This window comes from Lepeophtheirus salmonis, chromosome 13 (assembly GCF_016086655.4).
Source record: "Lepeophtheirus salmonis chromosome 13, UVic_Lsal_1.4, whole genome shotgun sequence".
NCBI lineage: Eukaryota > Metazoa > Arthropoda > Copepoda > Siphonostomatoida > Caligidae > Lepeophtheirus > Lepeophtheirus salmonis.
The window spans coordinates 13,199,490-13,271,578 of NC_052143.2; the positions used below are offsets into that span (position 1 = coordinate 13,199,490).

The following is a 72,089-nucleotide window of genomic DNA, read 5'->3' on the forward strand; positions in this document are numbered from 1 at the left end:
AGGTTTAGAAAAGAAAAAAAAGAAGAGAGAATAAGACAAAGGATTTTTCACAATTATATGAAAAATGAGCAGCCGACAGTTTAACTTAAATATTTTTTCCTCTGTAAGCCTGATGATTTCTTTTTTAAAAAGTTCGCAAAGATACATAGCAACATGGAACGAGAATAATTCTTTATTTTTCTTTTATATAAGCAACCAGAGTTCCGAATTGAATTTTACTTCTTAATATCCAAACAATGCCAGGCAAAACCTACTCTAGTTATCATTAATACGGGTTGTATGATTGAATATACAAATTTTTAATTTCGGGGGGTAATTAATTTATCAAAAAGAAAACATGACAAACATTATTTTTGATGTATCCTTTGTCAATGTCGACACACTTTTGCCATCTGCGAACCCAACCGCCCATACCCTTTCTGAAGTGAATTTCCAACATTGGGATTGAGAACCCCCCTCCCAAGCTGAGTTTACCTCTGCCACGGTCCCAAATGATCTTCCAGCGAGAATTTTTTTGGCTTAAGGCAACAAAAAGAAGTCAGGTGGGATATAGTCTTCATCCCACGGGAATCCAAATAACTTTTAGTTGGCTTGGAAGTGTGAGGACGGGCATTGTCCCTTTGAAGGGTCCAACTTTTAGCCTTCAGAGTCGATTTGTATTTCCCAAAATGATGTAAAACGTCTTCATAGCAGGGATAAAGTAATCTAAGTCAACATTTTGGTATTTTGGCACATAATGAGGTATATCAAGCCATGGTAATCAAAGAATGGAATAATCATCACTTTTTAGGCTGAATCAATAACCTTGCCTTTAATGGGAGCTTGACCTCCTTTAGGTACGCATTGTTTTGATTATTCCTTGGTTTCGGGTGTGGTGAAGGATACCCAAGACTCAAAAGTTGTCATAATTGATTTTATATAACCTGGATGAGTCGGACAAGTCTTCATTAATTCAATTGAGCATTCCACCCTTTTCATTTGGTGCTCCTCTGTGAGGATTTGAGGTACCCGTCTTGCACAACGTTTTGAGATACCAAGATCTTTGGTGAGAATTTGGTTGACGGTCCACAATGAAAGGTCATGCTCCAAGGAAAGCTCCCTGACTGTGATACGTCGATCCATCTCCACATCTAGACGCACTGACTTAATAATTTCCGGTGTTCTGTTGTTTTTTTTTTTTTTTTTCGGATCCACCTCGGGTATCTGATGGGTCCTCTTCTGCTCGAGTATTGGCAATAATCCGATAAATTTGGGAATCTGAGGTGACAGAGACTCCAAAGTAGTGATTGACCAACTTTTGGATCTTGGAAAACATTTTATTTCCACTGGCATGGTCGGAAACAGAAGCATTAACTCTTGTCATTGTTATATACTTATATATATATATAATATATATATGAACTGCCGGTATATAAAAATAAAATCAATGGAAAATTATCATGGTTACCCTGATAATTTTGAGCAGCTACAAGTAGCTGGAAGATGAAGGATATCAACACAAATCTGACTCTGTAGATAGCAAGTACATTTATATTTGAATTAGTCTAATGTCGATCCTTAATTCTACTCTGTTTCCAAGAAGGAGATATACTTATAACCCCTGAGCAAACCCTAAATGTTGCTCCACGTCTTTCATGATCACAATCACTAGTTGTTATTTTATATTTAGATGTTTTGCTTTCCAGAATTAAATAATAACGACAACAGCTTTGGAATATCAAAAATCATGTTTAGATTACCAGTTAGAGGAAGCTGTTCTTGCTTTCTAGGACTTTTTATACATTTCTAACATAAAACTTTAAAACAATTAACGAAGCTCGACCGTTAGCCTGAGGAGATACAATGAAGCAGTGTTTTAACATTTTTTCGCAAGATTTTGCTTTTCCTATGATGCCACTCTGTTATTTTTCTTACTTACGTAGACTGGGATATAATTTTATAAATGAGGGTTGATTGATGAAGCACACTCCACACTCTAAAATTGCGGTGGGGAAATTTTATTACCTAATTTGTCCTTTTTTGAATGTCCCACCAAAGACCAAAACGAAGAGGAGTTTTCTATTACACATTTAGGATTTATTACATGTTATTAACTAAAGTATTGTATTTGATTTGATGCATACCCGAGCATCTGGGAAACATCATAATATCCCAAAATACACCCCTGATCTGAGGTTAAATGTTGAACTGCGTTTCAAATACAAACTATACTGTAATTTATGGTGATTTGGATGGATCTTAACCTCGAAGTATTCGCATATATGAATCTCCATCTACCCATCCTTCCCCTACTTAGGAGCCCATATTATTGTCATTTGGAGGATATCCAATCCACACGACTTCCGATTTTCTCTTCGACTTCACGGATCTCGTATCTTGCCTCACTCGGTGGATCTCATCTCTTTTAATGGAAGGATACTTCATTGAACAGATCTCCCTTCAAATCAAGGTCTAGAACCTCGTCAATTGTTGTCTTTTTGCTTCATATGTCAATAATATGCGCTCCTAGGTAGGGAAACTCTCTCAGTTTCGCACTGGATCTTTAATTCAATTATTCTGCTTTTTATGGAACTTTTTAGTTCTTATTATAGAAGTATACTATATATATATTCCTGAGCATAAAGACAATAATTAAGGAGGGCCCAGACCTTGATGTGGAGTAATTATGCCATCAATAATTTCTTTGTGAGCTTTAACTTATGAAACCGACTACATACTAAATTCTGATAACACTACAAACTATCGACTGCGTTTATTTTATAATTGTTTTAGTCTTAAATTTGTTCATAATAACAGGATGGCATGTAGTGTTTTGTCTCCTAACCGGTGGCAATGCTAACTATAAAAGATTCAAAGACTTGAAAAACTTCGCTCTGGCTTAGTTGATGTAGATGGATCGTGAAGTAAATCATGTTTATTTTTTAGCTGGCCAGTTTATTTGGAATTGGTTCTCTCAAGAATGAGTGTCCTTTACCTTAGCAATTATCATAAATATTTCATTCTTGAGTAGTGAGCTTATTGTTCTAATACATTCAATTATATTCAAAACCTGATTGAGCATTTTTGTGTACTCATGAAAGACGAAGATAAATCTTGAGGATTTGTTGAGGAATTCTAATTGTAAATCCTTGCTGGACTCAGAGTAGAATTGAGGACTGGCATCGAAGTAATGCTTGCCAATGTCCTTGTTTTTTTTTTGTTTTTTTTGGTTAAAATAATTTTTTTATATTCTACAATACAAACAGTGTAAATAATGAATACATATAAAGATCAAAGTAGATCATATAATAAAAAGCAACAGGACATTTATGTTTATAAAAAATATAAATGAACATTATAGTTCATATTTAATGTCCTGAAGTAAAATAACCTGATATAATAAAAAATTCTATATATCAGCTACGGTTAATAAAAAACGTTGATGTCTTCTTATTATTGACTTGATGAGATTAAAATATCGCACGGATCTCGAAGGAACAAATTTGATGATATATCCGGCCCATGTCCACGACGAAGATGATGAAAGAGGGATTTTGATAGAAAGTGCTGAATATCGAGCAGCTGCGCATATCATTATAGCTCTTAATTCTTCCACATGTAATGGAGAGCCAATAGTTAACTTTTTAGTAATCAATGATTTAATTGATAGGAGAATTCTTCGTTCCCATGAAGGAGGAAGATCGAGTAGTACCAAAACCATGGTTTTGAAGGAGTAAAATACTTAAGAGACCTCTCAAGAGGAAGACGGAATCTCCCACTCCAAAAGATAGATTCAATTCTTAAGTCATGATAACTTAAAATTTTAAGATGGAAAGCAGTCTTCTCTTATAAAAACTGATTCCCAAACTTATTAACCGAAGGCATTTTAGTCCTATTTTCGTGAATTATATCAATTGTTGAATCTGAACGATAAGTAGGGCTTTCTTTCCAAAAAAAAATTCTCTGAATAGACGCTAAAAGTGGCGAAAAATATTCCTAATCCCGATTAGTTAAGGGTGTTCCATTTGGATCCATTCATAATATTTAGAGGACGAGAAATTCACACTCCAGTCTCTCAACGGGTATACACCTAATTCCTCCACAACCTTTTTGTAACATTTTAGAATTATACTAAATAAAAGGCAGAGCCCACCGCCTAATTTATACATTGCACGCTTTGAAGCAGGAATATAATTTTTATGGAAGAGACCCTTAAACCATGCATCTCCTTGAATCATTGCAGATTCTGCTAGAGAAGGAATGGAGGTAGGTAGCTCTGTATAATACAAGAGGAACAATTCTCAAATTGTACAAATCAATGCGTGTTTGTAGAGATAAATGTTTACTTTCTTCTTCCTCTCCTCCCTTGTCAAAGTAGCTGCTCTCCTACAAAACATTCTTCAAATAGTAAGTGTTACCATGCTGATTTTCGGGGTTTTTTTAACATGCTCAAAAATACACCATTTTCATCACTATAGATGGAAAAGTAAATTGATGTTCTTTCAAATGTACAACAAATTCATTTGATTCAAATCCTCAGTTTGATAATACATATATAGTCAAGGTGCTTTTTTTTTTTTAACTTATAAGTATTAAATAAATTTTCCAAAGTTTTACAGTGTTGTAATCACCTCATTATTCTTTTAGTAGTACAATTTATCGACTTTACTAATGGTTAGTCATCCATTTATACTCAAATCATCCATTTTCCAAAATAAAATAAAAATAGTCATTTTGGCAGTTTGTTAGGAGTATTTTACAGAATTCTTTCATTTTGTCTCGATAGCTTAGTTCTTGAAGTTGAAGCTTGTTTTTGAACAACTTTAATTTCCATGTCTTCTTGATTCTTTTTTTTCTATTTTTCGTAAAGAGTATTTTGACCAACATAATTACAATATTGAAAACAGGTTAACAATCATGCAAATATTAAAGAAGGTGCATAATTTCAGATTGACTTATTCAGGAGTCTTTTAATAAAAAGATGATTCAGCATGCTGAAATATACTAAAAATTAAGTATAATTATAAGTTTAAAGGCATATAAGAGTCAAAAAGTCACACCGAAATCGTCAAAAAAAATATACGAGAATCGAGAACACAAATTTCTTTGAATTTCCGAGAATGATAAACTCGATAATATCTACGAATCAATAATTACTAAATTGACCTTAACCTATGATTTTTTTCTTGTAATGAATTGTACTATTTTGACCCGCTCATTTGGTACAATGTCCAGGGTGTCTTAAACTTGATTAAGTGTACTTTCCCATATATAGCTATGTTCATTCAATCAATGTATTTGAATAACCGAATCATCCGTCAAGGATATCTCAAAATAATATATATTTTCACTGTACTAAATATGAATCTGCAAATTTTGTGTATATAAAATTTTACACAAAGATTATAAATCAATGTCATTTTTTAAAAGTTGACATTGATTATTCAATATATTAAGGAATATATGTACAAACATACATATTATTTATAGTGGGGGAAAGACAACAACTCAAAAATTTCATTTTAAACTTAAATAAGCTTGCTTTTGTTTACAGGTGGTGCTATGATAATTTCTTATAAGAGTAATAGTTAGCTATTGACTTATACTGTATTTACTAGTAGTTGTCAAGGTTTTCTATTATCCGATTTGGCGGATAAATTTTGCAATCCGAAGCAATATTTCCATGACTGGAAACTTGCATACGCCTATACTTGTTACCACTAGTTTTATCATAAAGCTTCTTATCATTATACATGGTGCTCATGGTCACATCCAAGCTGGCTACAATCAGTTTTGGCCTCTTTATCAAAGCAATGCTAAACTATTATTATATGAGCTTATTTATTATAATATTGCATCAAACAAACAGATTGATTTCATTAAGCAAAAAAGAAATATTTTTTCTTTATACAAACTCATTATTTGATATATGACTTTTCAAACTATTTTACGAGATGATTGCAAGCACCCAGTACATATACCCATTAAAGTAGTTCCTATCTGCTACGAAGTTACATGTGACAAAGTTTAATTTTATGTTTGTTCCAAGAGAAAAAAAACAACGCATAATTATTGTTATTTCCGTCTTCACAACATCTCCAAAAAAGGGGTTCTTTTTTGTCTATTAATTTGTTAATGTAATATTTCAAAAGTTGTTGATTGTAATTTGGCAAAAATTATTTTTTTATACATATTTATATACATGTATGTAAATATTCTCCCAACAAAATCATCCTTGAAATATTATGTACATATATTCGTTATTTTGGTTATATGTTTTAATAATGTTAAAATAAAGAAAACATCATCATCATCATAACTTGAAGAATTCTCTCACGATCATGTCCTTGAGAAGGAAGAGAGAGAGAAAGACTACCATATCTTCTTGGTAACGCAAGCTGTCATAATTCAAACGCCATTTTCTCAAATTATTTTATTGCGAGTCTTTTAATTAAAATAAAATCTTGTTAACGCTTTACACTTTTAGGTAGGTACAATACATATTATGTGGTCAAAACGAACTTTTAATTAATATTTTCTTTGTAAAAGGTTTGTAAATTCAGGGACGTCCTCCGAATCATATTTATATATACATATTCTTTTAGGAGGGGGCGGGTGGAGGCCTTTGGTTTTTGGAATTTTTATGAAAAATTATCCAAAAATTAAAATTTTGTTAAATAATAATTTTTTTTTTCAGAAAAAAATTAAAAGAATGTGTTTTTTGTAACTTTTTTCAAAAATCCAGAACCATTGACAAAAACCTAAAAAAGCTTTGGAATAAATTTCAAAAATCCATAACTATTCTCAAAACTTTGAAGTTTTTTAAAAATAACTTCAAAGATTTAATTGGATTTTGTAGAAAATAATTTCAAAAAACCATAGTTATTCTCAAGAAATTAACTTTTTCGGAAAAAAAAAAAATAAAATATTATTAATTTTGTGGAAAAACGTTCTAAAAATCTACAGCTGTATAGAAAAAAATGTAATTTTTTTTAGATAAAAATTTCATTTATGATATTTTCTAGTAAAAAGCAAAAAATACTTAATTTAAGGGGGGGGGCTGTACCCCTCCAGCTCACTGTGGACGCTTCCAAAATTATGTTCTTTTTTTTTATTATTCTCTAAATTTTTAACTATGGAGTAGAAATATGAGGAACTATTTTAAGTGACATTCCTAAAAAATATTAGATATGACTCTCTATGGAAGAAATACTATTTTTTATTTTTTTCATATAAAGAAATATGAGGAATTGAATGGATTGAATCCGATCCAAAAGGCAGTGGCTCCATGATGAGAATTCATCCGTGGTATTACTTACTCTTATACATAAATATACCGTACATTTACATATTATAAATAAATACGTATATTAACATTGAAATTCCATTAAAATTCAAATGGGGAATTATTTATATTATTTACGTTCTATCATCATTTATATTCTTAATGATTAGAGACGTCTTCTATGTGAGTAAATAAGAGTGTTATTTCATATCGGGGGTTGAATAGTTAATTAAGCCTCAACTTTGAATAAATAATGAATCCACTAAAAGGAGTCATGTGGGTGCAAAATGCCCATACATGTATTGAAACAGCTTCTGGGAATCTGGGAAAATATTTTTAATCATTTTTATCATCCATAAAGTCAAAATTAAGATTCAAAATTATTTAATGAAATTTCTTCAAATATTTGTTAATCAAATATATATTAAATTTTATTCTTTTTGTAAATATTCGTCCATGTATGTAGAAGCTTCATTTCCTCACTTTGATTCCATAGTCAATATTGCAGTTCTTTTAGGGTTAAAAAAATAACATGAACACAATTACAAAAAATTTGTTTGAGACAGAGCATTTTTTACTTTTTGGCATATTATTCAGCTTATAGAATTGATATTTTGCAAAGTTAAAAACAATATGCAACTTTTGGCAACAATGTAATAACATAGTTAATGTTATTATATCAATTGTAATTTTAACAACTTATCCCCTAATTGCTGTTGTAGCGATAAATAATAGTAAAAGATTAAAACTCACTTTTTTGTATTATTGAAAAATGATATAAATTAACTCTTTGACTTTTAATACTAAATATTCACTGAATACTTTTTTGATTAACTCCATTTTATTACTACATAGTCATATATTTTGAGAGATATTCAGACATAGCAAGTTTTTGGATAAGTTTAGTGAAATATATCCAACAATATAAATACTATTCCTGGGTGGTACTGAATATCCTCAAGATGAAGTTATACAGCGTTGAGATTTTCAAATAATGTTCTCAATTTGTATATAATACTTGATCTACTATCAAGGATAAGATTTTAGAAACTAAACTTTTTTCAGCTTTGTCTGGCTCGACCTGAACGAGTTGAATTAATTCAAAAAGGGAAACTATTTAGGTTTAAGTTGTTCAATAAAAAGCTCTCCACTGAAGTACAATTTAGTATATTTACTCAATTGTGTTTGTTGGTAAGAAGCATCACAGATTGATAAGACGATGAAGAATTAATTTATAGTGTTTCGTTTTTTTTTTGCAATAGCTAGAATCATTTTATTATTTTATAGGCAGATATCTCCAAATGATACAAGTACACTGCAAACTATTTCTTGGTAATTACAGGCCATTGTTATTACGATAAGTCATAATAACATTATTCTGTTGAATTTTCTGTAGAATTTTCTGTTGGAGTATTAACAATGATTGTGATATATATCCGCCAATAAAAACTAATATTACTTGCTGTTGTTGAAGATCTTGGAAAAAAGTTTTATAGTTTTGGAAATTTTCCATAATAATATGAAATAGTCCACAGCATGCATGGCATATCGATCTATTTTTAGGGATAAGATTTTAGATATTATCCTTTTTTCGTCATCTTTGTATTGATGGACTTGAACAAGGTCATTCCTGTTATCGTAAATCATGCAATCGATTTAGAAGTTTGATTTTGTGAACTGACATTGTGCCATATCAAAGCAACGGGAAGGATCACGAAATATTATATTTTTTAATTTTAAGATTTTAGAAGAGATGAGACATTTCCTCCATTATGAATGAGAACTTGGAAGATTGAACTTGGTCCATTACTCCGGAGTTGAAGAAATTAAGAAGCTGTAATGCTAATAGCTCCAGTGACACTATTTAATTTTAGTGTCTGAATTTATGCAGTATGATACTAAGCTCTTATTTCGTTCGATGTAAATAAGAAAATCCCGAAGGATATTTCTTCTTCCACCTTCAGGCAAGATGCAATGTCGAAGAGAGTTTTTCATAGAGATCTTGTGCAATCTTTTGGTGCTAGTTGATGCCTGTGTTGGTCTTGGAGCTTGTCATAGTGATGAGAGGTAACTTGGCAGATTCAACCACTTTGATGGGATCATTTTTCAATCGCCTGTGGATATATAATATATCATTTATAAGTATTATTGATTACTAAAATAATAAAGGAAGAAATTGCAATATTTAAGCGAATAATTTAGAATTTGAAGGGAATTATTCTGAACTATACTATAATTTTGTTTTCCAGACATTTGACAGGCATTATTAGACAGTGTATTTAAAAATATTTAAAAGGAAGTTAAGCGAAACGAACCGTCTCAAAGATTCAGTGGAATGAAGCAATATTCATAGTACTTGGGAGCATTGCTTACCTTCGTTGGAGTGGTTTTCCTCTATTATAGGATTGATCTAAAGATTCAGTGATAAAATCAGTCACTTTAAAATGCAGACTGCATAGTCTTAAATTTGCTGTTGGGTTCTAGTCAACTGTATCTCTTGGCATGGCCCTTAGCCATTTGGTTAGGTTTTTGGAGTATTTCATAGAGAATTTGTGAAAGCTCCCATCCGGATCCTTAGTAATACCGTCATGGCCCTACTTGCATCCAGAGGTAGAAGATTTGTACACTGTTATTAATTCATTCATAAGTAATAACAAAACAAATTAATTTACTTTTGTGTACCACGGTTCCCTTTATTATAATTTTATAAACAAAGGAAAATGTGCCTACTTCATCGTGTAGAAAAAAAGTAAGTTCGATTTTAAGACACCCTTCCAGTTGTTTTAAGTATTCCTTGGATACCCTTAGTGCATACTCTATTCTCATAACTTTCAAAAAGACCCATAGCTTATGCAGTATTAGTGAATGGTTATTACACATCAGTCCTGTAGCACAACTCGTAGAAATTTGCATCAAATTAAAAAACTGTTAACTCACGTGAGACTTTAACTAGCCATTCTTTCTCCTAGTTAGATATATAAAACTACATTAAACAAATGAATACAAATCAAACAAGTCCTTTAACCCTATTATTTGATGACCCCTCAAAAGGTCAAAAATAGGGTTTACGTTCACACTTATGCCTTTGGGTTGGGCACTTTTTTTTTCTTTCATTTAATGCCTGTATAAAAGATTATAACTAGGCATACATAACTATATATAATACATTTATAAGCAAAAGTGACATGAATAAGAACAAATAGATACAATCCATGTTTACGCAATTCGTTCCATCATTAAACGTGTTGCAAAGCCATGAAGGATGACGAAGGATTTGCTACGTATCATCGGACATTTATTGTTATTGCTATTTCAGTCATGGAAAATGTACAATGCACTTACATACGATTTTTGTACATATGAATACAATCAAAAAAGATACTTGAGCAAATTTAATATAAGACTACATTTATACAACTGCTTATCGAGCATGTGTAAGTCATATTTTTCGGAATATTAAATGTTTTTTACGTAATTTAAAATCTAAATATATTTGTATTTTGTATATTGATCATTGGGTGTGAATCTAACAACAGACTTATACAATATACCTATAGGTTATATAAATCAATGTTTGTATAATATTTAGTAAAATTATCTTATTTTGACAATTAGGTTAGTCTTATAAATAAACACTTTTTTTTATCTATTTTCCATGTTGCATGATATAACCACTCTAATGAATGAAAAATTGCAGATATTGCAAAACCAATTAGTATTTCATCTTAAATTAACTCCTCCGAACAATGATCCTACACAATAAAAATACAAAAATAGGATCTAACGATAAAAACGCATCGTAAAGAGAATGTGAGGAAACTTAAGCGTATTTGATTAAAAATACATATTAACTAGTGTTTAGACTCAGATAAAGCAGCGATTTCCAGACTGCAGTCTCAGGCCTGCCATTCATTATTTGCAAAAAAAAAATCATAATTTCGAGAACAAATATTGTGTGCATATAAAAGACGGTGGGATCAAAATTTATCCGAGCTATCTCTGTTTAAACTTCAAATAACGTCATTGTGTTTTAAGAAACTTATGTTGTCATGTTATAAACAATTTATCTGTGAAATCGGTCTAGACCAATTTTTTTGGAACTAATTCGGTCCAACAAAAATATAACGGTCTTAGACCGATGTAGGACTTCCATACCGAACCCCCACACTAATATTCACTCTATAAACCAACAGATCAAATTCACTACTTGAGAAGTAAACAGTACTATTCTTACTAGAACAAAATAAACAAGGATAAATTTATACTAGTATTGTATATATATGAGTCATTCGATGGAAAATGTACATATTTTTTTTTTATCGGACTTGAATAAAATTTTGAGTGTCAAAGTTATTTGAAATTTTAGATCTGTAACTCAATCCAGCTCTGAGTTTTTGATATTTTATCATAATGAGTTTTGTTCAATATCGTCTTAAAGACCAAGTTGTAGTTTGTAAACAACTTATCCCATGGATTCATATAATACATAGTTTGATAGCGAATTGAGTTATGTAAAAAACTACTCTCTGTTTTTGTTGTTTTTTTTGTTATAAAAAAGTATTTTTTAACATTAAATATATCCAACATCATATCCTCAAATTTTGATATAACTTTTATCAGAACACGACAAAATCGATATATCATTTTAGAAAAAAAAATTAAGGTAATAGATTAAAGTAAAAGAGTCCCTCTTTTGAACCTGGTCAGGCTAAGACGGAGGTGTCTATTTTTGGGGGAGGGTCATATAATCTTATAAAAATCTTATGTAAAGCTTATGCTATACCCAAAACAAAAAAAACCGTTTTCTTCAGCTACAGGAGATTAGGTAAGGGGTTGATTTAGAAATCAAAAAGTGACTGGCTTCTAAAAAATAAATCTGTATACATACAGGTTCGGAAGCAAAACGTGGACTGTTAATAAATGCTAATTATGTAATTTAAAAGAGAAAGGTTTTGTGATTTTTTCCCCTGCATATTATGAATCTCCTGTTCTTTATGCATAAGTAAACAATAATAAATTTTTAGCAAATCCTTCGTTATGAGTGAGCAAGAAGCAAAAAGGCAGAACATCTCAGACCTTCTGGATGCCAAAATTGAGGTAGCAGAGATTATGGACATTGCAAAGTGCTCCAGGAGCCTTATTTTCAAGGTTTCCAAGATGAAAAAGGATGAAAAAGACCTCTCAAAGAAAAAAGGAAGAGGGGGACACAACTTGAAAAGGGATTCTGAGTTTCTGGGGGACCTGAAAAAGAAGATCAAGGAGGACCCCCCAAAATCCATGAATCGCCTCTCTAACGAGTTTGACGTGGACGAGGAGACAATCAGGAGTGGAAGGAGGACTTGGGGTTGTCCTACTACACAAGGACCCGACCCCACCTGTTGCCTGCAGAGGTGCAAGAAAGTTCATGCATGGATCAAGGCAAATGGATCCACACTATTAAAAAAAAGTATTTTCTATATAATTTTTTAATTTTATCAATTATTTTTACCATTTTCCATGGGATTGCCCACTTTCTCATTGGCCCGAGCAACGCCGGATAACCCTTTGCTAATATAGTTTAAAAATAAATAAGGTATCATCCAATTCCATGTACCTTTAGCAGTGGGAATGATAATGTTCAAATGAAGATCCAAATAGAAATGGTTTAGATTAGCTCATTTCAAATACTCTAAGATGACATTCTAAAAATAAGAAAACATTTAACCATTTAAGGAGCATCTTTGCTCATCAACAGAGGGTAAATTACTACTTGTACACATATTTTTCGAAGAGTCAAAGTAGTTGAATTTTAGATTATTAGCTTTGACAATTGCAGGTACTACTTGTGAGTCCTCAATGAGCATTACAAAAAAAAATCGTGCTGCCATATGTTTGGAGATGTTGAATGAATAAGGAGTTAAGTCAGAGCATGGAATCAAATTATATTATAATACATCTCTCTTTGGATATAAAGTGTTTGTAAAAAGAGCATTGTGTTTCATAGAGAGAGAAGCTAAACACAGTTCCGTAATCACTGCTCCCCAAAAACCCCAACAATATTTCCAGTTGTAGTACTTATTGGTCATATTCATGATGAGTCACTCAAATCAGGCTCTTCAATAACAAATCAATGATTACGACATTGAGGCATGAATAGGCATAGGTACCTTGTACGCATATACTTATGTAAATAGATCATTTTCAAGCCAAGGGCTGAATCAACACTCCCATTGATGTTGACTATTCACTTAGATGTTATCAATTTTAGAGTCAATTATACAAACGACAATCTCAATCATTCAGAGAGTAGAAGCTTGTCGTCCAACGCCGTTAGCTCCTCCTTAATATTTTTAATGCAAATTGATTCATTAAGCCCCAAGTTTTTTAAAGGGTTAAAGGTCCTGACTCATTAAACCAATAATCTGAAATGTCTATAGAATGAAATAAATCATTTATCTGCCGATTTCTTAATTAAAAGCAAAACAATTCAGATAATTTAATAAAATTAATTAATAAATACTACCAAAAGCTCTTTTAGTTCTGAAAATATATTTGTATGCAGACATAAAATATGTAAGTTTCTCATAATTTGAATCAAGTCTCTCATGGTATATGATCATATCCCTGAACACATCCTCTTAAATATCTATCCTATTGTATATTATAAAACAATTTAAGTTCTCTGACAAAATCCTTTTCTCTTGAAATATACATATCTACTCCGCATTTCCTTTTCATCATTCGTAATAATTAGTAGATATTTTATACATGGTTGTACACATGGGACATAAAGAAGACGTATACAAAATATTTACCTAGAACTAAGAACATTTTACAGTTCATTAACTATTAAGCAGATGAATACTTACATACTTGCATGAACCATGGGTTATTTGCTTCACTAGTACCTCGTAGTAGATGAGAGGAAACGCTCTCAATAAAAATGAAAATTTATGAGAAAATAAAGTTTGTTAATTATAATCATTATTATTACGTATTTATTGCTCGTGGATCTTGTGATTTTGCAAGGAGACGATCTTATTTCTCTTCTTCGTCTTACTTATTTACTCCTATTTGCCTTTCCTACCATGACTATGGGAATGATGTAAAGGAATTTTGATATCTCTCTAAAAGATGATAATAAAAATTACGCAAGATACATTCAAATTTTAAGTAATTTTTATTTTTTATTTGATATATATCATTATTGAACTTTTCAATAATAATCATATATGTATTTCAACACTATGGATCATTGATAAAAACTTTATTTATAGATACATTCACAGTCATACATAGAGTATGTATAGGTATTGTATCCGTATATATTTTCGATAAATATACTTTGAATAAATGGTAGTAATATATATCTTATAGCTTATATATGAACTCATGAATTTATAATTTTCATTTTCTTTTTTAGGGTCAAAAGGTTCTTTCATAACTACATGTTCATGGAGTGAGATAGAGAGAGAACTCATAGATGTATCAATAGCTATTACTCGTGTGTACTAAGCTGAACTTTGTGAATTAAAATACATACACAAATACATCATTAGCAATAGAGACCTATTTCAATAGATCCATGAATATAGCTGGTTAAACAAAGTATTGAATATTTTGGATGGTCCACGATTCCCTAAGTGAAGTTTTTATTTTATTTGTTTAGTTCAGGGATTGATGAAATAGGAAGTTTGAAGTTTCATCTTGCGTTGCATTTCCGTTTCTGGACTTGGCTCTACATACAAAAATACATCCTAATATTAATAATAATCAATAATGCTATACACATAATCATACACTGACATTCTTAATGCTATCAGAAAACCACTGCATGAAAGGGTTCCTTCACTCATGTGCATTTCAATCATAATGCCAGCCAAGTGTTTTATAAGTGGGAAAAACATATTTATTTTCAATATAAGTCCGAATTTGTACAATATATTATGTACGTTTACATATACATACTTAGATATCTTGCTAAGCCTGTTGCATTCAAGCCCCTGATATCTAGACACTTCTAACAAACGACGCATTGTCTTTATTACTACCATTATCATTATTCTTCTATGGAAATCGTGTAAGCCCAAACATTCTTGAGATACGATATTATATAATATACTCTCATAAGTATGCCTAATAGAGATATAATTAGATTATATAGATGATTATCAATCAAACGAAATAATTATACTCGATATGAGCCTATTAATATCATCAATCATGATCCTTTATTTGGTCGATCTCAGTAGTAAGTCCACGAGGTAAGTATTATTAATTATGATAATTATTTGTGAAAATGTTTTGATTAAAATAAGCGGCACTTATTTTTAATTGTATGTATATTAAACCTTTTCCAGTGTCATATTATTATTGTTTTTGAAGGGTATCGAAGAGTATTTCGTCTCCTGAGGGGGTTTGTTTAAGCAATAAAATAACTTATTCATATTGTCTTAACACAGTTTTTTTTTTCTTGTTTTCTCACTCATTTTCAAGCCATAAAATCGACAAGACATACCCCTCTTGGAGTGGAAAATTGAAGAAGGAACAAAGAGATGAGCCTCTAACATAACTCTTTAAACAATCCTACAATGTGTAATCATTTCCAAGACTTTACTTAGGAAAAGTTCCCTTTTTAATGTTCCACCACTCGCTGGGAAAATTATGTGGGCATTCGGAGCACGTTTTTTTTTTTTTAATTTTTTATAAGAGCGTGAAATATGAGGCACATACTAATGAACTAACTGGAGCTCTGTGTAGACTATGTGCCCATGTACATAGATTTGATTATAGCTCTACTTACATAGATATATATTTATTCATGACGTATGTTGTGTATATTTAAGACAATTTATTTGCTCTCATATGAAATGGAATCCTGAGTCAAGTTTGGTTAGTATTTCCGCTCCAACGCCCAAGAATTCATGCCTTGGATATAAAATATGATCTCTTTTGATGATTTACAGGTGAAATATAACCTTTCTATACTAAATATAGGTATATGTAAGTTGTTTTATGTGTTGCTCATTATTTGCAAACCCCTTATTAAAAAGTAAATGGAGAAGATATTTCAAAGTCGATGATTCTCTGCGAATTTTAATAGTAAGGAATGTAATTCTACGTTTATTTTCTTGATCAACAACAACAAGCCAAAAAAAGTCTTATATATTTACATATGCAGAAGGTACGAAAATATACATAAAATGCATATTGATTTTTATTATGCCACTTTTTTTTTTTTTTGCAAAAAAATGATCATTATTCGCTCTTTAATATGATGATGATTTACAAATTCCTATGCTCAGTAATAGACCTATAATTTATAGATAAATATTAGTGTTACAATTCGTACCAATCCAAGAATTGTTATCCTTTTTTAGAGCGGTCTAGAGAACAACTTTGGTCTGAGTTCATCCGTGACACAAAAACGTTCACTCATAATCGGTTTCATCGTTCTGAAACCGATATTTTCAATGACGACATCAAAAAGTATCATTTTAATGTTGAGATTCAATCCATATTCTCTAACATGGATTAAATAACGGTCAACTTTTTGAGAATGATTCAATAAGCTGCCAATCCACCGAAATATATGTTTAAATCGGTCACAAAGAAATTATTTAAAACTGTACCGAAAAAAATTGTTCTTGAACTGAGTCTTAACACTAGTAAATATTATACTATAGGATCTCTAATCTACATAATTTGTGCGTTTTATGTTACAAACAAACCTATTTAAGTGTAGAAGCATACATACATACATATATAAATTTATAGACTTCGTCATCACTATTTTAATGACTGGTTGTTTTTTGGTTCCCTTAATGAAAGATTCATTTATATCCCATGGAGGGATTTTCGTATTTATTTACTTATTTTTATTAGAAACTTTCGACGCTCCCATTTTCAATCTGATTTATTAATTTAAAAAAACTGAATGTGCGTATCCATGAACGTACATAGTTATGTTTTTGTTTTTTTTTTTTTTTTTTTTGTTGGAAATCTGTAAACAAAGCAATGTTTGAATAAAGGTCAAAAGGTATTTTTTAATTTATTTCTTTTCTAAACAAATTTAATTAGACCTGTCAAATCAATTTATTCAATCAACTTTCGAAATGTGTATAATATATACATGAATGTATGTACAAGAGATGGATTAAGATACTATTAAGAAAAGTACTCAAAAATGCAATATTCAAATTAATTCACGTTTATTTTTAAATTAAATTAATTACACCACGTACATACACATATTGTATAAACTAATATATCATTAATACTCTTTAGTAGTGTACATAAGTATATTAGATATGCATAATACTCTTAGTAAAATAATAGTCCCTATGACAATAAGTATCTTCAAGGAATCATATATAGTATACAAGTGTTGAGTTTCGGTCTGAAAATCCTAATCTGCTCTGAAATCCTTATCATTCCTGTTGGACAAAGCAAATTGGACCCGTCAAATAGAACAATTCGGTAGTATACAGAAATCGTTCTCATAGAAAACTCGATCGACCATTTTTATAGATTATCTTTTGATAAGGTCATATAAATTTCCAGGCAGTAAACATTAATTCAATGACGTCATATAATGTTTAAAGTGTACAACTTGTATAATTGGAATGGGGATCAAATTTGTTTTTTGAGTGAGACAAAAAAAAAATATTGATCCACGATTTGAAAGCAAAGACCGTGATTTGACCGATTGAAACATCGGATGGTTAAGAAAAATCTCTTAAGACTGAACCGAACAAAGTAAAAATCCTTCTTGTCCCTAGACTCATCACTGATATCTAAAATGTACACACTAGCAGATTAATAAATTATACTTACATTTGAATATGAGCCATGGAGTAAGCAACGAAGTATGAACAATGTGCATACTATAATAATGAAGAAAAGTATCCAGTGCCTTTGTTCCTCTCTTTTTTAATGGCTTAGTAAATGTTATTTCTGATTTGCTAATTGAATTATGTGTGTGTGTGCGTATTTTTTAGCCTAACTAATAATATCTATGCATCCCGGTCTCTAACAAAAAATACTTTGTATCATTATCAAAAATAGATTATAAATCTTTATTTGTATAAATTTATTTGATTGATTTTATTCAAAATAACAATAGTCTTAAAAAAATAATAGTCTTAAAATATGAAACAAACTTTAAATATTTATGTATTTGTATACTTACGGGTAGAGGTCTTTGTAGGAGTCCAATGGAATGAGTCAGACGAACCCTATATTTTTATTCAGGAAAACTGAGTGAGTCAACTAATGTTATGTTACATGGATCATTTGACTTCTTTGCAATTATGATGTATGTATTTATACTGCCCAGGCGGGGGGTATAGTTCCTTATCTATAACTTTTCTTCGGGGGAAGATGATGAAATTAATATTTAGTGATTCAAGATTTTTTTTCTTTTTCAATTACCTGTTTTATGAAGAAACCCCCAAAAAATTTAAACAGTTTTTATGACTCTTTTTAAAAGGGACAGGTTATATAACAATAATAATATTATTCTACACCTTTGTAGTCGTCATAGGTTTAGGAGGCACATTTGAAAATAAACTAATGTTTAGCAGAAAAATCTGGCATGTAATTACAATTCTGCTGTTTTGGTAATAAATTATGTATATACATTGGTAACCATATTTTAGTAAAGCTGGGGAGAAAATCGGCCAGAAGGCCTACTACAAGGTACTAAGGTTGCCGTACTACCATGGATCAATGCCACCAAACCCAGGGGGCAACTATGTGTGGACCCAAGAGGGTGCCATCTCACACACATCGGCCAAATGCCAGATGTTCTTACACGACAAAATGGCTGATTTTTGGATAGTTCAAATTGTGTCTAGAAATTAAGATAAATCTTTTCGTACGAAGAAATTAAAGAACTTATAAAAAATGTTATGCAATTATTAAAATTCAATTAAATGGGAAAAATAATGTATACTTAATTTGAAGTGTATTTTATTTTTTAATATTAATAATAATATTAAAAATTGTTAATATGTATTCTTCATACCATTAGATTATTAAAGATCCCCAGTTCCAGGACTCTATCGGATCAATAAGTAATTTTAATTAATCAAAATAGTATGATAATAATGGTTGATGTTATGATGGAGTAAGTAATTCAGAGCTTTTACTAAGATTTTTCTTTGAGGTGGAGGAGGAGGTAGCTTTTGAACAAACTTTGACCTTTTAACTGTCAAATTTGTTGAATTCCAATATAGAAAAATGATTGTTTTTTCTCTCTCAAATCATCTATATTTAATACCACACATCAACAGGCATGTGTAAAGAAACAAAATTTAGGTAATTTCAAAATTAAATCGTAAAAAGCTCCACCTTACTCTCTTAATTAGTAAAGAAAACGTGAAACCTATAGTTGAAATAACAATAACAACATGCTTTTAAGTAGACATGTCACATATAAAAATTAAAAATTTCGTCTAATACGTATGATTGAGTTTATTCCTCAATCACAAACAAAGCTATTTTGTGGGGCATTTACTTTGTTCTTTGGGGCGTTCACTTCATGAAACCGTGTTTGTATGTACATAGATTCAATATACCATAGGGAGTCATGTCGTCCTCAAACTGTATATAGAGCCATACATCAAGAGACATATCGTTCCCTACTTACTTGATTCATTCTGAATAATAAAAATAACAATAAAGTCGGCACCCAATATTTCAATTTGAGTCAATTTGAGTCAATTTATGTGGGTAAGTACAAAGTACATAAATATATGTACTACTGTTTTATTTATGTAGAATCCTTGCCTTTTCTACTTATCGGCGTTGTTACAAATTTTATCTTTGTAAAAGATAAAGAATACGTGTATTACGGACCGAACATCGTTTGATGTTATGTTCAAGTTCCCATAGAATTTGAGGGAATGAAGTTTATGAGACATCGAAGGAGAAACAGGTATTTACATATACATGGATGCATCGAAGACCTAGATTTTAGGTACATATTGGTTGATTTTTCATAAATAACCTATTGCTATACAATAAATGGATATGAATTATGATGAGTTATTACTTTTTTAGGCTTCATTCTCACCATTTGACATTTAATCGGATGAGAGATTGGAGAGATGTAAATTCTAAGAACTTTTTGTATGTAAAAAAAGCGAAATAAGTGCAACTCCATCCGACCAATTAAAGGAGCATTTAAAAAAAAGTTATTGACATGGTAACTCTGACAATTGAAAGATTATTTTGGGGGAAAAGCAACTTAGTTGTCATGACATTTGATTATATAAACTACAAGCATCTACGAGAGTAAGCACAAATCCTACTCCGTGTCTATGGAGTAAGAACATTGTGGAAAAATTACTCCCTGTGTCTATACTTAATTCTACTCTTACTCCAACAAGGATTTACACCAAGTATTACTCTCAAATCAATCCTCAGTGTTACTCTACATCTTTTATGAGCACATTCACACATAGTAAACTTTATACTTAGATGTTATCCCTTCAAGAACTAAAGAGTATTAGTTACAACTTTGGAAAATAAAAAACAATGTTCAAATTTTCAATTACATAGTAAAAAACTTGCACGCGAAAAAATGCTTAGAATTTTACAACATTAGAGATTAGATTTATCTATTTTTTCTCTGTATAGATAAGATAATATCAAATAGTCTTTATTTAGAATACCTAATTAGCCTACTGAATAACATCATAAATCTATTGGCGTTAGAAATACTTTTTATTTTTTTATCTTTATAGGAAGAAACAAAATGTGATTCTTGGTTAGTTGGTAGGTGTCTTTAAGGGCTGTTGAATTGATGTTTATTACTATATTCTTGATGGGGCCCCTCTCTCCCTCCCTTCCCCTCCTCTACTACCATCCCCATCAAATTCATTACCCATGTATCTTGACATTTCTAAAATAAATACTTTGAATATCAATGTTGAAGGAGAAAAAATGCTACATTTCGGTATTTTAATTGTAGATACATACAGACATACTTTTATACATATTGTCTTCCACATTTAAATGTAATGAACAGCAAACGTAATTTTTGTTTGATAACAATGATAGTATATTCTTCCGAAAAAATGTCATATGTCCTCGTTCATTTAGGTTCATCATGTTAGAAATAACATATACCTACATATTTATATACTTTTGTACTTGCCTACTCTAGTAATTCACACATTTACGTAGATAGTAACTTTAATTAGCGTCGGGTCTGTACGTATTTATTCGGATCTGTCCAGTCCATTCATAAGACCAGTCCCCCGGACTGTCATTGCTAGAACTGATAAAAAAAAGAAGAAATAAAGACGTGATAAAGTACCGAACTTTATGACGTTTTAGGTATAATATGCCGGCAGGACGGAACTAGACCGGATCGAGACTGAACTGGGCGGGACTGCAGTCTTCAGTTCTAAATAAGAAGTTCCTGTATTCGAATAATAATCATCTATACAACAATCAAGTCACTTTTCATTCGAATTTAATCCGTGTTGATAACTATGGGAGAAGTTCTTTTGTCAGTGGCTAAGTGGAATTTGTACCTATTCCGAAGCGGATAATAATAGCAATTTATCTGATCTTATGTCAAGTGGTAATTAACTTGGTTTTTGTTTCATCATTGCCTCACTTTTTCTTATCGATTCCTTCCTAACTATACAGGGTCATTTGCTTTACTCCAATCGTACTTCCCTACATCCATTAAAGTAATAGATTTGTACTTACATAATATTGTATTTAGATATGCTCGCTCCAATTCCCCCTTCCTCCCCTGACCTTTATTTTACAAGAGCCAAGAGGAGATACTCATCTCCCTTACTGATATTTATACACATAAAATGTACGTAACATCCTACCTTCAAATGAGATCACCTCCCGGTGTAGCAAAGGACAACATATTGTATGTATATGTATCTAATTACTGCTCCCTTGTTGACTTCACTAGAAACAAATCTTATCATTTTAACATTTTTTTATCATACATAGATATATACAAAAACACATATGTTTATGTTTGAACGGGAGGGATGTTTTTCTACATATGTGTCTTAATGCTTATTTATGAAATTCGATCGATTCGATTGTAATTCAAGACTTTTTTTTATATAAGATAAGATAAAGGTGGATTCATATGCACATAGAGATGTATGTTTGCTTATTTTGGTTTTGAATGATTGGAGATGGAGATACATGGATGTTGAGGGTAACAAAACCTCTCTTTTATATTTTATAATAATTTAAACAAAACAAACTTTTATTTTGTCCATTCCCAACTCAAAATACACATGACCAGGTAAAATCAGAAAGAGGAGCAAACATATAATTAGAGTTTAGTAAACCAAACAGTTCTCAGGCTATAATACTTAACAATACAAAAGATTTAATGTAAAATCTGTTTTATTTTTTGGACAATCATAGTTTTTAATTTACCTAAATTAATTTTTGATAATTATGCTTCGAAAAATGTATATATTTTATATATTCAAGGCTTACAAGATTTTTTCTCTCACTTGCTTGATGGATTATTTCTTTTTAAAAAATAATAAAAATTTATGTGCGTACCACAAATTATAAAGAGTGCACGCGCTTCTTTCTATACATTTGTGTTTCAGTATCTGTTGAACCATTGAGTCGAGTGGTTGTGTGTCTTTTCTTTTTTTTGTTTTTTTAATCATAGAGTTGTTTATTTCCATTTGTTATTATTTATTTACAATAATAACAACAGTGAATTGTTGTTTATGTGATGTTATCAATCCCTTACTAACTCCTTGAGGGAGGTGATTTAGCAAAATAATAATAATAATACACCAATCCAGCAAACAACCAACCAATAGGTAGTCCTTAACAGAAGACACACAAGAAATACAAGCTCTAAGGTAAATGAAAAAAATAATTTTAATTTGGTTTGGGCTGTCCTGGGTGAGAAAATGACTGTTTTTGATGAAATAAATCAAGTTGACTTTTATTACGAGTGGCATATTTTTTGTGTCTAATATATAGAAAGAAATCCTTCACTGACGTAATTACCTTTTTTCTCCGTTGTTTCTCCCCCCCCCCCGGATAATAAACCCCTTTTATGATTATATGTGTGTAATATGTACATTTTTGAAGCCTATCATCATTTCTGTGGATGTATAATATGTATACATATATACTTATAGGTCTATGAACTTTTATACCATGTACAATACTTGTTAGTAGTTCGGATATGATTTGATAAGTCTTCCGAACTGAAGTGGGGGATCCCCCTCACAAATTTTAGCGAAATTAAATATTAAATATGTCAAAACTATGAAACTGTTTTTGAAATTTACGAAATAAGCATATCAATAAAATAAAAAATTGCAGGGATATTTTTTTGAGAAAAATCTTTGCTCTCAAATTATTAATTGTTTGAATTGAAAAAAAAATCGCAATTTCAAATATACACAAAACTAGTTCAATTTACAAACTGCCCTTTTTTCCATAATCACTACTCAAAAATGTTTGGGTAAAACGGATTTAAAAGTTAGTTTTATAAGTACTCCGTACTTATAAAATACTTGTTCTATACTATTATAACAAATAGAAATGTGATCAAGGAAGCTACCAGCAGAAATCATAATAGTATTTTTTTTTTATCCTGCCAATAATCAAAATAATAATAAAGTTATCATTTTGTTAAAGGCCTCTTGCCTCGAATGCTGTTCTTTTTTTCGTTTTGTTTTTCTGCACATTCATGTATTACCATATTGAGTTGTATTTGTATGTATGTAGATATACCTCATTTAAATAACTCTATTAAACAATGGTTATTGTGACGTTAATAGGTGTGAATACCCATAAAATCTTATCTATATTGAAGTACTCGACCAATTGTGTAAGGGTATTTCTCAAAATATGTATATTTGAGCAAAGGAGTTAGTGGGACTGTTTCTTTTTGTAAGTACGACTCTTAGTGAGGTCTAATTTTTAAATACACATTTAATATGTCATAAATAAGGCTGACAAATTAAGAGGAATCCAGAAAAAAATTTATTCTATATGCATTAGACTGAAACTGATTTCCATTCCAGGAAATACTTCATAGTAAAATTCTATATTCAGAGATCATATTGTAATTGTAGTTAATAAATAAGCAGAAGATAAAAGAGGTCGGAAAAAGTCATTATTCTGCAAGTCCAATTCGAGCCTCGAGTATTTGCTTACATGTATAGGCTTTTGAATAGTTTAATCAAGTCTTTTTCAAGTTTTTGAATGTTCCAATGAAGCCTTTTTAGCCAATGTTCAGAATGGGTACACAAAACTTGAAGTAGATTGACCAAATTACGAAAAAAATAAGTGATTTTTATGGAATCAAGAAAAAATAACTTGTGATGTGTTTAGATTCTAAATTTAGGTATATTTTATATTCTATATGTCCTACTTCACATGCAATAACAACTTCAACACGCAACCGAACACATCGGCACCTTTTGACAGCGAAGGCTGTGTCGAAGCGTACCATACCGTCATTATATCAGCTTGGAGCTAATCTAAAATTGGATGAGAGGTTTTGCAGAATTGTTTCCCTAAGAGACACCAAACTGCAAAGTACAGAGAGTTGAGGTCAGGAATGGATGGTCACATCAAGGGAGGGCAGAAGTCAGCCATATTGTTTCAGCAGAAGTTTTGTTTCTTCTTGGCTGTAATGAACTTTTTGATATTGTAGGCAGGCCAGATGGAGATGCTAACCGTCTGTGCTAGCTTCTCGGCACTAAGAAGATATCAGACGCGTTACCTTTTTTGTTGATGCTCCGAAATTTTTACACACTCAGAGACATGGGATAAAAAAACTTGTTTATTTTTGTTTCAATTGTCGTTTGGTCGCGGTATGAAACCTTGTAATTAAATGTAATAAGGAATATTAATTAATATCTACTGCAAGTTTTGGGTGCCCTCTGTAGAATAACAAGTCTTAGCTATTGAATCCAAGTAAAGTATCGAGCCTTTGATTGTTAGATCAAGTCAAGTCGCAAATTTTCAAAATATGGACACAATTTCAAGTTGAGCTCCAAGTCTTGATTCAAAGTCTCCACCTCTACTGAATAGTAAAATTTATTTAGTTTGATTATTGTATTATTCTTATTGTTGCGCTTAAAAAAATAGTTTGACAATAGTCATTGAATCGATTCCTCTGATATTGGATTCGTGTCTTCAGTCTGGAGTTGAAAAACGATTTCGATTTTAGTTTCCTTGGAACTGTGAATCGTTTCTGCCCTAACCATAACTAAATAAGCCTTCTGATGATGCAATATAATAATTTCTTTGGTTGAATGAGTTGCAAAAAAAAAAAAAAACATTAAAAAAACAAGAACTAAAAAACCATCTAACTATTTAAAAAAGAAATAAACGATGATGAGGATGTTTGTGGTAGAGAGAACGAAGGAAACTAATGGTTAGTGTGATTTTTATTTCTCTTTCTTTCTTTTTCTTTGTAAAAATTGACTTTTTATATATTCATAGACTTATTTTGTTTCTTGCATGGCTTATATAATGTATGTATGAACGTATATTCATAGAAGATTTACCCAGTAGAAGCAGTAGAGACTCCTGAACAATGCTTGCGAATTTCTTTTATGAATTTATTCCTAATTGTGTTTGATGATAGACCTTGAAGCGGTTTGATGATCATCTTTCGAAGTTTTATAGAGAGTGAGAGAAAAAATATAATATACAAATATGAACATTCAACATGCATAAATTGTAACCTTTTATAGTATCATCTTTTTGTAAACTTCTCTTACTTTGTACCTAACTCTCAATAGGGTTTCCCTTTCCATATATCCTTCTCATGCCTCGGAAGAAAAGAGAGAGAGATAAATGGCCTCTTTTTTTATGAGCTGATTCATTTTTATGTTGGCTCCTCTCAGGGTGATGAAGCCTGATGGAAAACAAGAAGTGAAAAATTATACTTCATTACGTCTTACACGTCGTGGTTTCTTGCACCTTGTTAGCCATTAATAAGTCTTGGCAAATCCCCTAGTTCTCTATTTATTTTTGATGGGTTGGACTAAATGTTATACCAAATAATAGGGTCTGATTAATCGTTGGAAGAATTTCTACGAAATTGCACTGAAATGGATATTCCATGTCTTATTTCTTTCAACCTATGTAGTATGTATCTCTGAGTCACTTCTCTTTCTCTACTTTAAATTATTTCCCAGTTGAACTCTTGATCTTTTTTGTCATGGATTATATGTATTAATTGGGTGTCGAAGAGTTCATGGAAGTTTTATTCGCTCTTATAAATAAATGATAAATATCCGTAAATAGAGGCATGCAACCATAATAAGATCTGGGATTAATAAGTTACCTACAGACATCATTTACCTTAAATGTGACATGAATTTTATTTCTTCTTCATATTTCTAATTATTTTTCTTGTTTGGTCAAGTGTTTTCACTCCATATAGAGGTGCAGAAGGTCAAAGAAATATACACAAAATAAAAATAACAATAATAATGATCCCCTGTCCAAAAAAAATAATGATTTAATTATCGAAACAGACTATGAAGAAGAAAAGATGAGGTCATGATGAATATCACCCCAGTGTCTTGTATCAAAGAAAGAATTAATGTTCAGAGACGTTTGTTCATGGTATTCCATGATGGGCTTATATGTAGTGTGCAAGTTTGTACATCTAATAAAGCGTTATTTTGTTATAAATGCGGCTATTTTAATTATCTATTGTTAATTGATTCTATTATTTTATTTCAATCTATTATAATAACCTACTTATTTTATTTTATTAAAAGTGTCCTGTTTTTTAGTTGTTTGTTTTTTCCAAAAAGTTTTGCTTTAATGCACTGAAGTAATTTTTTCTGACTGCAGGCATCAAGAAACTAGTTGCAAAATTTAATGTCTTTCAAACCATTTTTTGCAAGGTACTAAAGCTTTACATATGAAGAAATGATATTTTATATCGAATTAGCCCATTTCCATTAGTATAGTGTCTAATTGTCAGTGCTGCCTATGTCAAATAACGCATATGTGACCTGGGAAAACTGGACACTCGATATCACATATTGGGACGCAAATAGCAGTGAGACAATTTTCAATTGCATTTTTAATCAGTTTTGTAAATTGAGTTAAACTAACTAAAAGCTTTTCTCTGAAAAGAAGCAAGATAATCACAATGAAAGAACTTACATTGGCTATGGGTTTTACCTCGGCTAAAACCCATCATGAAGAACATAACGATGAGTAAGGCCACGGTTGATCGTATCACATATCGTTTGGGCATCAGGGACAAGCTTACGAGTGGTAGACCAACTAAATTGATGACAAATGAGGCAAGGAACGTATTTGATAAGAAGAAGATCAACCGGTCCATAGTTGGCAAGTCACTAAAGTGCATTGAGAGGTCCTTCCTTTTCACAACAATACCAAAAAACTCCATCATGAGCCTTCTCAGATGCTTCTGCATTATTCAAATTACAATAGAATTTGGATAATTGTTTTCTAATGAAAAGACATTCACAGTGGACGCTGTCTACAAAAATGAAAATGACCCAGTGTTTCACTCTAGTAATACCAGCATCAACACTAAGACTGTTACCAAGACAAAGAACCTGGTATCTGTGAGGATTTTAGGGATTAGAGTCTCAACAGGAGAAAAAAATTCAGTCTTGCCAGAGCGGAATAGAAAGCAACTCAATTAATTCACCAGGTATTTAATTTTTCAACTATTGTATCGTACCAATGGTTATCAAACTTTTATACCTCATTCCCAATTATCCTCCTTGTTTATACATTCAAAGTCGAACTTCTTCAATAATAGTAATTATAATACTATAAAATATAGATAAAAATAGTAGCAACCAAATTCATTTTTGGATAATTTAGTACTATTTGTTAGTATGAGTCTCAAATATTAAACAATCTGAATAGAAACAAAATACAAAAGAATGGAATCATTAAGTGAAAGTTACTATTCCTTGTGCAGAAACTCCACAAGATGAAAGGAACAACAAATTTGCTTCGTTTCAGAATAGCCCATGGTTCTTAAAAATAATCATCAATGCCCTCTGTTTGAAAATCAAAGCAAAATGTTTTTCACAAGTTAAACTACAAATTCTTTTTTTACTATATATTACATATCATTTTTAGACTTCAACTTGTGCAATATGCTTGTTTGTACAAAATAAAACTTTTACTAAATATTATAAAGGGAGTAAAGTGGGGGGCTACATGGTGCACTTTTTAGCATATGACTCAATTTGCAACAGTGATATTAAGACTTGATTTAGTAACTTTTGTCAACATTTTAATAATATAGTTAGTGATATTTTAACTGTATTATCTATTTTAATGCTTTCATTTTTATTTTATAAAACGTGTCACCTACTTCGAACAGTAGTGATAAATAATAGAAAATATATATATATCGGCATAATTAAAAAATGATATAATTTACCTAATCTTTTGACTTCAAATACTAATATCTGACTAAATACTTAACCGATTAACTCTATTGAACCCTTAAATTAACCACAAAAACCCATATTTTTAATGAAAAAGATTTAAAAAATGTATAGCATTACTGAATTTCAGAAGAAAAATATATGAAGATGAAAAAAAGGTACTCCGAGGCTGTAAATTCAGAAAATGAGTTACCACTTAGGATTGGGTATAAACTCTACATACATTAAACCAAATAAATATATACTTTTTTAAATTTTGATAGTTTTTTCAATACTTAAAGATGTGAGAAGCTCAATAATATATATAAAAGGTATATCATTCCGATTTTAAAGTTGGTTTTTAAAAAATTATCACTCACTCAAAAATTGAGATGAATATGAACTCTTCCGAAAATATTCTTAATTTCGAGGAAAAAAAAAGATTAGATATCAGGAAAAATAATATTGTTAAATGGGAGTATGCATTTTTAGAAGTGATGTCCACAAATTTAGAATTTTCTCTTTAACTTCAAGGTAACGGGTAATTTCGATACTTGAAAAATAAAATATATAAATATTATTATTAAAGAATAATCAAATTTTAAATCAACATATTTTTTGACCTGCTTCATTTCTACCTTTACTCCCAAAATAACCCAAAATTATCAAAAAGGTTTTTTTGAAAACCTTTAAGGCCGATGAGGCAGAGTATGGTATCCTTAAAAAACTAATTTTTGAGATTTTCAGATCTTAAAGCATGGGAAAAGTGCGGAAACATATCAAAATTTTTGACTAGGTATACTGTACACACTCACCCCTTCAAGAGCCGTATCTAATGCAGCCACTACTTGGTGGCTATTCTACTAAAATGCAGAGATAGTCGAAACTTGTTAGATATTGAAGTAAGTGTGTGTCTAACTCCATCCCCTCCTACATATGTATATGTTGTTAACTCATGGCTAAAAATCAATTACTCTTAATTAAATTATACCACCACCACGTTTTGAAGGACGGACTCCGTTTTTAGTCAAGAAAACAAAAACCACACACACTGAGTATATATGTACATCAATAACTGAAATTAAGGAAGCCAATCATTTGCTCATCCTCAGAGAATTCTTCTCACTCTTTTTTAGAATTTACAGCAAGGAAGACAATATCATTTATGTATGAGGGTATCTGACTCGATACTATAATATATGTATCTATAATTAGAATTCTTGTATTAAGAGATAATTAAATGACTTTTTTCTATGGATTTATGGATAAATAACATGGAAGAACCACCCGTAATATACCAATTATTTGTATTTGTTCCATTATAGAGAGATTCTTCACTCCTTCTGATAGACAAAAAAATAAGAACACACTCTGCATAAAGACAACAACATGTGGGTAGACTTTTTTTCTCTCTCTTCTTTTTTGCAAGTTCCATAAATCACTTACTACTCTCTCGCCTTCTGAACTCTCAATTAAATTTTATACATACATATTGTAAGTACAATATAAACCTTGTAGGTAATAGAGTCATAGTCGTTTGGGTGGAGTTAGAAAAAATATTATGAATATACGAGAAAAAAGTAGCTGCTCTGAAAACGAGGCTGGGGGTTTTTTTTTATTATTATTTATTTTATTGCAAAATAATTCATTATTATAATAATGAAGCCCTTATTATTATAATTTCCTAATTAGTTATTCACTGAATATAAAACAACCGTGTATTGTAAGGTTGAACATATATTACTTAATTAAGCATGTACCTTTTTTGAGGTCAATATATGTATATATACCAAAATCATGAGATTCTCTTCTCAATAAATAACCGCTTTGTTCAAGGGGTCTTTTGTATGTATGTATGTATACCTAAATCTACATACTTATATGGGTTTGAATAAACATAAGACAAAACCAAATTCAATTGTCTTGTCTTCCATGTTGTTATGATTTTATACACGTGGTTCTCTTTTTTCAACCATTCTTATAATATATATTATATTTGCCTTTTAGAAAAACTACAATAAGATAAATGTGTTCAACTCCACTCTGTACATTATTGGCTTTTATTAAAATGCAAGACATCTGCTATCCATATTTCTATTCATGGTTTCGGCAAAATATACGTACGTCTAGTTTGTTAGTTAATTATATATATATATATAGGTACATATATCCAATTATACCTATCTATGTATCTTAATAAAAAAAACTCTGGGTGCAGCATTCCGTGGTTATTTAATATCGGAGAGTTGATTTGATTTATTATTGAGCTTGAATATGAATAGAAATGGATTCATGCAGAAAAATACAACATTACTAGGTAGATACAATGACATTTGCTTCTTTTTCATTCAGCCCTATTTCTTTAATGCCCCCCACCCTAACAAATATCTTTATTTTTTCATGCATGTGCAACATTTATGAAAATACATTTCTCCTTCCGGATTTTAAATCAAATATGATTATTCAATTTTGATGGCGAACAAATCTTCAGACAATAACAACATGCTCAGTGTCAATTGACAAAAAAAAGACATATTTTTATTATTATTTATAATAGGTAAATTTGTTGAAGATGTCTTCTTTTTTTTTTTTAAAGTTTTGTCGTGTCTGAGATGTGACTCATGATTAAGTAACGTGTTTAGAGGTACATACTGTTTGACTTTTGTAGACTCATAATTAAAATATAGATTATTATGAGCATAATCATAGGCCTAAGAGATGGGGGACTATCTCCCCTTTTCACAATTAGTCAAACAATATTTCATACACTCACTCTTTCTTTTTTTAACCAAAAAAGAGCAATTTTCTATAGAAGAATAACAATGAAATTTAATTTAATCAATCTTGCGATGAATATCTATAAGAATTAAAATATTTAATATTTCTCAAGATAATTGAAGTCCAACAATTAATTTCGCCATTCATATTGAGGTTAACTACAATTTTTTATTTCAGCAAAAAAATAGTTAACTTATCCTAAATTATTCTGATTCCTAGAAGTTGAAATTAAATTTTATAAAAACAAACGTGGATATTGCCCTTTCTGCTGGATAATGGATACTACCCATCATTTTTGTTGGAATAGCCTCTTTTAAACATAATATATAGAGACGTTCTTTCAGTTTTAGACAACTCACTTAGGTGCAAGCTCCAAATTGATGACTTTTTAACCTATTTTGGCGGAACAGAAAGTCAAAAAGCTAATGATGTCTTTACAAAGGCACAGCATATTTTGTACGCCCTAAGGCCAAGGGAAGAAAAAGGCACTGATATCTGTTTATTATTGTATTTGTGTGTTTCTTTTTGTTTGTGTTTTTGCCTTTTTTCTTTTTTTAATTTGAAATATGAATGCCAAATAAAGGCCAAGAAAAACAAAGAATTAAAATATTTTTTCGGGTTAATTTATTTATTTTATGTTTTCAGAATAATTTATATTAGTACAGCTATTTCTCTGTTGGGACTCATTTTTGAGTACGCAGTTAATAACTCAGAACTGCAGGACTATTCGATCAATTATATCAAGGTTAATAGAAATACAAGGTTATACCATAACGTGTGTACGACTGATGTTTGACTTCCACCACGCTTTTAATATTGACGTCATAGTGTATGAGGGGTTGTGTGTTGTGTCATAATTTGTTTTTCTTACCCAGGAGTCGGTACAATACATTGAAAATTCTAGCATGCCTGATTACATGATGGTCTAACCTTGTATTAACTTTGAATTATTGAATAATTAGGTGCGAGCGTGTGTACCTCAAGCTCAGCACGCCTTATTAAAAAGAAAAGGGGAGGATATATCCATATTATAGAAAAAAAGTTTGTCTGTCTTTTTATCGAAGTCTAATAACTCCAAATAACACACTAGTAAAAAATATTTTTTATTCCAGACGCACTCATAACACGATTGTTTTAATTCGATTATATATTTCATTTAATTACTATTCTACAAATCGTCTTTAGTTGGTCAAAAAAAGAAAAGGGAAAAAAGAGTGCACGTTCTAGGTATAGAATATTCCTTGAAAAATTAATTAAGCATATGTATCATTTTTACCATGAAAATAAAGTAGTAAAAAAACTTTTTTCAAAGAAACGTATTTTATGTGTATGGCATCTAAATACGACTATATGTATGTTATGTAAAAGTGTATTTCATAAAACTAAAAAAACGGTCAACTTAAATAATAAAAAATGTATAATAATCCCAATCTCAAATGTGTACTGAGCTAGTTATTAAAATTCTACCCAAATTTAAGTTGTCCCCCAGAAAAATTATCATCCCTTACGCCGATGGCCATAATTATAATATATATTTATTTATTCTTTAAGAAGGTATTCCAACATGACGCTGCAGTTATTGATATCGCTCTTCTGTTTGTTTTTCGTTCGATCTTATGTACATGAACGCTATACATATTACAACCATAAATCTTCATATAATTATGCACTTTGTGGTTCTTTAGTATGCATTGTTTTTATGGAAAGATGTATAATATTCATCATTACTTTTTCCTCCGTTGCTCTCAATGAACAACTTTTCTTAAAATAATAAGTAAACGACATTTAACCCATTTATTAATTTTTTTGTAAGAAGGTAAAAAATTATGTACAGAGTTGGCAGATGACAATACCAATTAATTTTCTTCCCCCTTCCTTCTATCTTTATTTTGGAATACCGTATTTGTATGTATATATAAATGTTATGTATACATTTAGTTGGGAACGAACCTATTTTTATTTTTGTAAAGTATGGAATGACTAAAATATACATCTCTACTTTAAGGAAGTAAAGTGAAAGTTGGTTTTATCTTATTCTAAGGGTTTCAATTTTGTGAATGAGGGGGGAAAAAGGGTGGATACATAACATTATATGTATTTAAGTTCAAAGTACGTATTTGACAACAACTCCTTCAGTAGCTTCTGTACATTCTACATACATGCACAAAATAAATCTCCCACGAGATTCTTGAGATCCCTTTGAATGAATGAGAAGATGATAATGATGATGTAATTCCTTTTCTTCTTCTATTTGGAGTGGTAGTGCTTTTATGGAATGCTCTTAAATGGTTCCTTTATACCTATAGTTTTTTTAGGGATTGTGTATAATTGGACATCTCTCTCTGTTTCTCTTCCTGCTTATGTATTTCTTTCTCTCGTCTATAATATGTATATCTTATGTACCGATGTATTTAAATGGGGTTTTATATACCCATGATCAAAGGCCTTTTTAGATTTTATTTTTTAAAAGTGGGTCCCATTGTATTTCTCTGTATTGTTGCAGCGTTCCTTGTGTAATGTGTATTGTAAGGTTAATGAGAATCTTCAGAGCCAGGGTGAGTATATCTAATATCTATGTATGTACTGGGTACATGTAAGTACATTGTAACATCTAATACCTATTATTATTATTCAAATATCGGTTGTTCTTGTATAAAAGCAACAACAAAGAATACTATTTTTGGGCGCCAAGTTCATTCAAACTACTATCTTTAAATTGACTCCCACTTTGTATACCCTCTTGAATCATCAACTTCATTGGGGACAAACAATGCGAGTTACTTTTATACCTAATAATTATTAGGTATGTTAACAACGTAGAGGGCGCTTCAAATATTTTTTCCTGTTGAAGGACAGAAAAGTTTTTTGTATACATTTCCATATTGAAACAATATTACGTATGTATATCTATCATTTTTTTAAATTTGCCCAAATACTAAAATGATTCAACCATCCTTTGACAAAATTTCCTGAAGCTGACATTTGATATCGTATCCCAAAAAACCATTCTATATAGTAAAAAAGTGAGAAAAAGGAAGTCATAGTTTCTGTCGAAAAGTTCAAATGATGTCGTTGCTGCCAAATAAATTAAGGAAATATGGGTATCACTGAAATCAGGAGAAAGAGCGTGTTAATTATTGGCTTTATATCCAACTTTTGTAATTGTTTAACATGGCTGATTATTCTTTAAGAACAATATTTGTCCCATATTTGGAAATTATAATTGTTCCTATACCGTCTTATGCCAAATGTCATTTCTTTAAAAATTTCTAAATTTTAAATGTGACATAGTTCTTGAGATAGATTTTTCTCTCGCTTCCTCAAATTCTGTCTTGTCTATTTTTCGAACCCTTCAATATATTGTTCTCGGTGCAGGGGCGTCGAAAAGAAGGAGCTTTAGCGCCTGTGTCATGATCAAGTCCACAGCATCTAGATTATAATTTAGCTTTACATATTTAAAAAAACAGATTATCTTTTTTTTTTGCATTGTCTTAACTAAATCTCGATTCCTCAAAGTTCTAGTATCAAATTTCTGTCAATTCCTCAATGTCTGGTATCTTTTTCATCTCAAATACATGTGATAATGGTCTTCACCAAAACACTGACACTTCATGCTATTTTCGTAAATAAAATAACCCTAAATTTCATTGTTATACCGAGATTGAAAGACAAATACACAAGAATGCTCTGCTATTTTTCTTAATAAAGTCGTAATTTAAATACCTATAGGTTATTCTTACAAACATTGGCTGTTTATAACAAAGCTATCTTCATTATGTATCTCAGACTTTCTTTATAAAAGAAAAAGAGAAAAAAGCCGTAAATTGTATAGCAGCAAGCCAATTCTTCCTTACTATGAGGTTATTCTTTATTTAATAATAGGGAATTATTTATGTACATCTCAACCACAGCTAAATTTGAATCCAACAAATATAAACGAATTGTCAGTATTTTGATGGTACTACTCATTTTGGTAATTATGGTATTAAGCAAAGTTTGTTCTATAGGATGTCTTTGGCGTTCGACTCGGTGCTTCTTCAAAATTCTTCGGAATTCTTAATTTTGAGACGGTACCTACATCTTAATAACTATATTTCAATAGTTCTTATGTATATTAATACACAAAGTGGTGAACTCTTGTAATCGTTCATGTGGACAATAATTATACATTTTTGATAAGGACATTCATCGTCTCTCTGTGTCAATCCCTGTAGCATTTATTTATTATTATGTAAAGTTATTTTTGACAGATGATTTTATTTTTTTAATTTGAACAAACAGCATGTGTGGTAAATATGTATTGTGTGTATTCATCTATGTATTTATTATTGTGTGAGTAAAGATGGAGTCGGAGAGGACCTTCGTTAGTTAGTCATAATAATAAAACCACCTTTTTTTTATTATTATATATGTTTTTTCAATTAAGTGCCTTCCAAAGTGGATTGACATTTATTTCACCTTGTTTTTGCCTTAAAATAATAATCATTGTTTTTATTATAGACATACATATATATTATTCATTCAATCAGTAGACCTTAACCCTAGCAAAAAGGACTTCTCATATAAAGAAATGATGAGTAGGAAGCAGTGATATTTTTATCTGAAGACTACACTCTTCATACACTGTTTCTTCTTGGTAAATTTAAGATTCACTACTAAACTAGAACCTGAAAGATCGAAGCAGGGTCACTGGAAAAAATATCAGAAGAGGGCTCATTTTCATAAAAATGGTGTCACTTATTGATGAAACAAAAGTCAAGCCACTTTTCATCACTAACGTCTTTCAAAATAGGGGGTCAATAGTACCTTTCTCCTCTCCTGTTCTGACGTCATCGGCTCTAAATTGAGCTTACTCATTTTCAAATTGGAATTATGAAATTGAACTACATCATAGCAAAGAACAGGGAGTTTAAAAGCTATATTAATAAAAAAAAAATAATGAAGTATTTCTCAAATTGTGTGCCATGGCATCATAATTCGGTCCGAAGAATATGTTTCCGTAAAATTTTGTTCCATGGCGTTTCTCAAAATTTTGGTTATATTCTTTATGCATTCTGAGATTAAACTTTTTGAGAAACACTGACCCATTTGTAAAAACTATTTGTTTAGAAATATTTAAGACAGTTAATACAAACAAGCTCACCATTTAAATACTTCTTATGAACATAGTTGACACATGGGACTAAAAAAAATAAAAAAAACAAAATGTCACCCGTCTATTAAATAATTTGATGTTTTTATATGTTCATCTAATATTGGCTAACTAAAATCAACCAATAATGGGTACTTTATTTTCGTTCCTCTTTCATGTTATAGTAGCATAATGGTAGACAAAAACTCGATCATTATAGAGCCAAAAATTTGACAAAGGAGTTTTTTTAAATTATCACAACCAGCAACAAACCCTGGATTATCCAGGGTTTGTTCACATAATTAATACTCTTACTCTTCATAAATCTATATTTCTTCACTACAGACCTTCCCCTCGATATACAACCTAAAGGTGTAGTCGAAGAAATTTGTATCAGGGCTGTAGGGTGGCCAAAAGTGCCAAAAAAGAGTTAAAAGAAATCAAAAGACTCATTCAAAAGAGTCTCGCAACGGAGGAGATGGTTTTCTTTCATTGTTGGGTCGTCAAAAGTGGTCTCTCTACCCTCGTAAGGCTCTTTCCGCTCACTTTTTTAATAGCTTTCTTTACAGTCCGGTGTGAAACAAAGATCTATCTTGCATGAGCCCTCATGGACTTGAGAAAATAGCCCTTGGCTGTTTTCTGCAACTCCTCCAGGTCCAGTTTGGCCTTTTTGACAGAGCCCCTCTTCCTCTCCAACGTTTCCAACTTGCTAATAGCGTAGACGATGGTCCTTGAGACGCCAAACGGCTTGGACTGTGCGAATAGAAATTCGTCGATCACGTTCAAGGGTCCTTTTCTCGACTTGTACCTAAACTAGAGAGCTCAGATTTATTTTGTTTCCTACCTAAATGTTTTTTCTTTAAAAAATGAATAAGAATAAATTTTAATCCCTCAATCTTAATTAATTATTGAATTATTAAGTGTTCAGATATTTCAATGGACCAGACGGTATTGTACATATGGAACACTCAGTGGAATGTATATTATACATACATAAATGTATTGCTCAACATTCATGCACATGAGGTAACTACTAACAATGTTAATTACATAAATCCTCGTCCACCTCTAGGGTCTTTGTGGTTAAAACATCTGGGGCTTTTAATATCACGTAACCCTTTATGTTCACATGTATCACACACATTTCTTTTGTAAGCCCCATATATGTATGAGCAATATACATATGCAATGTAGACCTTCATAGGTATAATGTACATCTTTATAATAGAGAAATGATTCTTCCACAATCCACATATCCATGTATTTCTTTTTCTATGTTTCTTTTATTCATTTGCTCTCTCGTAACTGAGCATGGCATTGCAAACCATTTGTATTGATCATCTTTATCATCGTAATAATAATAATAATATAACGATAATTGAATGTTGGGATTCAATTAATGATGCTGAGCATTTTTCTCATAAACATAATAATAATATAAATGATGCATTTACCTACTTTTATAAATATACCAAAGTATTTACGGACTATGTAGGTATGTATGTAACATTTGAATTCTTTCAATTAGTGAACAATTATATATTTATTGTGTGTGTGTGTTACTGACTTTCTAAAAAGAAATGCAACCCTCCCTTATTCCTTCTCCTCGTCATGCATACAGAATATATATAAACCTCCTCAAGGCATAAACATAGTAGATTGATATCCACCATTTTTCGCAAATGAATGCGTTGTTGGTGTTCCAATGCTTGCAAGGTGTACAATTTTGTTTTTTCATTTTTCCTATTATTATTCTTGCTGCTATAATTTTGCCATTGTAAAAAGTTTTTTATGATATGCATTTTATATGGGTAGAATCAAAATAGCTCATTTTATGAGCTGCACTAGAAGATGTGCACTCTACTAGAGTTGCCCTTCGGTTTGGAAATCTTAGTACAATTTGAGACCGTTATAATATAACTCATTTGCTCCAACTTCAGTCTAGACTGTTCTCGTAGTGTAATTCGGTCGACAAGGAAAGATAGATTTTGATCTGATCCTACATCATTTAACATATTTTATAAAAAAAATTGAAGTAGTTTTTTAGAAAAGAAAATTTGGATCTAATATTTGAATTTGGGTATACAGCGTGGAAATCCAAAATTGTATGACTAAGTTATGAAAAACAGGATTTTTATAGAATCAAGAAAAGACAGATCAAAAATAACTTGTGATATGGTTAAATACTATATTTACCTATATTTTAGTTCAATATATCCTCCTTCACAAGCAGTAACAATTTCGACACCCCGCCAAATAGATTGGAAACTCTTGAACTTGAAGACTGTGTCCATGGACTACGATACTTTCATGTTAGCAACTCGGAGCAAATTTAAATTTGGAATAGAGTGTGGCAGACCTTCTTCTCCAAGACACCACAAACTGCAAATTCTAGGGTGTTGAGGTCAAGTCTGAGGAGGACCACACGGAGGGAGGCCAGAAGTCAGCCATTTTTTTGCCCCTAAAGTTTAGGTTATTCTTGGCTGTATAGGGCTATAATAGACTTCTTGATGTTATAATTGGTCTAGATGGAAAATCCAATGGTCTCTGCAGCCTTCCCAGGACTGACATCGGGGTGGAGGAGAACTTGCTCCACCCTTTGTAGCTGTTGGGTAAAGAAATTTAAATTGTAATTGCTACTGCAAATTTTGGGGGCCCACTCTGAAGACAAAAAATATAAATTTATATCTTAGACAACATTACTTAGGACCGAAACGGAAAGATAAATTCGGTTTCGGACAGAGTCTCAACACTATTACATTCCTACATATCACACATTAAATACACATTCAATAGACAAGAGTCTACCTATAAAAAATGATGGTTAAATATAACATATGTATGACAGTTTGTAATTATTCGGCTGAGGCTATTACATATGATATGCATATTCCGTTTAGTCCAGGTTAATCAGTATTTATCTACAATACGTAGTTGTTACATGCTAAAGGTAAATTTATTTTAAAATATTTAATTCAATGCTGATTCTTATCTCATCATAAAATCACTTTGGTGAAGTTATTAATATTTTTGTATTTTTTATAGACTGAATTTATGAAAGAAATCCTTTTCAAAAAGGGAAAGAATTTTCTTTTCTTTCAAGTAAATAGGTAGTATACATACATATATAATATATACACAATAAAAAGATAAGGCGTTACATATGTAGATTGCTATAACTTCTTCAAATCTCAGACGTAAAATTTTAATTATTTCCTACCAAAGGTTCACAATAGAGCTCTTAAATATATATTATATGTGTACAATAATACCTTAACCTAAGAGTTTAATCCCTTCCTGGACGGAGCTCGTACAACAAATCAATTAATGCTGCTATAAGAAATAACTCAAGCTTGAAGCAGCTCTCACGTCCTGTTGCGAACTCTCGTATGTCAAATATGCAAATTTTGGATCGGAATCCATCTCTTACCTGCATACAAAAAACCTTCATATGCTCAGAAACTCGTAGCTTAAGGTATGACTGTACAACACTTATCATTGTTATATATATTCTAATGAGACATTCAGATTGTGTCAGATACGAACATATATTAAAGTATGTATATTATAGCATATTACTATATACACAATAAAACTTTTTTATTGCTGTTTTAATGTAGGGGAAAAAGAGAAAACAATGACTAAATAATATGACACAAATTATTTAGTATTTTTACGTTTCTTGAAGAGTTATTTATACTTCATACTATGTCATGCTTAAATACCTATTTATATACGCTCACCCAACTATTATTTTTTATTTATGAAAGAATGTAATAGATATATGTATGCCCCTATGTAGATATACTTTTCTCCACCTCTTGGAAATTAGAAATTCTCTATTAAGGATTCACACAGCATCCCTTTTTCAAGATTTTTGACTATTAATTTACAGTAGGATATGAAGGAATGTGTTACTTGAGTAATTGGTGTGCTGCCTTTTTTATTATAACATCTATTTATGTGGTATATTCATATTTTTATTACACCATTTAAAAAACAATTAAAAACATCCTGGCTAGCAATTAATAATGTTTCCTTAATCCATATACTTTATACTAGAGGGCAGATTTTCCTCACTTTTTCCTTTTAGCACTATACTCAGTTCCTTGCAATATTATTGAGATCTGATGTGGGTTTTTTTTCCCCCGTTAGTTCTTAACAAATTCAATGTCTTTCAACTTTTTAGTTGGCAATACCTTTGAAGTCCAAATTGCCTCATATCTACCTAAATTAACCACAAATAACACAATTTGTGGATAAAGTAATTATCTTTGAGTTTCAGAAGAAAATTAATGAACAAGGACAAAATTTCTCCAAGATAGTAAATTTAGAAAATATGTCAAAGATCAAGATTGGGTTTAGAACAGAGTGAGGAAGGTTGAATCAAAGGAAAAGTTTGTTTTCTTTCAAGTTTTTAAGAATTGTGCTCCAACACTCTTGAATAGCAACAGTTATTTGAGAGTAGTGTTGATCTCCGACATAGTTTCTGATTTTACAAATATGGAGTATTTTTTTATTTTTTTCCTTTTCAACAACTTTCTTATGAAATCCAATGATTTGCATTAATTTTTACCCCTTTTTTATTATAAGAATAGTCCAAAAAACAATTTCAGACCTCAATATCCCTTGACGTAGAAGCTGAGTAATATGCCAAAAATTGGAAAGTGAGCCAACTAGCTCCACGCATCCCAACACTAATAGGTGGTTGGTCATTCCACTCTAAGTGTACACACTTTTTTGCAATTTACGGCATGATCATCAGAACAATAATCTACTATAAAAGTGGCTCTACTTAAACTAGTTCATGCTCTCATTGGAGGTGATCCCATTAAGATCCCACTCTGAATTTTGGATATGTTTAAAAATATATGTCATAACATGTTCATCCAGAATTAAAACAAAATATGTTTTGCTGCATGGCAGGGGTGCCATTTTGAAGATTGCACCAGAGTGCAAAACTTTTATTTTTGATTAAAATAAGATTATGATTAAATATAAGTTAAATTTTGTGTTCTTGTACATCTTTTGATGTAGTTTTTGTTAAAATCGAGCAACTACGAGCGGGATTATGCCCTTTTAAATCACACAAGTCCAAACCATTAAGCCCAACTTTGAAAGGCCATAGAACTGCCCAGGGGAGTCACAAAATCTTAATATTTCAAACACTCTCTTAAAAAAGCCAGTTCACCAAAAATCCTCAAAATCGGTGAAGGTCTGTGAGAGTGTGAACAACTGACGTGAAATGACCCTGTTATTAAACCAAAATACTGGTATACAGCCCTTAGAAACTTGCTAGAAAATTACAAAACACCAACTAGCCTAGCATGCCACTACACAAGCATATATCAATTCCTATATTTGTCTATGCAATCTGTGATGAAAGCACGTCATATAATATGATCAAATACCTCATGTAATGACCTATTAATTATCATTCTGTCAAACCACATTATATAATGTATATTTATAGACAAAAAATTTATGATATAAGCTTTATATCAAGGTTGAATATATGTACATACAATATTGTATAATATGTAACTTATTAACAACTATGAACTCTTGTTAATCATGATTTATAAGGATCGATTTTTTTATTATTATATTTATTAATAATAATACGTTTGATTATTTTATGTTATAGGTATATACATAAAAAAAATAGTTATTCAATCTAAAAAGAATAGTTTTTATTATAAGCACATAACATATAACACAAATAACACTTACTTGTTGTTTTTTATTCTTGTTTTTGTTATTTCTAAAAAGATATTTTATCTCTATTTTTATCTTGATCTCCCTCATTATCTTGGTCGACAATATGTATTATATACCTAGATTTAACCCAGGAAGGAGATGATTGTTGCGTATGGAGTAAAGTGGTAGTTTTCACTTTATGTAACATAATGTATTATCTTCTTGCTACTTCTTCTTTTTATGAATAAATACAAATTTAAATGCCGCCTTCCGGGGTCAAAACTGCAAATAGATACTTAATATATTTCTGTAACACCTAGGCTTACAAGTTCCGGGCTTCACACACAGATAGTCACTTTATAGTTTTTTTAATTCGCCACATTGTCAGTTAGTACCAACCTTTAAAACGCAGCTGTCAAAATTTCATAACAAACTGATCCTTAGTTTGTGAATTATTGTGCTACACAAGTATGACGCAACTTGTGTTTTTTCCAAGACAATAAATCAAAAACAAAAACATTTTTTCTTCTTGATGGGAAAAAAATAGAATTCAAGCTATGCAATGGCTTGAAAAGTGTTCTGGGGACACTCTGCTCCTCAATGTGAAAAACAAATCAAGTAAAACAAATACTAATAATTTACAAAAGCCAATTTTCAATCAAAATAAACAGTTTTTTCTTTGTTAAGCCCGGTACTTTTCAATCCATGTGTTATTTTGTATACAATACATAATAAATGAAATACAACGACAATATTTTCTACTCTTTTTAGCCTAAAAACTTGGCATTTTTTCCCCCTACTACATGTTTTAAATAACTTGAAAAATAAAATAAAATTTCAATATTTTTTTTTTTTTAAATAAAAAAAATTATGTTGGCTTAATTATGATTTTCTTACACCTTGATTTGCCTTCTTGTTTTCTTCATATGAATATATACATATACAAAGTAGATGCCGCAACTTTTTACACTCCATAATGTACTTATATATGTGCCTTGTGAAATATCTTGATTTCAATACACATATGAATGCTTTAATAGACTTTTATTATATATATATATTTCTTAAATCCTTCAAATGATATGTTTTTAAGATTATACAATGAATTCATATTATTATTTTTATATATATGTGTACATATATCAGTATGAAAAGCGGAAATAATTCGATGAAGTGGAGCAGTGATGGCTGGAGTTGGTTTTATATTTCCTGATAAGATGGGAGTTTGATTTTTTATACAACGTATATTGTAATATTATAAAATATCTAAGGATATCATTATTCTTATTACTATTTGTAATATTTCATCCGTTTTAAGGACTAATGCTTTAAAAAATGTAATTTAGATAGGTTCCCCTCCTGTCTAAGTTATTACTCCAAATCTACAACTTACATACACTAAAGTGCCAACTAAAGATCATAGTTTTAAAAGTATTTAGGCCATCAAATAGTCAGATAGCATGGAATATAAATTTTCTTTCATGTTTAAAAAAATAGCAGTATTCATAAATCCAACAGTTATATAACAGAATGCATAATTTAGAGAAAATAGCACATCTTCTATTAATTTTTCGCTTTCTAAACAATTTTAAATTAAAATTAGAGACATTTTAAAATTTAAACTGATGAACTTTTTGTTAAAAAGTTACAAATTAAGACAGATTTAAGTAAACTCAAAAATATGTTATTCATATCAAATTATGTATTTAAAATAAAATATCATTGTGATGTAATTATTAAAGCATTTTATCAGAGGCGTTTGTGGGATTCTATTTGGGGGGAAGGGGCTGATTTTTTTTTTTTTTTTTTAAGTCCAATTATTAAAATTCTTTGAAAAAAAAATTCAAAATTAAATTTCATAAATCCACAGCTATACACAAGAAATTTCAAAAATTAATTTTAATTTTATTGAAAAAAAAATCAAAATCCACAGCTATTCACAAAAAATTAATGTTCTTGAAACAAGAATTCAAAAGTTAAATTATCTTCTAAAAAGCAAAAAATCCTTAATTTGTGGAGGGCTACAGCCCACCCCCTGCGGACGCCCCTGATTATGGACTCATATATTTATAGCATGATGACCAATGACTACTCACATTTTAACAACTTGGATATTTTATAAATGGAGTTAAAACATTTACATGTATTTTTTTTAGTGCTAAACATTAAACTCTTCAAATGAATTGATTAATTGTAACTTTAAGTATATTTTATTACGTTACCTTTTTAGAGGGAAAAGTGAGGTAGTTTATACCTTCAGTATATATTGATGATGACGTCAGTAACTGATATCTATGATATGGTGATGTAACCAATCAAGCTTGTTCAATGTCCGTAAACGTCAAAATTAAAGGACCAATACATTCGAGGTGAATTGAATCTAAATTCACCTTTTGTAAAATATGACTTGGATTACATTTTTTACTCCTCGTCGCGTTTCTGCCTATTATTCTCACAGTGACTTACGTATAAGCACCTTTTATTATAATTCTTATGAATACTCAGATGTCAGATGACTTGAATAATTAACGTGTAGGATTAAGTAGGAGAAAAGTCTTTTGTGTAACTGGAGATATGTGGGGGATGATGACTTGAGCTTACATAGGTGGAGGTACAAAGGTACATCCTGCTTAATAATAATATGAACAGCAATCATAATATTGCATAATCAAAACCCTTTTTGATGTAGAGTATTTGCTCCATTTGTATCTGCATATTTATTGATATATCTTTATCAAATATGCCAAAAATTTGATCTATTTTTGTAATTAATTGATCATTTAAATATACATTATAGGTCTTATTTAACTAAGCTACACACTCCCCCTCTAGGGCCCTCTAATTATAGAGCAATTTTGTTTTCTTCTTGTTATATTGTACCTACATTATTAAATGAAGTTAAAGAGAGAGAGAGAGATCTTCTTCTTTTCTTCTTTTTCGTAAATGCACTGATTGCATTCCTCAAATGAAAAAAAACAAAACACACGCATGAGTAGGTGTAAGTAATAGCACAAATACGTGTCATTTAAAAAGACTCCAATCCATCCATTCTCAATATTATAATTATTATTGTGAAGAGGACATATTTTGAAGCAATAAATTGTTGTGGCTCTTATATATGAGTCTTTCGATTTATTTTTTATGGGACTTTTTCTATTTGTTTCTCTCCTGCTGGTTTCACGTTGTCTTTTCTCTCATACCAATGGCTCTATATATATATATATATATAGTTTGTCAATTCACTCTCTATTTATGTATAACTCCTACAAGGAAAAATAATGGTTATTATATTTAGCTGGAACTTCAGCCCAAAAGTGAGTGTGTTAGAGAGGGATGTCAGAAATGTATATTTAAGTACTTAAAATACAGTACTGTAATTATGAGGCAATGCAATTGATCAAATACTCATCTCTCAATTTTTTTGATATAGTTTATGATGAGGTATTCTACCCAAAAATGAATTCCTTTAATTAAATATTCGTGCAGCTTTCAATATATACCTAGATCTATAATTTAGTATAAATAAAATAATTGAATAAATCTTTTCCGTTGCAGTTAGGAAATACATCATAAGTATTGGTAATAGGAATTGCTCCATTTCTTTTCTTTAATTCGACTTCTCATCCTGATTACATATGTTCAATAGGAAATGACCAATTTGTTTGCTGCATACTGAATGGTAATTTGAAAACAAAATAGATTGTTGCATTATAAAATATATGCATGTACTTCATTTCTATGAAAATTAAAGACATAAAAATGAATTATACTCAATCAACAACAACTTGAATGAAATTATAATTAACACACCGCTTTATCCAGAAAAATATATATGTTAATAAACAGAATTGTCCTAGAGAGTAAAGTATGTATTATGTTAAGTTTATCGTCTAGAAAAACAACTCTCAAGGATATCTAATCACTTGAATGTTTAATAACAAAAACATAACTCTTACACACTCCATTTAAGACTAAAATAATACATAGCACATACGCACACGGAGTAACGACAACAACAATATTTTTCTGCCATAATTTTGACAATTACTTTAATTAAAAAAATAATTAAGAAATGGTTTTTTTTTATTTAATAGTTGTTACGTAGATATTTATATATATATATAGTGAACCTATATATATATTACATGTGAATATATTCATAAATGTATAATATATAAGGACTCTAATTAAATCTTAAAAAGTTGTAAATGTAGCTCTACATTATAGATATTTGTTATTTTGTAGGGTTAATATATCTCTATAATGGGCTTCTATCATTATTTTTTTCAAAACTATAGCAATTACACTATTGGTTCCTTTCCCGTTGAAGTCTCCATATATCCATTACATACATAGATATACATACAAGCTGTGTGGATGTAGTAACTTCTAAAGCAATTGTTTCAATTCACCATTTCTACCTCCCATTACTCTTTATTTAATAACATCATTAATCTTAACAACTTAACAACTATTAATTGATGTTATAATTTCATTTTGATCTATTAACAGTATTACTTAGTTAGTTATTATGAATTAAGTACTAATATAAGTCTGTGCATTTGAACATATTAAATGTGGCACATTCAAGGAATATTCCATAATTGAATTATCCTCATCATAAGTCTACCCTTATTTTGTTCATCTAACTCAGGGATCGGGAACCTTTTTTGCTGAGGGAGCCATGAACGCCACATAATTTAAAATGTTAATCCGTGAGAGCCATAGGATATGTTTAAGACTAAATGTAAGTAAATGTGTGCATTTTATGTAAGCCCAACACTTATGAAGTACAATAAGTCTCTGAATTCTTATTAATAAAGTGTTGCATGTTGTATTCACTGTTCATTCACACAATAGGAAATCAGAACTATCACCAAGGGCACCCATAGGGTTATATATATATATTTAAATTTGCTGATAATATAATGTTGTGCCACACTGAAGATTGAAGCTATCCGCAGAGTTGCTACAATATTTTTAACGTTATCATTTTGTTTATTAAAGATTTGTCTGCGAGCCAGATGGAGTCACAAAAGAGCCACATCTGGCTCGCAAGCCATAGGTTCCCGTCCCCTGATCTAACTTTTTAGTTAACACTTGTACACAAGGTTATCATAAGTGATAAAAAAAATCGAGTGTATTTTGGATATATTAAAAAAAAAGAAACTGAAAACCAACATGGCAACTTTCACAATTTTTGGAGGAGGCTGCTTAGCTATCAAGATGTTTCATCTGACGAGATCAGATACAATCATTTGTGACGGGGGACGAGGAAGAAAAGGTTAGAATTACTCTGATGCGGATCTTCAGTTCTAGGTATTACAATTATAACTCCGCAACAGATCCTCAAGGTTACCAAATGTTGAATCAGATTTTGAACATAATTGAATGTATTAGGAAAGGAAGTTAACTACTCAGGAGTTAAACAATAATAATAACAGCAGAGGAATAGAAAATTCATTCGTCAGATTACCTTTTCGAAAAAAAAACCCTGACCAGCTAATAAATATACACGATTTACATCCTTACATATTATATACAAAACAAACGTAGTTCTAAGACATTATTCCCTCACTTTATTTCGATCATTGCCATCAGCAATATAAGCTTGATGCATTATTTGAAAATCATGGGTTGCATCCCTGTTGAGAAGGGCTGCTACTTCTATGTATATATACCAAAACCAACGTATATTAAATCATGGATTTCTAACCATTAAGAATGAGATAGGAAAAAAACATATATAATATGTATTAGCAAATAAGTATATGTATATTATGCATGTATGTACATATTAGGCCCTACATACTTAAATAGTGTTGCACCAACAGGAGGAGAAAATTCCCTTCTGACCTTGAAACCCGTATTTATTTATTTTTCAATTTAGGGGTGGGGAAGCAAAATAAACAAATATTAAGTGCATTGAGTATAAATTTCTATGTCAGAGAGATTTGTTCTCTTTCTTACATAAATATGACTTCATTATAATATAAATTAAATTAAATATTAGTAATGCTATTTAGCAAATGTACTTACTTTAGCAAGTATCCATTATATGTTGATCATAACTAGTTCTACAACAGGATATAATTTATTCGTATAAGGACATTTTATGTAAGTATGTATTTTCTTTCAGAGAATTATTGTGTAATGTAGAAAGTATGGATATTTGAGAAAAGGAATTATGAACATAACTTGTATATTTTTTTAATTTCCTTTTATTTTTTAAAGGAAAAACTATTTAACAAAAAAGGATGATAAATTTTTCCATACTTGTACCCATGTCTACGTACACAATGTACAACCATAATAATCATGGTTTAAGACAGGCAACCACTAAAGGCTAATAATAATTAAAAATGTACATATATTTATGCATTTTGTATTATTTATTCCTCATTCCTATAAGGGGAAAACAAAACCTATTATACGCGCAGATGATATGTTTGCTATTTCTTTGGATACAAAATGTCAGTACATCTGAATGAAGGGACCATAAACAACAACTTTAAACAATAAAACGTACAATAATTATTATCTATGTCTAAAATTGCCCGAAGGGGGCACCTTATTCTACGTTGTGTATCTCTCTCTCTCTCTCTGACCTACAAAATGTGGTCGATACATAGTAGGTTGTAGGTAGCTACAGTCTTTATGAGCCCTGCTTAATGATTATATATATATATAAGCTTGTTGTTGTTGAATTTTTCTTCTGAAAAAAAGATGGTAATTAAAGTCAGAAAATTCTAATGAGACGTGGAATAGGGACTTGATGAATAAATTAGAGCTTTTCACTCTGGATAGGTTTGAGTTGTTTTTTTTTGGTTTTTTTTCTTCGTTTAAGTTTCGTTTTTAAAGATAAGTATACCTTGGATTACAAGAATATGTTTTTTGTGTGTCGGAGACTGCTCAAAGCATCAAAAATATTCATTGGCCAAACTAATTAACAAAAACTAAATGGAAACCCATTTTATGACGATTATTATGAATATGTGTGTAGTGGCAAAAAGCTAAATTGTCCTTGCATCAGCTTAGGGAAAGAGAGTTGCCTTCATTGGTTGAGTTAATACGTAAAGTAAATCGCTACCAATTACTCAAATCTACAATTTGTCTCTATACAAATTGAATAAAGGCACTTTGAGCTTTAAAAAAACCAACAACTAACAAACTGAAATTTTATAGTCGTTTTATTTATAGCAAGTATTTGGTTATTTAAGGCGTCTTATATTTTAAAATAGATTGTTTATCAGCGATATTGTGATCAAGGAGAGAGTCTTAGCTTGGTCTTGAATAGCTTTATAACTCACAATTTGTAGAAATATCTGAGAAAAATTTTCAAGATTGCTTCCCCTTCTTCTACATGTTTCTTCCATATTTAGAAGGGATATATGTATGTTTCATTTATGTAACTCAACAACAAATACATGCAATTGTCAGTTCGTATGTACTTTTCTGCCTTAATCGAATAGTTCAATTATATCAGACATAGATATGAACATAAAAGCGTCTACATGGGATTTAATTAAAAAACGTTACACTAATTGTGTGCGTGATATCGAAGCCCATAGGCTATTCATCAGTTTCATCATCCATGATCACTGAGGAGGTAGCAATCAAAGGGAGAGAATCAGAAAAGTAAGATAAAAAATATGTATAATTTATGCTAGCATCATCAGACTTTTGCATTTGTTGTTGCTCTTGTAGCTGAGCAACTGGATCCAAATTCGTTCATTAATATATGTATATCTATGCATATAAATCCATATTTTAGTAATGTAATTGCAAAAGGTAAATATGTATTTCCCTCCTTGATCCTAGAATGCATTTGGAACCTTCTGCTTCATCACTTTTTATTCCATATATTACATACTGAACATACATATCTACTTATATATGTATATTATGGTAGAGTAGAAGAAGGAAGAAGTTTGTTGAATAATATAATCAGAGGTAAAAAATGATAAAGGAATTACTTATCTAATGAGATATCTTGTACATACATATGTATGTAGATATTGATGACCAGCTTGTTGTTCAAACGCATTGCCCCATTCTTTTGATGGATAGGTAGAGAGAATAATGGAATTGACTTTAATGAGAATGAGTTAGTCTACCTATGTAGAGATTTGTAAATATCATAGTAGCAGTGATATATGTGTACAGTACATAATTTTAGTCTTATTGTTTTCTATCTCAATGGACTCTTCAGTTATGTTGATTTATAACAAAGCCCCCTAATTACTTTATTAATTTGTTGTTGTCGTTGTTATTTTAGTTCATCAATAAGTTTTTTGTGAGGTAATTTTGATGCTACTCATTGAGTGATGAATTATGTTAGTTAGATAGGTAAATTGTAAGTTTGTTTAGAAATATTATATCATGAGGATCGCATACTTTATTAAAAAAAATGAACAAGGTTTGGCTTTACCTTTACAGTTAGACAGAGTTGGTAGAAAGACTCTACATATATTGCAAGTTTAAGTAAAGACCAAAGTCTTTGGTATGAAGACTTTGCTCACAAATCCAAATCCCTTAATACTTTTGGTGTTCAATTCCAGTCCTCAGATTTATTTAAAGATCTTTTTTGAGCAACAATCTAAATTGTTAAATATCATACATATATGTCATTGCTGATATTTCCTACTTATTCTGACTCAAATTGAGCCTTCTCCAAATAAAAAATACTTGAAAGAGTACTTTATATCCTCAGAAAAATTGAAAATATAGTGAAAAAAATGATCAAAAAATAAATTAAAGTTTCGAGTCTTTGCTGAAGAGTCCAAGTCAAGTTTTCGGGTCTTTGATTTTGAGCTAATTTTGTATTTTTAAAATACGAATTTGTCTCCAAGTACACACCTGTACAGTTAGATGATTAACTTTTGCCGAACATGGCCTCTTCTTAGATAGGCCCTTCTGTATTAAATTTATTGGACAAATAGCCTCTCTTCAAAATCAGCTTAAAATTAAATTAAAATTTTTAACAACTCAAAAAAAAAGAATCAAAATGTTTTAACATTTTGATTCTTAGATATATTATTTCAAGGTATTAAGCCCAAGTTTAAACCCATAATAATCAAACGTGGTGTTTAAAGGATATACCATTTTTGATGATTTGAATGTCCAGTGTTGACAGTTGATGTTATTTTAATTGTGAAAAATATTTCGCCTTAGTATATTGCTCCATGGGATACCCTGTTCTAATAAAAAAATCACGGTTGAATGATCATATTAGTATTTAATCTTAATCTCCTTCTGGACCTTCTGCATCATTGGTCATTGTTGTATGTATATTCTTGTTAGAAAATTAACGCATGACCTATGGGATGAGTTCAACTCTATAAAATAAGAAACCTTATAGTTTGAAAACCAAAAGTTTAGAGATTTAATGCAATGAAATATACATATAGAATGCATAGTACATTCTTTGCATGACAAGGACAAATAGAATTAGGTATTGAATTTAATAAACACTTAGATACGTATAATATATATATGAGCATTTAGATAGAATTTACAGTTTGCAGATACATTATTATTATATATTATGTTATTATAATCCTCGCCCTACGAAGTTCAAGGAAGATTATGTTGTTTTTGATTCAGTTATTTTAACTGTTGGTCATCAAGACTACGGCAAAAGTTAGAAATCTATTTTGATCAAACTTGCAACGAATATTATATATTGTCACAGTAAGAGGCCACTAAATTTTGAGAGTTCAAGGTCAAAGGTCGAGGAGGCACGAAACGTTAAAAATACATAACTGACAATAACTTTGGAACATATTGAGGTACAGAGCTCAAATTTGTGGCATTGTGTAGTTTTAATTACAATGCTACATATAGTGAAAAATCCAAAGTCAAGATTAAAGATCAAAAACGCATTAGTAACAATCACTTTTGAACAAATCGAGATACAGAGCTAAAATCAACTCTTTGTGGCACACAATATATATAAATTATACATATATTACACATATTAAAGTATGAATGTGGAGTAGTTAGTAAATTTCATTAAATTCAATATGTTCAACATTACACATTGACCATTGGCGGAGATTTGCACTATACCGTGTGCTCATTTTAGTTAGTTGTTACTTTTGTTATATTTCAAGGATCTTTGTTTATGATTCAAATTTTAAATATATTTATGTCGATTTGACTGTCTCACTCGACGTAAATGTTTGCAAAAAAAATATACGATCAATAATATTTTTAAATTTTTGATACCTTTGTCAATGGCATTAACTAAGTAAGTGAAAAACATAAAACTTTTGATTCGATATACGACTTACTAAGTAGTTGTTCTCTTATCTACATAGTATAACTCTTCGTCTTCCCATTTACCTCTATCTTTTACTCATCCTTGGGGAAACAATTATACGTATATGTATTTTTTTTTGTTTTTTGATATAAAACGGAGCAGATAATAATCGAGAAGATATTAATGTGTATAGCTTTACGTGCAAGAAAGGAACGAAATACATTATTGAAAGTTATATAAATCATTTTTTCTTAAAATATTGTTGTTATTTTTTTGGAATCTATTACCAAAGTATGTATATTGTATACGACCCCGTATTTCAAGAATATATTCCATTCCTATCTACATATTTATACACATATACTTGCATTTGACTTGTGTTGAAAGACTTGAATTATTTATTTCCTTGTGAAGCAAATAAACCTAGAGATCCTTGCTATGTATATCTTACATGTATTATGCTGTGGAATCTAAGAGAGTATCCACTTCATCATTTATTGATGTCATGTTGACAGTTACTGTTTCTTGATCAATTGAGTGGTGACTTTTATTAGGTTATAATAATATAACTATCTATTAGAAAAACATATCATTTAGATGTTTGGTATAAATAGTATCTTATTAATCATTTCTATGGTTTTGTTAAGTGTATGTGTGAGTTTTTATTGTTGTTTTTCAAGGTAATAATGCCCTTTTTTGTGTGTACCTTCATAATATGTATGTACTGAGATACCCAATCCACTGACCACCGATTGACCATTCATTCTTAAATATTTTTATCAATGCTTACATAGGTACAACATATATCCCAATCTCCATACGTAGAGGTCAAATACGTATATCCAATAACAAGAGATATTAATTATAGTTTAAATAGGGAAGTTAGAAGAACATATTAATAGACTAAATATATGTCGGGTTAAAAGGGCAAGACTTTGAGCTATTTCTTTTCTTTTATATTTTGCATGCTTAGAGTCATTTACTCATGTCAATAATCAGGAATTTATGTAAATATCTTCACTTATCCTATTTTAGGACAGCGGTTTATTATGTAAATATAGGCAGTGTACATATGTCTGTTGAACTAACTACTCTCTTCATTTTCTTACAGGGCCTTCTTCAAAATGCAGGCGGCACTCTTGAGTATGGAAGCAACTCCAGAAGGTATTTTCCTTCTTCCCCCCAATGGAAAACGTCTTCTTGTACGTAGTTTAAGTGATGGAGCAAAGTATGGTTCTTCAATTAGAAAAAGACTTGCGGCTCAACAAACAGCGAATGGCAATGAGCTTTATTCTATGTCGGAATCATGTCTGAAAGAGTCTGACTTTGATGTCTCAGATTCTTCCTCCACTTCTTCCTCTTGTTCGTGCGGTTGTGGAGATGTTCCCAGTCTGAACGAAGTGGAAGTGGATAGCTCGGATGATGAGGATGAGGGTTTTGCAAAGGATGATTATGATGAGGAAGTTGTGGGTCCAAAATCAGTTGTTTATGTGGACTCAGCAGAGAGAAGATCATTTTCTTCATCGGTGGACTCTGGAAGATCTTCGGATAGAGACGGAAGTTTAAATAAAAGTTATAATACAAATAAAATTAGCGTTTTCGTACCGTATTGTGAAGATTTGAGGCACAGGGAAAGTTCCTCGAATAATAAGACAAATATTACGATTTCTAGCTCACAAATTCAAATAAAATGTTCATCCGAGAAAGAAATACCAAGCCTTGTTCCTCCTGATCCATCCACTTTCTCATTACAACAAAGCATAACACATCGTAGAAAGGATCTTTGTAAACTTCTTGGGCTCTCTGAGGATACGGCATCATCCAAACAACGATTTAAGGAAGTTCAAAAATTGGCCATCAAGCACTTAAATGCCCATTCCAACTCTAGTAATCAAAGTACCCCACGTAAGAAAAAGAATTTAGCCAAATTCCTTGGAGTCACTGAGAATTCAGACATGGATGAGCCGATTCCTTTTGAAGAATTCAAACTACGAGTACAAGAAAAGAGAAGGCGGGACTCTCCTTCGAGATCAAGTTTTATACGTAACCTTTTCAAAACATCTTCTATTAATTCCCTCAATAGAAATGGCTCCATAGGAAGTTCAGGAAGAGAACCTCTCGACTACACCCTACTTCAGCAAGACGGGAAGAACCGCAAAGATCTGACTAAATTCCTTGGATTAAATGACAGTGATAGTGAGGAAATTATATTTATTCAAAATAAAAAACGAAACGGCCTCCGGAAATCCTCATCCTGGTCCTCCCTTAATTCATCCTCCTACTGCTCTCACCGACGGACACGACGCCTCAAAACACCTGAAATCATGAGAAAGAGCATATTACAAAAAAGAAATGGAGTCTCTCCATTACCTTGTCGTAAGTCTGTACTGTTCAAGGAGTATGACTTCAGTGTAGAAGAATCTATTGCCAAAGGACAACCCATCATACCTCCGAACGGAGAACGAAAGAAGAAAAAAGACGCTTATCGTCGGTCCGTTGAAGTATCTCAGAGAATGTCATTAGAAGAGCTTTTGAGGGATGTCTCCATCTGCGAAAAGTTAGGCAAGCGAAGAGTGAAAAGAAGAGCCATGAATCAGACTCCTTTCATGAGCTACGATCCAAAGGGACGTATTCGAATCGTTCCAAAGAATCCTCCTCAATATCTATTCCAGTTCATCCGAAAGAGCCCCTGCATCAAAGACTTCACTCACATTCAAAGAACTATTGCAAAAAGATAGTGAAAAAGGAGGAAGGACTCTATATGGACATACCTCAGATGAATAAAAAATTACTATGTATTGTGTCGTTCCCTCTCGATTTTTATACTTTTATTCCCCTTATTGGCGTTCCGAATATCAATTGGTTCAATACAAATTAGTTTTTGTTAAATAGCTGGGAAACAACTCCCAACAAAGTCTTCTGTTTTTCGTGTGTGAGTTTTATTGGAGGAGGAAAAGGCTGCAAAGTAATATAAAGGTAACGATGTGACTTAAATTCCATTCTCTTACCTTCAATACGTCATGAAGTAAGCAGCATTTCTCAGTATAAATATTTGGAATCAACAATTTTTTTTAATCAATGGATAATAAATACCCTAAATATATCATGTATGCATAAACAAATATAAAAGAATACGTAAAACTATAGAAATGTTATTATTATGCCCCTATAGAACTTAACCAAGAAACGTGATCACCCCCCCCCCAATATCCTCATTGTTCTTTTCTTATTATTATTGTAATAAGTGTTATTGAAATATATATAAATATATACATGTCTATTATCTATAAATACTTAGTTATACATTTATTCGCTTACATCACAGAGGCGTCCATATATATAGGGAGGGGTCGGGTTCTTTTTTTTTTTTTTTTTTTTTTTTTTTTTAAATTATGCTTTTGGGAAATAAAATTCAAAAGTTAAAATTTCAAAATATGGAATTTTTTGGAAAAAAGTTTCAAAAATCCACAGTTGTTCACATTAAAATACATTTTGTGTAAAAAAACTGAAATATTAAATTTTTTGGGGAAAAAATTTCAAAAATCTACAGCTATTCAGAAAAAAATTGCAAATATTAAACTTTTGAAGAAAAAAAATCAAAAATTAAATTTCGAAAATTAGAATTTTGTAGAAAAAAATTTCAAAAATCCAAAGTTGTTCACATTAAATTACATTTTGTGGAAAAAAAATTCAAATATTACATTTTCTGAGAAAAAAGTTTAAAAAATCTACAGTTATTCAGAAAAAAATTGCAAATATTAAACTTTTGGAAAAAATTTCAAAAATCCAAAGTTGTTCACATTAAATTACATTTTGTGGAAAAAAAAGAGAAATATTAAATTTTTTGCAAAAAAAAATTAAAAAGCTACAACGGACACTCCTGCATCATATACTCAAATTGTTTTTTAAGTACTTACATATGATACTCACGTATCTTCTTCTTCCACTCAGTCAATCTAACTCGAACATCCCTGATAATGCGTCAGCACCATCTATTTTTCCCATATATTTGCCATTTTGCAATATACATGTTTATAAATTTATTTGCAAGAAAAAAACAAAATTGCAATACGGAAATAGATAAATAATCCTGATCAATATTTATTATTTATTGATTGATTAAATTAATAAATATACTGCAGTACTATTCATTACAAAATAACATTTGGCTTGTTTAATCAAAAACAAAAGGGAATCTAATTTTTTAACGATTTAAAACAACAATTCATTTATGCATTTGAGAGCTTCTTTAAGGTGGAGGTAAGTACCTATACGAGTATAAGTGTCATGGAATTAATATCTAGGGGCTCTGATTAATTGTATCTGATGAGTTATCCAATCTTCTTTGAAACATGACCTTATTTATTTGACTCATTCCTTTTTTTAAATGCATTCAATTTAAAGGCAAATCAGGAGCTATATAGGAGGTTCTTCCTGATATGACCCATGTTGTGATGGAGTTCACTTGGTCACATTACTGTCGTTACAATACCCACATTCTGGTAAGTATATATATTTTATGAAATTATGAAACAAAAATGTAGTTAAGAGCAATGAACATGCACTTACATACCTTTTTGTTTGGGGTACGCTTCACACTTTGATGACTTTTTTTATAAAACAATATTTATTTATCTTTATTTTTTAATAAAGGAAATTTTTGATTAGGATTGTAGGGGGAGAAGGGATATCATAAATTTGATGGGTGACATCAATGATTTTCTATAGTTTTTGGGCGTAAGGCAAAATGAGATGAGGAGATCATACTGTCAGCCACGATAATGAAACATTGCCTCTAATATTGATTGGAGAGTAAATAATATAAAAATGAAAAAATATTGATCGGCATACTTTTATTTATAAATACTATAATTCTTATAAATATAATTTGCATGTGAATTCTGAGCTATCTTTTGAAAAAAAAAATTATCCAGACTGGTTGTGGCAATTATCATTATCTGATCTATGTGCTCATAGTGTAGTACGACTTTTATTTTTCACCACATTCATCTCAGAGAAAATAAACTCGTACCCATAATAAATATATACTCTTATAGGATCAAACCATGGAACATTGAAATCAGTCGTTGGATTCATTTATCTACTGAATAATTTAGCAAAGAAGTAATGGTAGTTGACGTAAAGTCATTAAATGAAAAAAAGAGGATACTATCTACCACCGATTGACAAAATTGGTGACAACTGATTAGTTACTTCCCAAGATGATTGGGTAATGTTGTATGTCAGTCTTGCTACAAAAACACAATTTAGGCTAATAATACAATCATAAATCTATTTATTTTTATTTTATTATTAAATAATTATTGCAGGCTGTATAAAATGCACTAATGGTTCGGACTTTGGCCATGGGCTGTCTCCATAGAATCACTTTGTAACGTCATTGCTGGTATGATATTTTTGTAACGTAATGACGCTGCAAGTGCCTGTTCTAATACAAGTTTAGTATATTAACGTTTTTAATGCGTCAGAAGCACGGTCAGGGGTGTCAGCAGCTGTAATCCCCCAACCTCAAATGGAGAAATATTAAAAAATCACTTAATGTGGAAAATATTAACCAAAAAAAAAAAAAATCATGTTACACCTCTGACGGTATAACTAAAGTAACAGTATACTTTAACAAAGCTAATAAAGTCACATTCAAAGTTACTTAATGTAGGAAATCTTATTTATATTGAAGAAACTCTTCTTCATATTGTCCATTTGTTAAGCAACAATTTTTTTTTAAATTTAATACATTATAAGAAATTTGAAATGCATTTCAGAGAAAAAAAGAAAGTGCTAACTAATGAAAAACACTGGAGTGAGACGTTTCATCTCATATTGTAATTTATACTACCTAATAGGAAAGATAATATGTAACTAGTTACATTTGAAGGTAGTTCTCACAAATGAAATATTGCGCCAGGGAAATATATCAAAATCCTAATAAAATATTACTTCATGAAAAGCATCCCTGGATGCAGGATATGATCTGGATTTTTCATGTATGAATATTAAATATGTATATAAGTACAACAAAGTGTCTTTTTTAAGGTACTTATTATTTTATTTAGTTTATTTTTGATCTCAACGACTACTAGGAAGAGCAAAACACAACAACATATATTGGCAAAGTTTTAAGTCCCTTAATAAAGAGGATTTTTAGAGTCAAATTTGACCATTGAATGTAAAAAAGTTCTACTTGTACCTTCGTAAATTTAAGCTAGTGCAAAATATTGTATTTAGTATTAAAAAGGTTTGCACTCACATCACAAATTATCACAAAAAGTGATCTCATTTTGTTTATATATGTACATTGTACAACAAAAAAAAGGATGAAATTTCATTAAAAAATCATAAAAAAACTTAATAGCAATAAAAATGAATTAAATACTGTGTTACAAGGAGACACAAAAAAAATTCTTCTTGTATAAATATATATATTTATGCCGTCAAGATGGCTAACTTACACTATGATGACGTCAGAGCGTAACAAGACGCCACTGTGCATATTTTCTTTTTGAAATTATAATATGCCTCTAATAAAGATTGGAAAAACTATATTTAGTGTCGATTTTAGCATGAGAGAGTCCAGCACAAAGATGAATAGGAGACCCTTTTTGTTCCTTTTCTGAAATTTGAATTTTTTTTATCTTCAAATTTTTCATTCTTCGAGCGACCTCTTTAAAAATTCTTTGATTTCTTTTTCCATTAATGCTGATCGCCTCGGGAATCAAAACAGTGTTATATGAAGGTTGGACCCGAACCTATAATTTTATCTCAATTTTAACACTAGAACGCCGGATGGTAACCACCCCCCTTAAATGACAGTGGATATCAAAAATGAACCCCATTATTTCTTAATATTTGTAACTTTAAGTGGTTGCTAAAATTGAAAGTAATGTATAATCATTCACTTCTCTGTACAATATTATATAGGCAAAATTCAAAATTTCATAAAAAACTTGTAAATACCATCGGTAGAAATACATTTTGGTTGAAAAAAGTCTTACCATTTGATCTAGAATATCAACTGCATACTTAGTTTCATTATAATACTGAATTGATTCTAAGAACGTTTTTTATCCATCTGAAACTGTCACACATATTTTTGTGTACAGAGCTAAAAAAATTATTCTTTGTTTGATAAGAAGTCAATCTTTTGACAGCATCGCCAAAAAAGTTCTTGAATTTAGTAATATCATGGTAGAATTTTGTTCAGGAAGTATTTCTTTGTGAGAATGACTGCTGGTTGTCCATACATCAATCTAAAGTTTGGAATGAGCTTCAATATTGTACATTTTATAATGTGATCAATAATATAATTATCGATCAAGAGTTCAAAAGCTATTAATGATTTATCTGTAATGATGTTACGATATGAAAATGATGATGAACCTTGGAGTTCCTTCAAAATGTTTTCTTGTCTGAAAAGGCTTAACTCTTTCAATTTTTTTTTTTTTTTTTTTTTTTTTGTACTGAATTGTATTATCCTTACAAAAAACAATGATTCTTCTAATAAGTCGGTTCATTTATGTTGCTTAGAAGGCAGAAATTAAATCGTAACTTGATTTTATCTTTTGAAATATTAAATGTACCAATTAGTTGTAAACAAATACATATAGCGTCCACCAAAACTAATTTTCAACAAGATTACATAACAGAGGATGTGAACACAATTGATTTCTTCAATGGACAATTTTTTCTTGGGCAATCAAAGGTTGAATCAGAAGGGTTTGTTCAGGAAAATAGGCTATATTTGTACAAGATTTCTTTCTAGAGTTGTTCATTCATGTCTGACCTCGTTTGAGGGTGTTCATACAGAACTGTAGAACAAAAATTATTATTTGAAATGATTGGTTAGCAAATATGAGACCCACGTCTGTCCAGACAGTGTTCACTATATCAACCAACAGATTACTAATTTTAATTTTGAATTTATTTTTTGTGGTTAATAAAGTAATTTATGAAAATTTAAGAACTTCTAAGCAATACAATCAAGAAATTAATCACAATTTTTCATTAAATCCCAAATGGGAATCAAAAATGATACCCCCGTCGTTCTAGTGTTAAACAATTGAGGTTACAGAGCGTTACAATCTTTGACATCAAAATTAACGTAACGGAATCGAACAAATCAAAGTAGTTCCAGTATCAAGAACATCAACACAATTCACATTTCTGACCCTTTGCTTGCGTTTTCGCTATGTTCGAAGAGAAACTATAAAGTAAGGCGTATTTTCTCTTAGCTGGTGTCCAACTTTGACGCGCCCTCAAACAATACTTAGACAAACGATCACAAAACTTTTTTAAAGTACAAAATTTATCTTTCTAATGCCATTTAGTGGAAATCGGTGGCCCTTATACCTACTACGTGAGGTACACACTAATAAGTATTAGAAAAATAATGGATTTCTTTTGACTACCCCCTTTATTAAAAAGATGATACTTTTTATAAGAAAATGCTTTCTTCTGGCTTTTGAAATAAATTGTGTTTATATTTCATTTTATGACTTTTTTGAAAAGAAGAATATTTATTTCCATCTTAAATTTAAAAACCAGTCCTGACCATAATTTATATAATATTTGATGGCCAGCATGTAAAATAATTACCTGTAGAACAGGACAGTATCAATAAGGATTTTTGAGTATTTATTTTTATTTTTGTTGTCGTTCTTTAAAGTATTTATGATACAATCTATGGATCTTATATTATCAAGGCACAGCTTTTCATATTTTAAATTTATCAAAAGTTGTAAAGGAGAAAAAAGGTCTCTATACCTTATTTTAAGCATCCCAATGATGAAATTTACGAGTCTGTATCATGGATTTACACAAAAATGTATCTTTTAATGAAGGGTAGAGTAAGACTCTCCCATAATACCAACAAAATATGTATTATGACTAAACAATGATGACTTTTAACCCTGAACAAAAAATATTTACAAAAAAATATGTAAAAAGGGATACAAACTTATTTAATCTAAAATAACCCAAATGGAGTAATATAAACATTTATAATTTAGACTGCCACGTTTTTAAGTGATTATTTATTCCAAAACAAAGACTTTTTTTGTTAAGGAAACTCAAAAAGGTTTGAGATATCTCAAGTTATTTTTATCAGGGTACAGACCATTTAAATCTGAAGAAAAAAATCCAATTTTCCGTCAAATTATTGACCTCTGATTACTGAGAAACTGACACAGTTAAAACATATCACAAAGTGGGGGAATTAAAAAAGGATTTACATTACTACACTTTACTATTTTCTCTTTGAACATTCTGAATGATACAATGTCTCTCATGCATGGAGACATTATAAATCGCCTTCCTCGAGGCGCCAGTCTGCTCCCTCATAGTCTTCTGCGGCAACCCCGCGCGGAGGAGCCCCGTTATCTCAATCCTCTTCTCGTTCTGTGTGCTCATGGTGGCGACTAGGACAATGTTTTTATTAGCATTGGACAACATTGTTCATAGGATAATTGTAAAAAAATTACTATTAACCTCTTAAAATTTGCATAATAGAGATGAGGAAATAAAAACGTTTGGCTCGGTATGTATGTATTGTACATAGTATATTACCTTAATCTTTTGTGCTGTTGTTAATCTAAAATGTGCTATACTTCATTGTCCATTTCTCAAAATTTACAAATTGGAATATTATGATTGCCTAATGCACTATTAAGTTCTAGAGGGCCAGTATATAGATATGAATATTGAATGACCTTATATTAATAGGATATGGAACTCTGGGCACCAGAAATAAAGACGATAATTTTTCTTTTCCCAAATGAGTCATTTCGTTTTATGTACAATTATATATCAGAGTAAAATCCTTACTTTCCACGAATATCGTTTAATATGTTTATATCCATATAATTACCAAGGAACAATGAAACTAAATGCAAATTTTAGTACTAATAAATATAAGTGTATATATTTTGAGATTAGAAAAAAAATCACTCAAATAAGAGCAACACCAATTTAAATCCATTATTTAAAACCCTGCCCACTAATCAATATCTATTTACCTGGGAAGTACGATTATTTTTGCCCCACGTAAATTAACATATTCTGTCAAATCTTGGAAATGAGAATTCATTTTTTATACAATATTTATATTAGAGGCCCTGCAGATAATTACAACTAAGTGTTTAATTGTACCTTTGATGGATGTTACTTTAATATTAAATGTGTTATTTATTGTAAATTTGATAATTCAGTGTTTAGGTAGAATTTATCAGAGGAAGCTAAAATAATTATTTATTCTTCTCTATTTATTATAAGATTGTTAGTTTTACTATCAAAATTTTCTTGTTTATAGTCTATTGTTTACTAGTATTTCCTTGTTGGGACAAATGAAAAAATATTGCAAAAATTATGAAATAAAATGTTGTGAAAATTGAAAATACTCTATTTTGAAAGTTGAGTTGGCATTTTTTGTGCAAAAAGCATCGTCTTGTGGCATTTTTTTTGTTCAAAAAGCATTGTCTTGTGGCATTTTTTCTTTAAAAATGTATTCTTCAGTTAAACATCAATTTTTATTTGGCAAATTTATATGCAAGCGAATCTCCAGACAAATTTCTACAAACTTTATTGCATTTACTAATCCCGTATTCCATTGGAAGTTCATTTTTTTGCACCTGAAATAAACGAAATTTCCAATTTCGGCGATTTCTTTATTAGCCTATAACTTTTTTGATTTTGAATAAGTTTAGAAAACGTAGAAGTTCGTATAGTTGTTTTCGAAACGCCAATCACTTATTGATAAACAACTTAGCCCCCTATCTTGTATCCTTGAGCTGCATAAAACGGTTTTTGGGTAGAGCATTTGCTCCCTTATATGACCTCCACAAAAGTCGACTCCCCCGTCTTTGCCTGCCCAGCTCAAAAGAGGGGCCCATGCAAAATTTCAACCTCCTAGATTTTATGGTGTGGGAACGTCTAAAGGACATTTACACGCAGACACACAATCTCTCTTTTATATATATATGAAGGAAGTTAACACCTTTAGTATTTAGACTAGACTGACGTATATATTATAAAGTTCTTACAGAGATAAAACATGTGAATATAAACGGACAGTACAGATCCAACAAATACTCTCTCTAGAATCTGCTTCAAGTTTATATTAAATGAAATACTTATTGTTTTGAGAATGCAAGTATACAAAAATAAAAATTGTAAAAACATGAGTATTTGGAATTGAAACAATGAAATAAAGTAGATTGAATTGACTCGGGTACACCAAATCTTGAAACCCAACCAGAAAAGAAGTTGTTGCCTATGCTTTCGGCTGTCGTATCCACCATCGGCAGGGGTTCAGCCCATCTAGTTGACCTGTCGATAACGGTGAGAAAAAATTTACAACCTATCGTGAGAGGAAGTGGTCCCACCACGTCAACGTGGATCACACTGAATATGCCAGGATTCTTATCGAAGGGTGTTGCTCCTAAAGGTCTAGGATGATAACACTTTTATTATTTTGACATACGAGGCAAGCCTTGATCTAAGCTTTGACCTCATTTCTCAAACTAGGGCAGGCGAATGACTTCGATATCTCTCGGAGTCTTAACTTAAGCCCAGCATGTGATAGATCATGGTCAGCATGAAACACTTTTTTCCTTAGTTCTTCTGAAGAAATGGTCACTCTAAAATTATCCTCTGATTCAAAACTCACTATGTTCTTCGTTCCTAAGCTCTTCGTCACGAAGTGTTCTGATTTAAACTCTAACATTCGCCGATCAGAAATGGTCTGGTCTCGAGGGATTTCATCTATGTAAGAGTGGAAACGATTCTACTCGAACCAGTACTAGGAGCCGGAATAAGTTGTCTACAACAACGTTTGACTATCCCAATTTATGTACTATCCTGCAATGAAATTCAGAAATAAATGAGAACGCTCTGAATGTCTTTGACGACCAAGAAGGATTCTTAGATTCGAGAGCTGATGTCAAAGGTTTATTTTTTTTAAACTCTAACTCAGGGACACTCAGACTCCTGGATTTAACAAAGCATGGCGTTCCCGACGATACTATCGAGTAAGTTACTGAATGCTTAGTAGGGACACGTGCATTAGCTCTTGAAAATAATGAAGGAAATAAACGTCTGCTCTCCTGTAGAATAGGATAAGTAGAAGAGAAAAGATGAGGAGGAGGAGAAGAATTCGTGATATTATTACAATTAATACGCTCCGAACGTTTAAATAAGCTTTTATTGTTTATGTCTATAATAAAACTATTGGCTTATATAAAATCTGCATCAAGTATAGGTTACCCTTTGTCAACGATATAAAATTTCCATTTGTATGTAGTATCATTAAGTACGAAATTGATTGAAACAGTTCCCCTGAGGATTATTCTTTGGGCCCCAAAAGCCACATGAGAGGGAAGACTGGACTCTTTAATTATGTAGGGAGTAAGGTTAGTCGGGAGAATATAAACGTGTGCCCCCGAATCGATAAGGAAGCAGATTTTAAATATTTTATCTTCAATATAAAACAAGTCATTTGTGGAATTGGCTACCTCAGCTTCTTCAGAGCTGAGAACTTCCTAGTTTTTTGAGAGGAGATTTCAAAAAAGACAATGAGACCCGGCACTTGTTCTGGCTTCAATGCCATAGCTCATGTGTTGCCTGCATACCTTTTTCTTCTTCTTTTCATCTCCATGAATTTTCTTTTTGAAAACTACTGATGTTTCTTTTTCATAACTCCTAGTTGGAGTTAGGCTCGGGGTTGGATTGACTCCAACATTGAAATAGACACAGAGTTCGCTGAGTCTTTTAAGCGATCCCAAATATCAGCCAAATCTTCTCTACTCATTTGGCTTGGGATCGAGCTATTTTCCTGACTGATCTTATAACGATCTCTTTCGTAAGGGTATCTTTCAAATACAGGACTAAAGTCAGATTGAAAAGCCGCTTTAGAGAGGTCATGATTTTCTTAGCTGATATTAACTCATCCGGGAGGGGATCAAGGGGTTTTTAACTCTCTCCTGGGCTGAAAAACCACAGAGGTTCAAAATATTTTATTTTAGGCTATCGAACTTGCTTGATAAACACTCACGTGAAAAGTCTCTAATTATATAATTTGGGTGTACAGGGACAACAATGTTTAACTTATCTGACTCTTTTGAAACATCGTGAATTTGAACAATTGACTCCACTCGTAAGAACCATGTTTCAGGATCCTTCTGGTCAAACTGAGGAAGGCGCACGTCGACACATGATCTGGTTTTTCGATGGGGAAATTATCAGATTAGGATTCGTTCGAGTGGGTATTTGGCATTGTATTGACGGGGTTGCCAATGAAGGACGTTAACACCTTTAATATTTAGACTAGACTGACGTATATATTATAAAGTTCTTACAGAGATAAAACATGTGAATATAAACGGGTTGTACAGATCCCACATATATACAGATAAGATAAGGATTTATGACTCAAGTGGGAAAAAAGAAAGACCAAATGACGTCGATAGACTTCCATGTATCTAGAATTCCATGGTAGATTCATTTATTTCCATACAGAGGAAGCTCAAAAAGCTGCAAAAGAGGAATTACATATATACAATATCCAGTTATTATTAATTGTATTTCATTTAATTAACTAAGAAAAAATCCAGGGTTTTATTATTTTTATTATTATCATTTGATATTATTTTATTATGAGTTTGTGAGAATCAATCCTAAACCAGTTTACTTGTTATTTTTGTTATTCGGTTGAGCTATGTCTGATTTATTTTTTGTTGAGATAGGAATACGAAATGTTTATTCACATTTATCAAAATCGTATTATGATAAAATACCTACATTGATCATTAAATACCAATGTGTGTTCCATGTAAATAATATCCAATAAATCTTTCCGTACGATTCTCGTTGCTGCAAATATTATATGCCATCCTAAGTAAGTAAATAAACAAGATCTTGCAAGTCTCAACTCCTAGAAAGACAAAGCACGAGGAGATGCACATCAAAAATGTCCTTTTAAAAATTGTCAACTCATACAACGTACCCATTTTAAGAGCCATTCATATGGGGGCAATTCAATTGTGTGTTGCTCTTATGCGGATGTGTATCTATAATATAGAATGATAATCAGGAAATTGCAATATACAGGTCCATTTTATTTATAGTACCAAATATAGAGCAATACCCCCTTTCATTCCGGATTGAATTTTTCCGGGTTTCCTTATAGGGTCATTCCAAGTCAAACAACCAACGGAGTTGACCAGATATTTTTATAATTAGATTTTTTACAAAATGTAGATGCAACTTCGATCTTTTCGGCCCTTGAAGATATTCTATCTGATCCACGAATTTGGTAAACTTTTGTAGACTCCTATTTCTTGAACAATTTATTTTTTATAGATTGTGCTATTGTTTTTAGAAGTAATAACTTTAGCCAGATATTACCAAGGGTTCTGCTATCACTGAAAATTTGCATGGGATTTCTTTTAAATTGATTTTGCATTGTTTTAATACATTTAAATACGGTTGGTAAAAAGTTTATGTCCAGTTTAATTTATGAATGAAAAGACTGCCCAAAATGTTGTTCCATGGTGTTATCAGTCATTTAATGAGTTGAATAGTTTCTCACCTTCTTCTTTTGGTTCGAAGTATCGAGGTTTGAAATTAGATTGCTGTTTAAATCTAGTCTCTTCCTTTTTTTAATGAATGAGATCTGGTTTGAGCCAAGGAAACCACATGCTCCTTAAGAGAAGACATTGTAAGTTTAATAGGGTCTTGAATGATCGTATGTGACTTTAACCCTTCAACATGCAAAATAACCTTCCCATAAACCCATTCTGATTCCCTTTTATCTCAACCATTTAAAATGTAGGCAGAGCCTTCGTTTATAAGCGAGTTTTCTTTGCTTGTTTTTTTTTTTTTTTTGTCGACGAAAGTTCCATATTATCATCAACAACGTAACTTTTCGTAACAGTCTTTGGTGAACAAGATTTTATCTCCTTATCCGGATGGTCCGAGTCTTGAAATCATCCACGACTTATAGTAACAAACATACTTTGTTTTTTTCCTTACAAGTAGACCTATATTGTCCAAATATAAAATTTATTTGCCGTTACCTTATTGGCAACAGGGAGTCTAACTGAGGAATCAAGGAAACCCATGTCCTTGTCTATGTCCACAAGAAGGGGACTATTTGCTTCACGAAAAACCGCCTTATTGGGAGTAACTGAAGCAATGTGTTTATCTATAACAGATGACAAGGTAGTCAAAGGAGAATCCCGCAAGGATTTTACCTTTATAATCACTAAATGTCACTAATATATATATTTAATTTAGGCAAGGATGAAGAGGGAAAGAAAAAAATAGGTCACGATATATAAATCAGGGAGCGCTTTAGGGAAGGAATATGTACTCTTTTTGATATTTTACAAGTTGTCATACAAAAAATATTGAATGAAAGGATATAAATATATATATATATTTGTACAATTATACTTCGATAAATTATCAATTAAGGCACCTAATATTAAAAATTCTTTTTAAAATGATGGAGAGGGGGAGGGGAGGGGGGTATTCACATTAGACACAATGCATATTTTCATCAACAATTTCTGTAATAACTTTTTATTCCCACAAAATTTCGTCTTCCCATTTTTTGGAAATATAAAAAAAATTTACTTCTACTGCAAAATTATACGGCATAAAAGCTATCTTTGAAAAGGAAAACAGCATGGGCATCAAATACGCGCATAAATTAACTAATCATGCATTTCATCCATATCAAAGTTACATCGAAACATTTTCATATAAAGTTAAGGGATCACAGTAGAAACACAATTTCTGACGATCAAAGAACACAAATATATTATCTAATTTCATTCGGAGAGTGGTTATTGAAATGGAAAACAATATCTAGTAAGCGCAAATGTTATCCAATGAAACATTTTAAACAGCAATTCACACAGTTAAAGAATCGGCCTCAGTTTTATATCCTAAATATAAACAACGTAAGTTTATATTACTCACAAAAATAAATTATGACCCCATTGAAAGGAGATTCGTGTGGTATCTTCAACTTGTTGGTGGTAATTGCTTTTTGAATTGCAGACATTTTTTAGGGAGTGAAAAAAAAAATTTAATTAGGTCCTTAAGTTATTTAAAGGAAATTTTCCCATTTAAATCTTCTTTACAATACGTTGAAGATGATTCATTAACATTTTTTCTAATGATTTATCATATAAATATAACATTTAGATGACATCATCAGAATATAAAATATAATTTATTACTTTAGCGGATTTATAGCCTTTAGGATAATGAAATGCTTACAACAAAAAGTTACGTTGAATTGGCTTGTTCATCAGAAAATGATCTTATTTATGTCGATGAAAGTTGGACAAATTATATCTTAAATTCATTGGTGGATACCATGGATATAGGTGGACTCAAACACCAACACATGTCATGTACTTGACTATAATTAATCTTTATCAAATATTACAGAAATTTTAAATACGATAATACAACTTCACCACATCGAAGGGAGGACGTACCATCTTCGGAGAAATCTTGGGTAAGAAACTCTTTACCTCAGGGCAAGGAACTGAAAATGGATCTTCTAGTCCAAACTTACGACCATGGCAACAAAGAAGTGACTAAAAAAGAAGAAGGACATTAAGATCATGGAGTGGCCTTCCCAGTCTCCGGACTTCAACCTCATCGAACATCTTTATAAGTGGGCAAACTTACAAAATTGACATGAGATTAACTACTTATTTAACTACACTGTAGATTTATATTAATATTTAATAGTCATAGTGAATACAACATATTATATTAAACCATAGAATGTTAAGAATGGAGTTTTTATTTCCAGTTATGAGTCAAAATTATTCTCGTTCAAAGTAATATTTTATTTATTTTAAATTTTTCAGTCAAAATTTTACTAACTAACAATAAATTAAAAATTATTCTCACACAAATAAAATAGTAAAAAAGTGTAACACAACTTCTTGAATATACTTGTAAAATATAATGCAGACTCCAGTACTAAAGTACTCCCTGTATAAATATTACCTATTCACCTATAAAGAGTAGCAACGCAGAGGATTAACGCTCGATGTGAGAAACTGGAATTAAATAGAATAGGAAGATGGAAGCAAAGAAAACCCCTATAAATGATCCTTAATTATTCCAAAACGTATTTTCGAAGCGAAAGACAATGATCCGTGCCAATACTGTAGCCTCAGATAATTCGGATGGGTCTTCAGCACACTAAATTATATTGTTACACAAGAAATCAGTCTTAATTCCACTTTAAAAAATAATCATAAAGTTGCAGCAAAGAACACGTCTGCACTAGTCAAATACATAAACTGTTTTTGTTTTTCTTTGTTTTTTTGCTTCTGTTGTCTAAATCAGTGTTCAGAATATTACTAATAATTAGCTCTTTTTAACAATTCCCAACAATTATTGCATAATAATTTCACAGTTACGAAGAATTGGCTAACTACCTACTGATTTTGTGGGGTTTTTTTTTTTTTTGTTGTTTTTTTTGGTTTCTTTTCTGATAGAGGGTTGCGTCATACAATACTGGAATTCACGTATTGTCTATTAAATTTATTCTTTTTTGTTGCTCGCTCCTTTAATTCGGCAAAAGTGTTGTACTGTTTTTTTATATATTTTCTTAGGTAGAAGATGAACTAGTACAATTTAAGATAATTTTAAAATAAAGTATATATTTAGCCATTATTCTAATATAAACGTTTTCAACTGCCTTATGTACAACACAAGTATTTTTTTTTTTTTTAAATAAAAAAAAATCTGATTTAAATCAAAAAAATCGTTTTTATTTACACAGACATTGGCATTTAATATATAGATAATAGATCAAGCCAAGGTTAATAGAAATACAATATTTACCATCATGTAATCGGTCTTGCCAGAATATTCACTGTGATGTTCTAGACCAATGTTATGCAAGATCGAAAGAGTTTGACTTCATAGAGTTTAACAACGATTTATTAACAGCATATAATACTAAAAATTACGTTATTAACAGTATATACCCTTTGACGTCACTATTAAAAAGTGTGGTGGAAGTCAAACATCAGTCAAAAAAGCGTTATAGCATAACCTTTTATTTATATTGACGTTGAGGCAAAACATTAATATAATGTAACGAAATGCGACCTTTAGCATAAGGAGATACAATAGTGAAGGGGTTTAACATTTAACAAGATGTCGCTTTTCATATGCTGTCACTCAGTAATTTTTTTATAGTGACGTAGACTGGAATATAAAATAATTAATAAAGAGCGATGAGGCCCCCTCAAACTCTAAAATTGCTGTGTGGAGAGAATAAATTATTTAATTATTTTATTTTTCATTTTTTAAATACCCAACCAACTAACAAGACCAAAGATAAGAGGAGTTTTAAATTATACATTTATGATTTATCAATTGATATTATAATAATAGATGAATAGTTTAAAAGGCAATGGTAAATTATTGTCAGAAATAGAAACTTGGAATAGAGACTTGACTTGGACTCCATAGTTTAAATAAAATATATATTTTTACATAAATGATATACCTATCAAATAATAATGCAGAATATACATCATAATCTTTGAACCAGAATAAACAAATTATTCGGTTAACAAAACTCCCTATTATAAAAATCTTCTCTAATTAAGCTAAATTCGTCTTCCAGACATGAAATGAACATCTTCTACAAAGTAAAATATATTAGATAACATCATAGCTCCTAATTATATCCTGTGAGGGCTGGTGACTATCATTCATGGGTGTGCTGTTACATTACAAATGGGTTAGTAGTTGGCAAGCAAAGTTAATCTAACAGTTGAGGAAATTGGGGGCACGTAAGCTTCTTCAAGAAAATTTTGGATAATTGAGTACTTTTAGGGTATTTTTAAGGCCAATTGAGGGAATGATATCCTGAAAATTATTATGGTTTTAATATGATAATTTTATGTGATAATATATAGTAGATTTATTAGTTTATTATATTGTAATTTTAATTTCCTATAAATTTAAATACATTTTTCACTAAATATATTTTGTTATTTTGATAAGTTTGTTATATTAATTTGAACATAAAATATTTTGTTTATATTTTCAAGTCTTTAATATATAAATATAGCCTTAAATGATCTAATATAATGATCTAATAAAATAAGATATTCCAAAACTGTCTTAGAAATCAAGAGAATGGAATGAAATTTCTATGAATTACAGAAAACAGTATTCTGGAAAAGATGATACTTTTAAATACCTGTAATTGAATTGTATAATATGAAATTCGAGTAAATGAATATCTCCCGACAATAAATGATAATTATTGAAAAAGAAAAAAAAAGAGGTTTAAATTTAAGAGGAAGTGCTATCATATTGCCCAGTAATAAAGATAGAAGGTCCTAATGTCGAATTAAAATTTGTAAATTTTGCATACACAAATTGATAAAAAACTTAGACAATAAAAAATCAATCAATTTATTAACGTCCATTATATCTTTTATTAAATCCATTATACTTTATGCAAGATTTTAATGACAT

At 30.7% G+C, this 72,089-nt stretch overlaps 1 protein-coding gene and 1 long non-coding RNA gene across 2 annotated transcripts; one reads left to right on the forward strand and one right to left on the reverse strand.

Annotated features, from left to right (window-relative positions):
* Nucleotides 1–8,415: 8,415 nt before the first annotated feature.
* LOC139906939 (uncharacterized) lies at nt 8,416–22,194 on the reverse strand. The gene is made up of 2 exons (XR_011783185.1): nt 22,102–22,194; nt 8,416–9,378 (listed from the first exon to the last, which is right to left on the reverse strand). It is a non-coding gene; the product is annotated as an uncharacterized lncRNA (long non-coding RNA).
* Nucleotides 22,195–22,854: 660 nt separating this feature from the next.
* Nucleotides 22,855–55,832, forward strand: LOC121127935 (uncharacterized). The gene is made up of 2 exons (XM_040723521.2): nt 22,855–23,121; nt 53,653–55,832. The coding sequence occupies exon 2, from the start codon at nt 53,666–53,668 to the stop codon at nt 55,277–55,279; it is 1,614 nt and encodes a 537-aa protein (XP_040579455.1). The 5' UTR covers nt 22,855–23,121; nt 53,653–53,665; the 3' UTR covers nt 55,280–55,832.
* The last annotated feature ends 16,257 nt before the right edge of the window (nt 55,833–72,089 follow it).

Coding starts and splice junctions, on each gene's coding strand:
- LOC121127935 (XM_040723521.2), top strand. CDS start 53,666: ATGCAGGCGGCACTCTTGAGTATGGAAGCAACTCCAGAAGGTATTTTC.